The sequence below is a fragment of the Rattus norvegicus genome, chromosome 5 (genome assembly GCF_021556685.1).
Source record: "Rattus norvegicus strain SHRSP/BbbUtx chromosome 5, alternate assembly SHRSP_T2T, whole genome shotgun sequence".
NCBI classification, from domain to species: Eukaryota; Metazoa; Chordata; class Mammalia; order Rodentia; family Muridae; genus Rattus; species Rattus norvegicus.
The window spans coordinates 85789245-85850598 of record NC_141538.1 but is presented as its reverse complement, the minus strand read 5'-3'; the positions used below and the strand labels follow the sequence as shown (position 1 = coordinate 85850598).

At 37.6% G+C, this 61354-nt stretch overlaps 1 protein-coding gene across 1 annotated transcript; it reads right to left on the bottom strand.

The window, feature by feature from the left end:
* Positions 1-12563: 12563 nt before the first annotated feature.
* Positions 12564-26178, bottom strand: Tlr4 (toll-like receptor 4). The gene is given in 3 exon segments (NM_019178.2): positions 12564-15410; positions 20468-20634; positions 25852-26178. Coding segments are annotated over 3 exon segments (2508 nt in total). The 5' UTR covers positions 25942-26178; the 3' UTR covers positions 12564-13159.
* Positions 26179-61354: the final 35176 nt, after the last annotated feature.

Below are 61354 nucleotides of genomic sequence, written 5' to 3'. Positions count from 1 at the left end.
AGTAATGGGAGATGTAGATGTGAAAGAATTTTCTTCGAGACACAAAGGATTAAGCTCCAACATTTGTAGGAAAGTGGATAAAATTAGAGATAATCTAATTAATCAAAATAGCTTTTTGTTAATTTCTTTGTTATAAAAACTAATGGGACTAATTGTGGTATATTTTGCAAAACACTGTGTGAACTGACTGTGTCAATTCAGCCTTCTTATAAACAGCCCACCACTAAGCATGCCATAGTTCTTAGTAATAATTCAACTAACACATCAAGTTATTATTTATTTTTTATGTTCTACTTACAGGAGAAAATTAAAATACATTGTCATTCTGTGCCTTGTTTAACATGGTTTTCTCAAGTTCTATGGATTCCACTACATATGACAAGATTTTGTTGTTATTTATAATGGAATAGTACTCCATCGTGCTTATATGTCATGTTTTCTTTATCTATTCATCCCGTTATAGACATCTAGATGGCTCCATATTTGACTATTATGCTAGTGTCATGATAAACATGGGTATGCAGGTCTCTATGGATGCTAGCTTGGATTCTTTTAGATATATTACCAAGTAGGTTAAGATAGGTCACTGGAGTTTATGATTCTGTTTTTCAAGGAATCCCCATAACTGATTTTCTAGTAGGGAAATTAATTGACATTCTCCTCTAAAGAATTGATTTTTTTCTCTTCCTTGAACCATTTGATTGTTAGTTTTCATATAATTTTTATTTTTGTTTTACTTTTTGTTATTTTACTTTAGTTTTGTCTTTGACAATAGCTATGCTAATTTGAATGAATTACAATGTCAACCTAGTTTTATTCTCTGATGCTTACTGATATTAAACACATTTTCATCTTTTATTGGCCATCTGTGCTTATTGAAAATTTATTTAAAAAATCTTTTGCCTGTTCTTAACTGGCCGAAGTTGATTTATTATTATTACTTTTATTGACACAAATATATTATTATACTTTGACCTTTTGAAGCTTTTGAATTTAATGCTACTCTGTTTTATTATTTTAATTTTATTTCCTATGATTATAGTGTCTTATATAGGAAATCATTTCTTGGACCGAAATGTTAAAGTATTTTACTAGGTTTTATTCCAGTATTTTAATAATTTCAAATTTTATGTAGGCATGGTATTGACTGTATTCCATATGTCTTATTTCATAAAGCCACTCTATATTTTAGTAGCTTTAAATATTGCAAAGATCCTGCTGTATCCAACCAAAATTATTTCCCATTCAGCTCAGGGTCAGCAACTCCTGTGTATGTCCATATAACATTTTTCTCATTCCAAGAGATATCAAGCATCTTGTTGAAACATCAGGCTAGCTGAAGCATGATAGCCCTAACTCTTTAATCAGACATATATACGTTTCCATATTATGTTTCATTGGTTAATATTTATTGGCAAATGTATTTGGACAAATTACCTCTACCTTCTAAATCTTTATATTCTCCTGTGCCAAATGACAGCACTAAGAACAGCCACCTCTGTGGTTTGGTGAGTGAAAAAGAGACTATGTATAAAATACCTAATACTGTGCTTGGAACGGTAACTGCTCATAGATTGGGTCATTCAGAATCAATTGACTTAATCAGTTTTGTTATTCCTTCTGCTGTTTAATGTTTCGAGAAGAAACTCCTATTTTGGAAAGAATAAAGAGTGTATGTTCTGACATAGCTTACTAGTTAGTGATCATCATAAATACTGACCTTTAACAACACTTGAATGACATAAAACAGATGACATAGTAGAATCATCTTTCTGGTGATGCAGTCTTTTATATACATGTCTTCCATTTCTTCTCTTCATATTATTGTTATAGGCCATTGTGGTCTTGATTCCATTTCTCTGCTGCTATTATCAACATTATTACTGCCCCAGTGTGTCCCTTACCCTCAGTCAGCATCATGGCATAGGAAAAACACGTCTGACGTAGAGCCAGACCATGTTTATCACTGTCCTCATGACCCGAGAAAGAACAAAGAGCTAGCTGAGAGAAACCAGAGAAGTTAGCTCAAGTTTGTTTGGTCAGTGTACCTGTTGCCAGAAGTCACTTGGTTTTCTACAAAGTTTACATTATCTCCCCAGACCAACTCATATCTCCCTGGTGCATGGGATAATCATTTTATCTCTCTTTATCTTTTTGCATCAGAAATACCACTTCAAAAAAGAAAACAAACAAAAAAATAGTCTGTTTGTTGGCATGATTGCAGATGATTTCTAAGTGCTATGTTCTGTTTAAAAGCACTGTTGACTCTAGGAATGCAGAACTGTCATGTGTATCTTTGAATTTCAGGGACAAAAATAGGGGAAGGAGATATTGTACCACTGCTTTACACAACTGCCAGTAACTTCCCAGGCAATTATACTCTCTAGAACAGTGACTCTCTAGCTCTGATGTTGTAACAGGCTAGAATGTTTGCCTATTTCTGGTAAGGGTGGAGTTACTCAATTCCCAGGAAGTCTTTATAACGGAACAAATAATTCATATTACTTCAAGTCTGATTTAGAATTTCATAGCCAGTTTGTATGAACATCAATGTAAGAACTCATTCTTCCTCAATCTTAGGTCCCCAAAAAGTGAACTTAGTGCAGGATCTATTTTATTCATGCTATATTTTCCATATTTCATAAAATTAGGACATCAAAAATATTAGTGTTTGTAAATGAGTATTTACTCCTTCTGTCATGTGTTTTAGTAAATATTCAATTTGTTGTCCTCGACTGATGAAGTAGCAAATAAGACAGGGTAGTGATAAATGATTGTCAGAGTCACATGATGTCTAACAAGTATTGGCAGCTACTCAACTACTTATACTGTACTCTCTAATATCAGTGTGTTATGAACATATTTCAGCTGGCTTTACCTCAGATTTATTCTTTTTATGCATGCCAGTCTTTAGGTTAAGGATTCTTTTTCTTATTCTGTCTGTCATGGTCTGTCTGCAAGGTCATTATTATAGTATTTTCAGCTATAACATAATATCCTCTATACTCTTTATTACTTCCCCCTGTAACCTTCATGTTTGCATAATGCATATGTGCACTATTCTCTCTCTCTCTCTGTCTCTCTCTGTCTCTCTCTGTCTCTCTGTCTCTCTCTCTGTCTCTCTCTGTCTCTCTGTCTCTCTGTCTCTCTCTGTCTCTCTCTGTCTCTCTCTCTGTCTCTCTCTCTCTCTCTCTCTCTCCCTCCCTCCCTCCCTCTTTCTGTGCATGTGAAAATAACCTAATACCTAAACTTTATAAAACTTTGGGAGCCTAACTTTGACATTTCTCTCTGCCTCACCATACATGTTGTATTGTGATAGCAGCAAAGCATCTTCTCTACAAATATTAGAAGGCACAGAAAGTAAAGAAAACTCCCTAGGAGGAAAAAAACTTCCTAGAAGGAAAAAGAACTTTATATCTGTCTGTAAATTTCTCTGCTGACAAAACTGAAAGGTATCTATTGACTTTAGTTGAAGGAGAGGAGAGATAGCACTTAGTGTTAGACATGAAATCAACACAGACCTACTTGATTCCTAGAGCCGAAATTATTCTTTCCAACATAGTGAGATAAAATTCATATTAATTTTTCCATGCGAAAAAAAAAGGTTACTAGAGTTAACAAACAGAAAGAGAAGGAAAAGTGCAAAGAAAGAACAAACACTAACAAATCAGGAAGTTGGAATTCTCACGCTTTGTGGGTAAGGGTAATAGGAGAAATAGAATTTAGAGAGACAGAGAAAATGAAAAAGAAGCAAGCTAGTGCCCAAAAAGCTTAAAGTATGTCCCACACATGGCACACAAATGTCTGACAATCAGAATTCAATCCCTGGTACCTATGTTGTGGCAGGAGAAATGCAACTCCGAGAAATATCCTCTGATTGCACCAAGTGGGCTGTGAACTGCACATGCATGTATGTGTGCACATGTGCATCTACACACTATTGAAATGTAAGCAGCACAAGAAAATATAAACAATAGAAAGGTGGTAGTGGGTATGTGACCAAAGAATATAACTAAACTTGAGGTTATTGGACAAGGGTGCTGGTGCCAGAGCTGAGAGATTGGGATAAACAGGAATACAGATCTTGTGAAGAGGAAAACTGACTGAGGATATGTGCCACAGCTCAGAAAAGGACATGTACATTTTCCATAGCTTGGGCAATCAGACGACATTTTAAAAAAATAAAGTAGGAAGAAAGAGCGAACAGAGCCCTCTGCTATCACTAATCTCCAATGGTGAAATTTATGCAGAGTTTACTCTGGGCTGACAAGAATTCACAGATGGTAAGAGGCACAAGGGGTCGGATGGTGCTCCACAGCTAGCAATGTAGAAGCCTATGATATATCACTTTAAATGTCAACTGTGGGAAACAAGGATAATTGCAAGCATTAGTCTAAGACGTGCTTGGATTTAGGCAAACCGTATTTCTCTCTTGAAGATTATTCAAAGTGGCCGACTATAAAAAAAACTGTTAAACTCTAAGATAATCTTAGAAAATGGTGCTGATGATTAATTTACAAGCTTCTTAATGCATATGCATTGTAGAAGGTGTTCTCTGGATTATACAATTTGGCAAAGGAAGTCCATATCATTTATGGTATTTCAATTGCACTCTGTTGAATTTTCTTGAATCTGCAGTGTTACTTGACTCTCAAAGCTGTCATATATATGGCTGTATAAATGTTCTTACATTGTAGACAATGAATCTGAACATGTGGTGAAGAGATCCAGGAACTGGCCTTTGTATTATGTTATCACTGGTTGCAGCCATTAACCAGACAACAGCTTTGCTTCCTGTTTCCATAGGACTTTGTCTACCCTTCAACTGATCTTAGCTAAATCCTATTCAGAAACTAAGGAAAGAGTAAATATTATGAATGCTTGAGTGCTTACTAACCGATGAAAGACTATTCTAGTCCTTGTGTACCGTCATGAGGTTCTAAATGTCAGAACCAGAGTCCAGGATAGCAAAAGAGTTTCATAGCAAAGTTACTGTTCTAATTACAGAAGAGTATTGTGAAGACAGACATTGACTTCATATCTGAAATTTTACGGATGTGGAGACTGTCTTGCAGAGGTGAGCATGCAAGAAGGAAAACCCGAACTTCAGTCCATCATCTGACAGGAAATTGCTTCCTTCCCTTTGGGAATTTCACTAGTCATACCTTCTTCAATTTTTTTCATTAATTTATTTATTTGTTGAATTTATACCCTGATTTCAGCACCCGTCCTTCCAGTGCCTCCTCATACAGTCCCTTTCCCATGCCCCTCCCTTTCTTCTCTGAGAACTGGAAGGCTCCCTCTCCTGCATATCACCTGACCCAGGCACTTTGAGTCACTGAGGACTAGTTTCATCCTCTGGAACTGAGACCAGACAAAGCAGTTTAGTTAGGGGAACAGGATCCACAGGCAGGCAACAGATTCAGAGACAGTCCCTGCTGCAATTGTTGGGGATGCCCCACATGAAGTATAAGCTGTATATGCGCAACATATGCGCAGGGTCCAAGGTCCTGTTCATGTTCACTCTTTGTGGTTCAGACTCAAGGGATGAGTCTCAAGTTGGGACAGTCATTGTTTGACCGTTCCCTCAATCTCGGCTTCATTTCTTTCCCTGTACTTTTTGAAGATAGGAAAAATTTGGGGTCAAAAGTTTTGTGAGTGGGTTGGTGTCCTTATCCCTCCATCAAGGGGGCCCTACTTGGCTAAAGGAGCTGGCCATTTCAGGTTCCATACTCCCCCCACTCCCCACTGCTAGGAACTCTTAGATGAAGCTAAAATACTCCCACTGACTCCTGAGAGCATCGCCCATGCCAGGTATCTGGCACATTATAGAGAGGCACACCCCTGCCCCCAGTGCTAATATCCATTCCTAGCCCTTTCTCTGGTTTCTTTCTACATCTGCATCTCTCGGGTAATTTTTTCAGGGGGGGGGCGTCTCTAATAAACTCATATTCGAAACACACATTATTTTTATAGAGGTCATTGTTTACAAGTCATAAATCATGATAAGTAGAAAAAACAAGTAAATTAACCTTAATAAAATACACTCTTATTTGCTAGCAAACCATGTCCTACAAAATAGTGGTCCTAACTTTCTGTGCAATTCTGGGGGTTTGATTCTTAAGCTAAGAGGGAGTCTTCTGGTGGCTAATCTGCACCGTGAACTGCACAATCAGACAGACTTTAATCCAGTGAATGGCAGAAAGTAGGCTCCCTACACTTAGCAGTCCTGGCTCTCAGGCCACAGCCCATGCTGCAGGAGATGAGGAAGAGTAAGGACTCAGCAGGACCCTGCAGTGAGCTGAGCACAGCATTAAGCAGAGATTCATCCCCACAGTTCATTTCAAAAGTGCTTTTTGCAAGTAGTAAGTTTCTCCAGCATGTGTTTCCCACTGGGGAGCCATAGAGTCTTCCAGAAGATTCAGGGTTGCTAGTTTAAAGGTCAAAATGACTGAATTTAAGCTATTAGTGCGCACTGCCTTGCCTCCCTTCAACGGCAATGAAAAGAGATTCCTGGGAAGACTGACAATTATGTGGTAACTCCGGACAGGAAAGCCTGGTGCTTTACAGAGAAAGCCATGTGTTGCAGCTTTGTATGTCGGTGACAAGTGAATATTCAGCTTGCAAATGGGAGTAAGTTAGACTTGTTATGTTTGGGGTTGATAAACCAATGAATTAAAGCTGTTAACAGAGGCCTCAGAGAGTTCAGGACAGACCATGATGTTATTCTGATATAAACCTATGCTGTATCTCAACTACCAAAAGGAATGAAGAAGGCAACATATAATGTAGAAACAAGGAGAAATAAATGACTGTCAGATTATAAATTCTAGGTGGATGTAGGAAGATTAAATCAAACTGGAAAGATTCTTCCTCGTGAGTCTGATCAGATAGGATTGAGAAGAGTCAACTATAGAGTGTAAAAGAATAAATGTATCAGATAAGCCAGACACCTCATTTTTCTAAAAAAAAAAATGTTCCATTCTGTTGACCTTGCTTTGGTTCTCAGCAGTAAATCTCAAGGACAGAACACATGGCCATATTAAACCTTATGTGCTGCTTCCTATTAAGATAGTCATTCCCAGATCTGTTTATACTTAAAATTACATATAGAATATTTTAATAATACAGACAACTAAACTAATTCTCAAACAAAATTTCTAGAGAGATAATAAAATCAGAAACATACATAATTACATAGCACCAAAAGCAGGAAGTGGTTCTTCAGCCTGGTAAACTTTGTCATCTTGTCCTATTTCTATTTTTATGACTTCCCTTGCAAGACTTGCTTTAAACTTTATGATGTCCTTGGTGAAAGTAAAACACAAATACAGGTGGGAGACAGTGTTATGATGGGTTATGTTAAGAGAGACCCATACATACAAAATTACACCGCACACCTTTTTCTGCCTTCAAGGTCTGAGAACATCGAAGCCATTCCCAACCTTCAAAGAAGGACTTTGGTTTTCCTCCCAAGAAAGGAGGTCAAGATAGCCTCTCTAACATTGAATTCTTCACTTATTTCCAGATAGAGCTCCTTATAAAAATCCCTTGAACAGAAAACCTATTCCTTACGGAGGACCAGAGATGACCTTGATGAAAGGCTATATCCTATAGACTAAGTTAATTCCCTGCCTGGGGAAAACCTGAAGATGTATTTCCATCTTCTTTCTGGGCCCAGGAAGGTAGATAAACAGGATTTGGATAGAGTCTTTCATGGTTTTCTTTGGTCAGTCATATCTTGTTTGTTGTAGGTGACACGAAATTGTTCATGTAAGACAAGAACTCAAATTGGCAAGCAACTGGCTTTGATTTAATTACACGGTGTGATAGTTTCTTAGGAGCAAACAACACGATCCTTTCTCCTAAACACAGGTTTAATTTTCAACAAAACACTTCTCACATAAATACCATGTTGTTTCGAAACCCTTATTGTCATTCCCAGAATTGCTTGCAGCCTTTCAGAAACACATTATTTTATAATTATAATCAACACTATTAGAACAGGACAATTTGTGCCAAAAAGCACATTTACACTCAGACTCGGCACTTAGCACTGTCACAGGAGGGACCATCTTCATTTCCATAGAAATCAAGGAAAGTCACATGCAATGCTTTTGAAATCTTCAATTTCTAGATACTAAGGGAGTTGCTGACCTTGTCCACAGGATTATTCTGTTAGTGAGAAAATCACATCACCACCACCATCCCCTCCCAGCCCCCAGCAAAAATGCCCAGACACTGCAGCTATTGTGTGGTAAAAACTTAGCAGCCCTGGATATCAGGCTAACATGAATTCCACCCCTCAAATTAGAGAATTTGCTCCTTCCTCTCAGATTCACTGAATGGGAAATTACAATGTTGCTAAGAGCTCCATCAGAAGGCACCTTTTGTAATTAAATTAAAAGTCTCAGATACATATCAAATATTTGGCAGATAGAATTTATTACAATGTTTACTAATACACTATAAGCTATGGGATGCAGCACAAGTTGTCTTGTCTATTCTGTCTGGGCAACCATTTCTGCATTTTGACCAAATAAATTCTATCAAGATGCTATTGCCCATTTTATGTGCTAGAGCCTGAAACTCTAAGCACTTCAGGGACGTTGTACATAAAAGAACTGGAATTGTATCTCAGTTTCTACCCTAAAGGACATGCCCAGGGCACTAGGTTTCCACTTCATTAAAAATAAACAATTTTTGTATTTTGTTCATTATAAATTATGGAAACAGAAGCATTTGACTCCGTGTCTTTCAGAGCACTGACCTTGTCTGTTTTTCTATTCTTTCTCAGAGATGACTCACTGACTGAGACCAAATGCATAGATCTCCTGCTTTATGAGGTATCCGGGATCCTGGTCCACTAAATGAACTTCATGTCAGGCTTGTGATCTCTCTCATCACATGCCCCTTTTATAAGGTAAATTAAGACCTGTGCTGAATCTCCCCAGAAAGATTTCTTTTGTCTTCATTATAGCCTAAACATGTAGTGTTGAATGACTCTCAAGGCCTAGGCAAGCAAACTGAAATTGGTATGTAGACCTCTTCTAAATTACCATGCGAAGATATAATGCATAACTCAAACCTAGATCAACTCTTTGCCTGTAAGTCAAAGATGACACTTTAACACATCTTTCAAAATTTCGCAACCTCCTTCTTTAGCAAGAAGTAGAGTAGTTGACGATGGGAATAGATAAGACAAACTCACCAATTTCTTAATTTTTGGTGCATCTGCGAAAATAGATGCATGAAGTATGAGTAGTAAGTTGAAATGCTTTGGTTCCTTTAATTTGACAAAGCTAAAAAAAAGGCACAATGGTTATCATTAGGAAATTCCACTAAAAGGGCATACACTTCTGATTTAGACAGTCCAACTTAAATTCAATATCAAGGTACACTGAAAAAGTCAGTGTTGTTAGATGTTATCAGCTTAAGGATTTCAATGAGTTAGTTTCTAGTGAGAAGTGTCGGCCATTTAATGAAGGTTTGAAAGAATGCCCAATTAAAAGCCCTATGACTGAAGATATCCCCAAGTGAAGAATGTTGGAAAATTGCTGTAAAGACAGAAACAGCTGGTCCTATTAGCCTCCTTTTTTTTTTCATGGGTGAATTAGCATAAGTGAAAACCTCCTAGAAAGGAGTTTATTTCATCAGAAAAGAGAGCTGAAGTGTGGAGACTTAGGCCATAGTTACCAGAAGAAATTGTTAACTCTGAAAACTGTCTTCATAGTACATAGGCCCTCTGTCAGCTCCTCAAAGTTCTGGCTTTAAATTGTCATAATAGAAAACAAGAAGTAAATAAAGACCAGTGTTATTCAAATCTTGATATAAAGCAAAAAAAATAGAGAAACTATTTGATATAGTAAACTGGATTTTTAATTTTTCTATTTAATCCCTGTGTACTTTGGATGTGTTAAGAAAAGTCTTGAAGTCTTTATTTTCTCATGTGATTTTGTGAATGTTCATCAAATTGGTATAGCATGTGGAATTTAATCAGATATCATACATAAATGAGCTGAATAGGATTTTAAAGTATCTACTACAGAAGCTATTGTGAGAACACCCCCCCACACACATAGACATACACACCTTCCACAAAATTTAAGTATACACGGTGTCAAGAAACCAAGTGAAGAAGGAATTTAAAATATCCATGAAATTGACAGACAGGGAATATCATACCCATGAAAACTAAGTTGACAGCTAAGATCCATAGGTAGAACTTTACATTCTTAACTGGGAAGTATCAAGGAAAACAGCACACCAAGAAAACATGCATTAATGATCACCTGTTCTTCACATAAACAGGCATTGTCTGTCAGGCATGATGCTCAACAACAGGGAAGCAAAAGTGTTAGTTAAGATACGGCCCTCAGCTTCCCAACTGTCTCCTCAAGTGCCTCGGAACATATATGAGAACTGTCTCAAATCCATCCATGAGGTTCCAGTGATTTCTAGTGATTTCTCAAAAGGCTGTAGACTCAAAGAGGAAGCTAAGGCAACACCTATGAATTGAACTTAAGTCAAAAAGAAACTATCTATTTTGGTCATAGGGACTGCCATTGTCCTACAGACTGGAAAAACAAGTGTCACCAAAAACATTGTTATTGAGAAGGCTCCTTAGTGCTTCTCCTTGACTACTCATAAGAAAGACAAGAGGGAGACTCATCCACAGCGCCACACTTTTAAGTTTACATTTATTAGTTTGTAATGCCCTAAAAATAAATATAAGATTTCATTTTATTTTTAAGGTGTCTAACTCTCAGATAGATGAAGCCCAGGACACACACCTGATATGATCTGAAATGAGTTTAGGAATTCCCCAATAGTCACACTATCCAAAATTCCAGAAGGTCTCTGGAATTAATCCTGGAATACAGAGTTAAAACTTTTCATTTCTTTCTCTCATTTTTTTCTTCTGTCTATATTTCTTTCTTTTGATCAATCTCATTGTTCCTATATATTTTGTTGAAAAAAATATATAAAAGCTCCCCCAGCCTTTATGGAAAGAGTTGCTATAAATAAACCACTCTGTGCATAATGCATGCATGCATATGTATTTGCTTAATGATTCATGGTTCAAGTTGAAAAACCCTGACTGGCACTAACCACATAGAGAACTGTGGCACTTTCACTTCATGTTTTGCTAGCTTGAAGCATGAAGCAATGGGCTAGAGTGCACAGGAGTTTCTCTGAGAGGGAAGGGGCCCAGGCTGTCACCTTGCCTCTGTGTGCTGTTTGGCTGACTGACAAGACATTTACTACATTAGAAGAAGCTTGGGTTTTATATCAGAAAAATGGGGAAATTCTTGAGCTGCTATCTCACTTGACTAACAAGAGACAAATAATTAGGTGGCCATGTTCCAAGTTGAATGGACTACAATTTGAGGCAACCTAATTAGTATTAATAACTACATTCTCTTTCAAGCAGATTGTTTAAAATAGTTGTAAAGAATACATCCTAGGCCGGGCTTTTTTGTCTTCCTCTTCTATTGTTCTGCATATTATTTCTCTCCATCTTTGCTCATGCCATCAAAAGTTCCTGAAATGTCAGTTCCTTCTAAGCCTGGCATATTTTACTTACAATAAAAGAACTCCACCTTAATCCATCTGGTCACAAATAGCAAGTTTTCTTTCCTTTTCAAAGTCAAATCTCATTCCACTGCAAGTATATAACACATGATCTCTATGCATTAACCTGCCAGTGGAGATTGGGGTTGTTTCCATAATTTGAACATTGTGAATATGGTCATAATGGATTAGGAAATCCAATTTATTTATTTGTTGGTTTGTTTGGAAATTTACATTTTTTAATCTTATAATAGTTCTAGTTTGGTTTCTTTTATCAAAAAACCTCCATACTTTTCTGAATTGGCTCAACTACTTAATGCCCCATCAACAATATAGAACTACTCTGTGCTCCTTAACCTTAACACACATACAGGTACTCACAAGCACACACACACTCACACACACACACACACACACACACACACACACACACGCATGCACACACACACTGTGTATATGCAATATATATATATATAGTGTTCATGATGACTGGAATAAGGGAAAAGCAGAAATGTGTACTCCCAACACTCCTCCATCTCACAAAGCATGTCTGACAATGGAAATGAGAAAGGAAAAGAATGTCAGGCCTCCTTGCCTCCCAGAAAGGAGGTATAAGTCCGTCAGACAGTATCCTTGCTGAGAAGGAACCTCAATGTCAGCCTATCTAGTCTCACTATCTAGTTGTGTGAGCTTCTATGGCTCTGGAATAATCAAGAATAAATGACCAAGTTATGATTTCTGTTCCTGCACTCCCCTGCACTTTTCTTTTCTGATTAAAAATATTTCTATCAAGCAAATTATTTTTAACACTGATTCTGTGACATCCATAACTTAGTAGGTAATAACTTAAGACTGACACCCAGTGACAAAATGACAGTATATTTTATACACTTTCTGAAAAATTGTACTTAATGTGGGCATTCCTAGCATACCTATGACAATCTTATTTATGATATGAGTTTATAGTCAAGGCAAGGAAAAATAACTGATTTTAAAAAATAAAAGTACACTAAAATTTTTTATTTTATAAATATAGCATTCTAAGGATTGACCAGGATATCTTTGAGCATGTATCAGTCATATTTCTTGTAGAACTAGATTTAAAAAAAGAAACTGACAGAAAATGGAAGAAGAAATTTGAATGAGGGTCTCTCAAAAAGAGTCAGTGCCATTTAAATTATATTCAATAGAAAAAGGGAAAGGAAGGAAACATTCACTTCAGTTTAAATGATCAAAACTCTTCTAAGGTAACTGCAGCACACTACATGTTGTGCTTATATTCAAAGATCCAGAGAAGAATGATGTTCCTTTCTGTTCTCACTGGGCCTTAGCCTCCTCTCCTTAGGTTTTATAAGAGTAAACTTTGCTGATTATGATTCTTTGCCTGAGTTGCTTAATTCATACACCTGATACACATGGAAAGTATGGGGTTTCATCACATTGCTACTTCCTTGTGCCCTGTGAGGTCGTTGAGGTTAGAAGCCTCGTGCTCCCTGGACTCCCTGTCCACAGCAGAAACCCAGATGAACTGTAGCATTCGGAAATTGTAAACATAATGGGTTTTAGGCGCAGAGTTTTGTACTCCTCAGGTCAAAGTTGTTGCTTCTTGTTCTTCCTCTGATGTTTCATCTGGATTCAAGGCTTTTCCATCCAACAGGGCTTTTTTGAGTCTTCTCCAGAAGATGTGCCTCCCCAGAGCATTGTCCTCCCACTCGAGGTAGGTGTTTCTGCTAAGAAGGCGATACAATTCGACCTGCTGCCTCAGCAAGGACTTCTCCACTTTCTCAAGGACAATGAAGATGATGCCAGAGCGGCTACTCAGAAACTGCCATGTCTGAGCAATCTCATATTCAAAGATACACCAACGGCTCTGGATAAAGTGTCTAGACACCACCACAATAACTTTCCGGCTCTTGTGGAAGCCTTCCTGGATGATGTTGGCAGCAATGGCTACACCAGGAATAAAGTCCCTGTAATGAAGGCAAAGCTGAAAGCGGGGCACTCCTTCTTCTAAATTCTTTACCAGCTCGTTTCTCACCCAGTCCTCATTCTGGCTCGAGTAGATCACAAATGCATCATAGATGCTTTCTCCTCTGCTGTACTTTTTACAGCCAGCAATAAGTATCAGGTGAAAATAGAAGTGGTATATCAGAAATGCTACAGTGGCTACCACAAGCACACTGACCACCGATACACTGATGATAGTCTTGTATATATAACAGGTGGAATTCGTAAAATCCAACACCAGGGAGGCCTTCATGTCTATAGGTGATGCACATTTCATTTGTTCAACATTCACCAAGAACATTTTCTGGTCCTTGACCCACTGCAAGAAATTCTGATATTCACATATACAAGCAACAGAATTATTAGTCAGATTGAAGACGGCTAGACTCTTTGGAAAATGTTGCAGTATTCCTTTGGATGTCTCTATGCGATTGAAACTGCAATCAAGAGTCCTGAGGGAGTACAGCTGTTTATAATGGGATGGATCCAGAAACAGTAGGTTGTTGTGACTCATGTTTAATAACTGGAGTCTGTAGAGTGTGTCAAATACCCCCCTAGATATCTGTTCCAGTTGGCATTTAGAAAGATCCAGGAATGTTAAGTTTGTTGTGTTTGTAAAGACATTTGAAAGGGTGTTGTCTTTGAAAGAATTGCCAGCCATTTTTAAAGTGTTGAGACTGATCAAGCCAAGAAATATGCCATCAAAGTCAATTTTGGTATTAGTGTAAGAGATGTCAAGGTAAAGAAGTTTTTCAAGAGATAAGAACACTGAGAATTCTGTGACCTTTTTTAAAGTGGAGTGCTGAAAGTCCAGGTATTCCAGCTCTTCTAGACCCATGAAGTTGGCACTCATCAGGATGACACCATTGAAGCTGAGGTCTAAGTACTTCAGGTTGTTTGTTCCAAAATCAGAATAAGAACAGCAACCTCTAAAGCTCATGGCATTTCTACTAAGATCTAGATATCTGAGACTTGGCAGAGCCAACTGACCAAAGCTGATATCCTCTCTGTTGGTAGTTAAAGTCCAACTTTTAAGAAAAGGTAGACTCAGCTTTGGAAAAGGCTTAAGATGACATCTAATGATTGATAAGGATTGCCATTTGAAATGTCTAGGAACATCTGCTATGTGTTTTATATGTACACCTGTGAAAGACATTGCAGAAATATTTGCCAAGCAATTGAGATTATAAATATCATCTGAAAAATGATTTATATATGTTAACCTGAACTCATCAATGCTCACATTGCATAGTCCTTCCATGACAGAACGGTCAAAACTTTCCAGATTCCTTTCATTTTTAAATTCTCCCAAGATCAACCGATGGACATGTAAACCAGTCATGTTTTGAAGGCACATTTTCAGTACATTTGAGCTATTAAAATTACTTCTTAGAGTCAATTCATGGAGCCTAATTCCCTGAAAGGCTTGGGCTTGAATGGAGTCAATTGGGTTTAAAGACAGGTCTAAAGAGAGATTGACTTGGGGATTTTCACGTAGAAACTGTAAGTCTTTGACAGAAATAGTTTGAATATAGTTATAAGAAAGATCCACATGTTCTAGGTTTGTCAGATTAGAAAAATATTCAGGTAACTTAAAGGAATGTATAAGATTATGAGCCACATTTAGTTTCTTTAAGGATATAAGCTGTCCAATATGGAAACCCTCTAGAGAGGTCATTTTTGTCTCCACAGCCACCAGATTCTCTAAATTTGTTAGTCCAGAAAAACTTCCTGGGGAAAAACTCTTGATAGGGTTTCCTGTCAGTACCAAGGTTGAGAGCTGGTTTAAGCCATGCCATGCCTTGTCTTCAATTGTCTCAATTTCACACCTAAGGAGAAGAAGAGATACCAATTATGCACTTTTGCCTAAAGACTTTCTGAGAATGTAACTGTCCCTGCCACTCCATGATACAAAAATATGATATACCATGTTATTGTGAAAAGAAAAACTATACATAGCAAAGCAGATGACAATGGTGTGAGCAGGAAAGGAACTCTGTAGATTTGTCATTTTCACACTTGCTGCAGTGATGATAAACTAACATATCATGTAGGGCAGCAAATCCATCAGAAGAAAATCAATTTAAGATCAATAACTGGGGCACATAAAGACTGTTGAATAGGATATGGAGTAGCCTTAGATTAACTTAGGCATTTCTTTCCGCACATAGATATAATTTTACACCTAATGGGCATAGGCAATATGGGTGATCATTGTCAGTTAGTCATGATGACTGGTGAAAGTCAATATTAAATGCATAAATAATGACACATAGGTGCCAAGTGTCAAGAATCACATTGTTTACAAAATTCAACTCGTATATGATGACTAGGTATATTAAACCTGTCATTATCACAGGTAAATGTTAATAATTGGTGACATGAGTAGGTTTTACGGAAGAAGAAGAAAATGGGCTATGAACGTTCACATCAAAAGAATTAACCCTCTCTCAGGAGATGAAAGCCGACAATGCTGAGAATAAGTAAGTGGGAATTTCAATGATAAATATGAGTGAATGTGAAGAATAGATGAAGTCAACAACAGATCCAGAAGCTGGAGTAGAAAGCGAGTGTGCCCCGTGGAGGAGCCACCACACAGTCTCTGTGGCTGCAGGGCAACAAGACACTGCAAACAGCTAATAAAAATGGTGTAGCAAGACTGGGTTGCAAATAAAGTAGAGACTCATAAGCTCAATAAAGTCTTCTAAATTTCATCCCAAGATAGATGTAAGCTGTACTATACAAAACACTCAGAGACAAGCTGGCAACAGAACTCATAGGCAGCCAACAGTGATGCATTATAGACCGCATCACACATGCATGCCAGATACATTTAGCAAAGGAGTCATTTTCAAATCTAAACCAATTACCTTCCCTCACTTTTCCTATTCTCTCTGGAATATTCATAGGAAATAAAATAGTTTTGGTTTGTGATTTAGCTATTTATTAGTAATTTGACAAAAGGTATGGATATGTTAAAAAGACAATTTCAAGAGAGAGACATGCAGCTATGCTTACTCTCTTCCTGCATGATTTGAGAACTCATTATTTTCTGTGAATTTTTGTCATTCCAATTCTAAATGAGGCAAAGATGTTTGCCCGGAAACCGGGAAAGGGAATAACACTCGAAATGTAAATAAGAAATACTCAAGTTAATAAAAAAAAATCTCTAAAGTTATAAAGGCCAAACACATTTTATTACATAAAACTATTAGTAAATTATAAAAAAAATATGATGAATAAATCTAAAAATATTTGAAAGGTCTTAAGATAAATGAGAAAGTGAAATAATCAAACTGGAAAGAAAGACTGAGATAGACAAACATCACAGAAAGGAAACTGATAAATACTTCCTAAGATACAGAAATTCGATTTTTCATCAGCAAAAATGTTTCAAAAATGTACTATTAAGATGTAAGCATGAAATAGCCACACCACATGGAAAAATTTTATACAAACTTTAAAAAGAATATTTTTATACTTAAAAAAATTTTTGATTGTTTCTCAAGTTCCCACTTTCGGTTATCATTTTATTGCTCATAATCATATATATATATTTACATTTAATATATGTAAATACATGTATATGTAATACATGTAAATGTCATATATATATACAAATAAGGGCAAAAGGGATATATCTCTGTTTCTATCTGATAATATTGATCTCATAACTTTAGAGAAATAGAGTGAAAAAACTCTAAGCTTAGAAGCAGGAGATGTAAGCTTGACTCTAGTCTAGTTAAGTAAGCAATTTTGCCATAGATTAGTCACTCAGATCCTTCAAAATCCAGATTTCTTTTTTTTGTTTGTTTGTTCTTTGCTTTGTTTGCTTGTTTGTTTGTTTTCAGATTTTTATTGGGTATTTTTATTTAAATTTCAAATGTTATTCCCTTTACCAGTTTTCTGTCCATAAGCCCCCAATCCCATCTCACTCCCCCTTCTATAAGGGTGTTTCCCCTCCCCAATCACCCCACCTTCCCACCTCCCCACCCTGATATTCCCTTACACTGAAAACCTAGTTTTCTTAGCCACAAGAAGTATGTATGTTTCTAGAAAGAAATGATGACTAGCTGATCTAGAGCAAATTATTCTTAGGAGCCCTGTCTAGTTTCTACACATTAATCTTCCTGTGGAAAGGCACAGGAGTGCCTTGTTGCCTTGTCTTCTCTACTGTAATGCAAAATATCCTGCCAGCTAAGGGAAGAGGAACTTGCATTTTTCCTGAGGACACATTCAAAGCCTTTAAGGAATGCTCTTACATTACATTGTAGAACAATGCTCAATTATACAGGATGAAAAGTTATATCATCTTTATTAAAAAGAGATTATTTTGTTTATTTTTTTACCTGCCTGCCTATCTCAGTCCCCTTAAAATCTCACCGGGATAATTCAAATGTACAATTTAATAAAGTGATTATGATAGCATGTTTTTAAACTCACAAAACTCACTAAATAATTTTAATAATCTTTCAGTTAGTAACTTTTCACCATGGAGTATAATTTTCTTTTAATAGGAGGGAAGACTGAGACAAAGGAAAAATAATATGTAACAGATCACACAGTTGTAAACGTTGGGGAAAGCATGGGCTCCATTGTGCTTCTCCCAACAGAGCTGTTGCCCTCTATATTTGGAATGTGCTATCTATCATCCCTCAAAGAATATAAGACGTTTTCTAGTTTACTAACTTTTAACAGTAATGTCTGCTCTGCAGAAGACTTTTAATACCATTCTCTTTATCTTTGTCAAGAGATTTTAGAAAAAAATATTTGAAAATTTTCTGTAGTTTTATGAACATGGCAGAAAAGAGGCTCATTATCTACTTCAACATTTAAGGATGCCCCTAATTATTACAACCCACGGGTGTAAAGCTGAAGCAGAGCTCGAAGCTTTTCTCCCTGCTGGGTAGCTTTCAGCAGAAAGGTGCAGTGATTTTGGAAAATCATTTCTGGTGTCTTCTAGGCATGACCCCTATGAACTATAATATGAACCTGCCAGGAGTGTCCAATGACGAAATGCTGGCATAACTATTCTAGAGATGACAAACCTTTTTTGGATTAGATTTTTGTCCCATCCTACAGAAGGCTATCCAAAGCTAATATTGTTACCCTGGTCAAAAAAAGTGGATTAGAAACGTCTATAAGCCTAATATGTGGGGTGTAGAGAGGACAGTGATTATTGTGTTTTAGTAAAATTAGCATGGCACCATACTACTGTCTAAATAATTACACTTATACCTATTAACAAAAGTCACTTCCCTTTAGAGTAAAGAGTAGTGAATGTGGATATTCTTAGATCTGCAAGACACTAGAAGCAAAAGATAGTTCTGTGGTCACCACTGAAATGAACATTTGTAACATTCCCTCAAAGGGTCAAGGAATATTGAGGAAGAGTGATCTGACAGAAATGTAAGAGTCAAGGGACAGGGAGAGGAGGTGCTATATATGGGGCATGACACAGTTTTTGCAAACCATAGCAGCTGTGTTTCTCTGCATTGTACTTGGCAACAGAAATCTACTGATCCTGGAGAGGACCATGGGATCATTTTCTCCCTGCTGAAATTTAGATTCTTAGGGAGAGACTGTCATTGTTCTTAGTTGTTTATCAAATAGTTAAGCTCACTAGTCTCCAAAATGTAGTACTAAACCTATGGTCATACAGAGAACCTGGTTAAAATCAGTGGGTCAAGCAATAAACATGATATGAATATAGGGTGGAGATATTTTGGAAGAAGTTAGGGCTAACAGGGATAAGAGGGAACTCAGTGTGTGTGTGAAGGTAAGAGTAGCAGAATGCATTAGATAGATGTATGAAATTGTCAAAGAGCAAATTTAACCAATAAAAAAGATTGAGCTTCCCACATGACATATTGGTTAACAGTTTCTATATCCCCACAAATGGCATGCTGCCCTGAATCAGAAAGGGAATTTTCTGTTGCTGTTGGTTGTCTACTCCAGTGAGACTTTATTGAAGAAAACTAATTTTTCCTCCACAGATTGGTACCAATTGTAGATAACTTCCTGGTTACAGATGGAAACCATATTTGCTTTTCTTCCCCACACTTGAACCAGTGCAGGCCCTGAGCATGCTGCCAGTCTCTGTGAATATGTGCATCAGTCCTGTTGTGTCTGGGGGACACTGCTTATTGGAGTCATCTGAGCCCTGAGGGGAAGGCTTGATAAAAATATACTCTTTAAGACTGGGTACTATAGCAACTATTTCTTGCCCACAGTAGATGTATTGCTTGGATATTGGCATCTTTTTCTGAAGGTATTGCTTTTCTTATTCTCTACCCTCTTTTCTATTTTAAATATTTCAGGTATCTTGCAAACCTACTCACATACCAAAATCTTTTCTGATCCTCTCACACACATAAAAAAAAAACAGCTCTTCTTCTAAAGGACAAATTGTGTTGCCCATATTTTCCCATATTTTATTACTTACTTTTGTTGTAAACTACAGTATTAGTTTGGTTAACATTCGTTTGATTTGTGCTATGTGTCCATTAACCAGGACATGACTTTAACTTATTAAAGAAGATTTTTATCCTGCTTAATAATTAGGAGTATGGGTTTTGTATCTATAAATTTTTGTTCTGTAGCTTAGATGTATAACATATAATATGTGATCCATAAATACCTAATGAAATAGTTTAAAATAATATAGAAGTTAGAACTGCCCTTTGATATTCTTATTTAGCTGCCTACCAAACAGAAACCAGGTAAATAAAAGTAACTGTCCCAAGGATTTACAGCAAGGACTAAGTCTACTGAATAGATGAGTAAAGGAAATTTACTTAGAAACATCTAGGTCTTCTGAGCCAAAAATGCAGTGATATAGAAATAACTACTTCACAGTCTGCAGCAAATAAAACTCATTCATTACCTGGATAAATCCAGCCACTGAAGTTGTGAGAAATTGGAGAAGCTATATCTTCTTAAGATCTTCAGGGGGTTGAAGCTCAGATCTAGGTTCTTGGTTGAATAAGGGATGTCATGAGGGATTTTGCTGAGATTCTGATCCATGCATTGGTAGGTAATATTAGGAAGTACCTGTAAAAATCACACAAAATGTTATTCTTTTCGACTGTATGTGTTCCCACTCCTCTCCAAAGATGAATAATGAGATGGTAAAACTCCCATATACATGCTAATCAATATACCATCCACCTATCCATCCATTCTTCGTGATTTATTTTGTTTTTAAACAAGCTTTCAGATAGCCCAGTCTTCTTTTAAATTAGCTATACAGTCAAAGATAACATTGAACTTCCTATCTAATTGCCTCTACCACACAAGCACTGGCATTTCTGGGATATGGCCTCATATCCATCCTTCTCCATTCATTTACCTACCTCTTCATGTTTATAAAACATCTTATTCTACATATCAGGAAGAAAAAATGTTCCTTGCATTCTCAACGTGTTAACATTCTGCTCCAACAAAATTATAATTAAATGAAGAACAGTGAAATCAGGTGTTAAATGACCGTCAAGTCTGAAAACCTTGGTTTTATCACATGTGTTCTGTGTCACTTGGTACAAAGTACATCTTTTATATTATTGTTCTTTGAAATTATAATTATATCATTTCCCCTTTCCTTTTCCTCTCTTCAAGTTCTTATTCCCTTTTCTTTGCTCTTTTTCAAATCCATGGTATCTTTTTTTCATTAATGTATATGTTTATGTGTAAGTGTATGTGTGTTTGTGTGTGTGTGTATATATATATATATATATATATATGCCTGTATTATGTAAGTACTACCTGGTCGGCTTGCGTAATATTACTCATATATATGTTTTCAGCAATGACTGGTTGGTATTTAGTAACCAACTGCTGGACTCTTCTCTGGGGAAGATGATTTCTCCCACTCTATAAACAAAGATCATTACAGAAATCACAGCCAATGAAAATTCAGGAATCTGGAGCCAAGTACATGTACAACACAACTCCCATATCTACAGATCAGGGATCATTGCAGCAGAAGAAGCTGAAAGAATATGAGGGTCAAAAGGTCAGGAACTTTACTGTGATACTGTGTTTCCTAATGTCAAAAGCTACACCCACAAAGTCTTACTAACATGACTGCCTAACTTGAGTTGAAAAAAGACAACAACTATACATGCTACCATGGACAGAGTCCATGACCCTATCTATACAGGAGTCCTTAACCCTATATAAAGAACTAAGGAATACTGAGTGTGGGACAAAGCTTTGTTTGTTTGTGTGATGGTTAGTTTTTTTTTTTATAATATTTTCTATGAACCTCACTAGTTTTATGTAAAATACATGTAGGTTTGTACAGAGTTTTATGTAAAATTATTGCCATTCTAACTAATTATCTTCATTATATATAGCCACATGGAGAATACTAATAAAAATGTACAGACATGTCCTAGCTACTGACCTATTTTTGACAATTGCTTTTGGTTCTTAGGCTCATTGACTTTCCCAGTTTGGTACTGGGATCAGAGGCAGTCTTTGAGTGCATGGATTCCAGTGGTGGAAAATAGTACTCAAGGTCGAGTGTGTTCTCTATCAGAGTCTCCGCCTATATTTATCTGTTTTCTCACATTCATTGTGAATTCTATGCAATGCATTCCATGTGATGTCATAACTATATGATTTCATCCAGCAAATGCTTTGTTTAACCCAGTGAGTTTTGTTTTCTTTTATTTAAAAGCAATGGAATTCTCAAAGGGCTAAATGAGATCAGAGCTTATCTCAAAGCTTGCATTAATTAAAGTGATAAATATTAATGTTAATTAACATTGGCTACTATTGACTTTTTGCTACATATTAGCATTTACTTACATCTTATGTATTTTATACTAATCTTCAAAAAATCCTTTAAAAACGAAGAAAATAAAAAGATGGGGTAATACACATACAGTCAAAGAATTTGTATATATTCAGGATCCTTCGTACATGTCTACTTAAATTGTATTTGTACTGGCTGGTTTTGTGGGTCAACTTGACACAAGTTGGAGTTACAACAGTCAAAGGAGCCTCCCTTGAGGAAATGCCTTCATGGGATCCAGCTCTAAGGCATTTTCTCAACTAGTGATCAAGGTGATCAAGAAAAAAGGACCTAGAGCATTGTGGGTAGTACCATTCCTGTGCTGGTAGTCCTGGGTTTTCTAAGAGAGCAAGCAGAACAAGCCAGGGGAAACAAGGCAGTAAGTAATATCACTCCCTAGCCTCTGCATCAGCTCCTGCTTCCTAACCTGCCAGAGTTCCTGTCCTGAGTTCCTTGGGTGATTAACATCAATGTGGAAGTGTAAGCTGAACAAACTCTTTCCTCCCCAGCTTGCTTCTTGGTCATGATGTTTGTGCAGGAATAGAAACCCTAAGATAGTACTCATCATAGGATCCTTGAAGACAATGAATCTAATAGAGTAAGTCACCAGTCAGAAACTCTTCTCTTACCTTCTTTTATTCCCTTCACAGGTTTTGATGACCAGGCAAATCTATAGTCTATACAATATTTTCCAAATGCCTTTCATTTGATGAAATGAACCATGAGCTTTGATGCTCTGATGATTTTTGTTTGCTATTTTGTTTTCGAGGCTCAGAAAGGGGGATAGTGACCTCTCTGTGCTCAGTAGACATTTTTTGATGAATGAATGATAAATATTGTCTAATTGATGGGACAGAGGACTGCTTAAGCCAAATAGTATGTCTTGTTCTGCTAAAGCTGAAAAGCTAGACACAGATTCTAGATTCAGATTGGGAAAGATGAGCAAGGAACTGTGTGGAAAAGGAAAAAATATGTATGTCATAAGGAGAAAAGATTATAAGCAAATAATGAGTGGGAACAAATGCAGATAAACTAGCTAACAGGCATGGAAGGAGAGCCTTACAGCTTGGAGAAACTATAGGCACAACATGCGGTCATCAAATGTTGTTCAGAAGTCATTCTTTCATTGGTTTCCTACATACAATACATACAACCAAAGACTATTATGATCTAGGCCAGTGGTTCTCAATCTGTGGTCTGTGACCTATTTGCAACCCATTTCAGGGTCAAACAGCCCTTTTATAGGAGTTGCACATCACATAGCTTATATGGGATAGTTAGTTCAAAACAGTAATAAAATTATAGTTATAAAGTAACAACAAAAATAAGTTTATAGTTGGGGGTCACCACAACCAGAGGAACTGTATTAAGGGTCTCAGCATTAAGAAGGTTGAGAACCATTGAGAGGCACTGTTGGCACGCTGATAAAGCAAGCAGTAATCCTACCTTCTTGTGACTTCTACACAAAAGAAAGGATAAATGGAGTAAAAATAAAGACAAAATGCAAAATGATATGATCAATAAAAGAGCATATTGAGAGGCTAAAGGGAAAATATACATGAGGCAATCAAGAAAAATCACCCCGAGGACACATTTACACAGAGATCTACTTTAAATAAAAAAAATAAATCCTGAAATCAAAGCCCCACATTACAGTATTGTAGCTATAAGCTACACACAGCAGCTATGAAACAACATGCATAGGATAAATAAAAATGTACAGCAAACCAAAAATATTGCTAAATGTCTAATACCCTATATTAAAAATTAAACATAAAATAATTGCTTAATTATATTTGATTACATAAAAAATTCACTGAAACTGATTTCATCCATTTATTTTTAATTTTTCAATTTGACCATAGGTAAATATTAAAATATATCTGGGGATTCCATAATTTTAGCATATGACAGCCGTGATCTAGGTGAGGAATAGGTGGGTAGAGTAAGCAGTCCTGTGGGATGAAGCAATTATAGTTCTTAAGAGTTATTATAAGGATATAAAGGAGTAATTTGTTAAATCTAAATCATCTGGACCAATAACAACACACAAAAAAGTAAGTGTGTTTATAGAAAGGGCTATAAATTAGGAAACCAGTCAGTGCTCACCCCTGAAGACATGACAAGGGGAATTAAGACAAGGCCAAGAGCACTGAGACCTGGCCTACGGAAGGACCAGGCAAGCTTTGAGAGTTGATACCAGTGACACCAAGTCAGAGATATATTATCTCAGTGTGACAGTGATTGTAAATGCTATCTCTATCATTGTACCTGAGGAATCAGAAAGCAAGACACTGGGATTGTAACTTCTTTAAGTTAATAATATTTTTTTCCCATGTGAACACCGTGTGTCTTAACTCAGTGTACCTGTTCTGAACTGCTGAGTTTACCTCACCCTGAATTCCTTCCTTGTTTGCTCAGTACTACTGTGAGCATCTAACATAAATGAAAAGGCTGTGAAGGAGGAAAACAGGAATGAGTCATGGGTCACATTACTCATTCCTCAGTATTCCACCAAAAGGGGAGTGATTGCCTTAGCTTTTGTTTTTTGTTTTTTTTTTTTTTTTTTTTTTTTTTTTGGTTCTTTTTTTCGGAACTGGGGACCGAACCCAGGGCCTTGTGCTTCCTAGGTAAGCGCTCTACCACTGAGCTAAATCCCCAGCCCCCTTAGCTTTTGTTTTACATGTCTCTGTCTCCATCCGTCCCTCCTTCCCATTTCTTTATCATCTAGAATAAGTTGCAGAATACTGAAAGCCCAGTTAAAAAATCTCTTTGGTTTTTTGTTTTGTTTTTTTTTAATAGAGATTCTTTCATTTAAGAAAATCGTTACATTTATTCATTTGCGTGTATGCTCATGCATACACACACCTGCCAAGGCAGTCACCTGCAACTCAGAGGAGGAGACTCTCTGCCTCCACCTCGTGGGGCTTGAAGGTTGAAGTCGGACTATCAACAGGCTTACCTGCTGAGCCACATCCCTCAAAGATGCTTCTTAAGCATCAGCTACCTTCGCCTGATTTGGAAAGGGAAGGAATGACTACCAAAAGCTGAGTGTTCAGAACTCCCACAGAAAGCACTGATATTAACAGGCTTCCTTCGTATTTCTAGTGATCACGGTCATTCTTTCATCCTGTGAATACTGGCCTCAGAGACGTTCAGTAACTTCTTTGAGGTCTCTCAGACAGGTCACAGAACAACGACTTTAAACTAGTTTTACTAATTTCAAGTCTCTAAATCATGACTCAGACGCCGTACAGGGAACAAGACACCACTGACTGCCTGATCCTGCCCGGTGTTAACACTGAGTCTTTTTGTTGCCACAGCTTCTCAAGTTTGTTTTTGTTAGTTTAACTCCTTCGTGCAAAATAAACTAATCGGAACACATGCAGAAAGCCCTGAGCTGAGGACAGTTTGAGAAATAAGGGAGGCTAACCGGAAAGGGAACAATCTTCTGCGATCCAGACACATACCTCTATGCAGGGATTCAAGCTTCCTGGTCTCAGGCAGGAAAGGAACAATGCCATGATCAGAGTCCCAGCCAGATGCAAGAGAGGCATCATCCTGGCATTTTCTGCAACCAGCGGAGGCCGTGAGAAAGCATGACGAACTGTAAATGGTGGCAGGGCAGAGTCCCTGGGGCCCCTGCCCCTTCTCTCCCAGCGGTTGCCCCTCTGTAAATATTGTATTCAAAGGTATACTGGCTAGAGAGCAAGAGGAAGTGAGAGTGCCAACCTTAGCATTCTCACTTTTGGTTTTGTTCTAGAATTAATAAGCCCATCTCAGGAGGGAAGTTAGAAGACCGAAGAGTAAAACAGGAAGGAGAAAGCGTTTGCTGACCAGCTTCTGGAGGAACAGCAAGAGGAAGCTGGCTTTCATCCCAGGAAGTCATCTGACCTCTGGGCTTGGTTCAGGCGGGGAACTGGCTTGGAGCAACATCCTCATTCCTTCTTTGTTTTCGTCAGAGGATGCTTACTGCTCCACCTAGACTTCCAAGTCTTCCAGAGCACAGTACGAGAGACTGGATGTTTCAGACTAGAGGGACATATTTTCTCACAATACTGAAGATTAAAACCCAGGATAAAGATGTCAGTTGTTGTGTTTGTGTCCTGAACTTTTCTTTTACCTATGTGTGTACATGTTTGTTCATGGGGCAATAGACCTCTCTCTCCTCTCTCTCTCTCTCTCTCTCTCTCTCTCTCTCTCTCTCTCTCTCTCTCTCTCTCTCTCTCTCAATCTGTGTGTGTGTGTGTGTGTGTGTGTGTGTGTGTGTGTGTGTGTGTGTGTGTGTGAAAGTCAGAGCTCACAACTGGGTGCCATCCGCAGTTTTCAGTTCACAATCTTCTTTTATTATTATTAATTACTACTTATAGAATGTTTATTATGAAAAGAAGAGCATTCTCAAGAATAGGAGTCACTTGATGAGCTGTGGGAAATACTCAAAAAGCTCCACCAAAGTTTTGGAGCCAGGCTCTCTAACTAAACTTGCTACTCATTCATTGGCTAGACTGACTGGTCAGTGAAGTTTTCAAATCTCCCACCTGTACTGCCTCTTCCCAGAGCTGGGGTAATAGGTATCAGCATACAGGTTTTTGTTGGTGGTGGGTTTGTTTGTTTGTTTTTGTTATTTAGTTACTTATTTATTCAAGTATTTTTCTGTTTTTTATTGGATTTTTTTATTTACATTTCAAGTGTTATTTCCTTTCCTTGTTTCCCATCCATAAGCCCCCTCCCCTTCTTTTATAAGTGTGTTCCCTCTCCCCAACAAGTCCTCCTTCCCATCTCCCCAACCTGACATTCCCCTACACTGGAGGTTCCAACCTTGGCAGGACCAATGACTTCTCCTCCCATTCGTGCCGAACATCCTCTGCTACATATGCAACTGGAGACATGGGTCTGTCCATATGTAGCCATCAGGTAGTGGTTTAGTTCCTGGGAGCTCTGGCTCGTTGGTATGGTTGTTTTTATGGGGTTGCAAGACCCTTCAGCTCTTCAATCCTTTTTCAAATTCCTCCAACAGGGACTCCCTTCCAGTTCAATGGTTTGCTGCTAGCATTCGCCTCTGTATTTGTCACACCATGGCTCAGCCTCTCAGGAAACAGTTATTTTCAATCTCTGGTCACCATGTACTTCTTGGCTTCATCCATATTGTCTAGTTTTGGTGGCTGTATATATATGCTGTACACCCAGGTGGGGCAGGCTCTGGTTGGCCATTCCTTCAATCTCTGTTCCTAACTTTGTCTCCATATCCCCTCCTATGAATATTTTTGTTCCTGCTTTTAAGAAAGACTGAAGAATCCAAACTTTGTTCGACCTTCTTCTTGAGCTTCATGTGGTCCATGGATTGTATCTTGGATAATTGGAGCTTTTGGGCTAATATCCACTTATCAGTGAGTATGTGTTTTTTGGTGATTGGATTACCTCACTCAGGATGATATTTTCTAGTTCCATCCATTTGCCTATAAATTTCATGAAGTCATTGTTTTTGATTGCTGAGTAGTATTCCATTGTGTAAATGTACCACATTTTATGTATCCATTCCTCTGTTGAAGGACATCTGGGTTGTTTCCAGCTTCTGGCTATTATAAATAAGGTATGAACATAGTGGTGTATGTGTCTTTGTTGTATGTTGGAGCATCATTTAGGTATATGCTCAGGAGAGGTATAGCTGGGTCCTCAGGTAATGCAATGTTCAATTTTCTGAGGAACTTCCAGACTGATTTCCAGAGTGGTTGAACCAGTTTGCAATCGCATCAACAATGGAGGAGTGTTCCTCTTTCTCCACAACCTCATCAGCAACTGTTGTCACCTGAGTTTTTTATCTTAGCCATTCTAATTGCTGTGAGGTACAATCTCAGACTTGTTTTGATTTGCACTTCCCTGATGACTAAGGATGTTGAACATTTCTTTAGGTGCTTCCCAGCCATTCAATATTTCTCAGCTGAGAATTTTTTGTTTAGCTCTGTACCCCATTTTTAATAGGGTTATTTGGCTCTCTGGGGTCTCACTTCTTGAATTCTTTGTATATTTTGGATATTAGCCCTCTATCAGATGTAGGATTGGTAAAGATCTTTTCCCAATCTGTTAGTTGTTGTTTTGTTCTTATGACAGTGTCCTTTGCCTTTCAGAAGCGTTGCAGTTTTATGAGGTCCCATTTTTCAATTCATGATCTTAGAATATAAACCATTAGCATTTTGTTCAGAAATTTTTCCCAGTGCCCATGTGTTCGAGTCTCTTCCTCACTTTTTTTCCTATTAGTTTGGTTTTATGTGGATATTTATTTACTTTTTTAATGAGGGTACTGAGAATCTGCAGGTCTTCAATCTTGGGAAGCATTTTATCAGTTGTGATATCTCCCCAGCTCCTGACCTCGTTTTATAAATAATAGGTTATATTGTGTTAAGACAGACCCATATGACATTTTATTTTAATTTTTTATTTTTTATTGGTTATTTTATTTTAATTATCTCATTAAATTCAAGTCATAGAATCAGGTACTGATAGATGAATTTTCAAGTTGCAGTCACAGAGCCAGGCAGAGTCTATGAGTTTTGGAGAGCAGTACATAATTCTATATGTGACACTGGTGATAAAGAAATGGTGAAGGGATTCAGAAGTTGCTGACGTCAAGTTCAGGTCAGATGACTAATGTTCAAATGATTTCACTTCCAGAGCCTTATTTTTCTGCCCTATAAATCTGAAAACATTTTTACCCTCTTCCCCTTTTTTTACATATTTACATCATTTGACATATCCAAATACTAATATTTAGAATACTTATTCTTAGAAAGCTATGTGATGCCTCCTGGATCACCTGTGGACTCTTCACGGGTGGAAACTTCTCAGGGAAGCTTCTGATAAGAAGTCCAAAACTTCAGAAGAACTGACCTACAGTAAGAATCTTCCATTGCCAAGTTCCCCTTTTCATCATATAACACCCAACCACCCTGCAAAATAATGTACAGTCTCTACTCACACAAAGAGACTGTGTTCTTTCACTGTTACGATTCAAAGATCAATCAGCTTCTGAAAGAAAGAAAAGGATATATGACAGCAGTCAAGTGACACAAGTCACCAATTCTCCATTTGCTACCATGACAATGAAGGTGTAGAGTTGGGGAGATAGTCATTATTTAAAATCCATGGCTGTTCTTCTGAAGGATAGGAGTTTGCCTCCTGGCATCCATGTGGTGTTGTACAACCATCTGTAACACCAGTTCCAGGGAATTTCTGTCCTCTAATCCATGTGGACACTGCATATAAAATGCATACAAATATGTAGGTAGACATTCATACACATATGAAAATGAATAAATCTGTAAATAAATAGAAGATAATTACATTTTTCTTGTGTGATTGAATTAAATTAACCATAGTCTAGATTCTCATTATATCCCATAAAAGATAACTGGCAGTGATCAAAAATGGGGATAATATAAGGATAATTATACTTCCTCAAAGATTTGTTGTAAAGCTTTTAGAACCATGTCTGGGGAAAAGAAAATTCATATGTTTCTGATTAATATAAGTAGGATAAACATCATTGGACCAGGTAACACCCCCAAGGTATTTCAAAAGCACCTCCAATGTGGTTTAGTTACAACTAAACTGCAAAAGACTAAAGGACCATGAGTCAGATGTGAATCCCTTCAGCTATTCCTTTCCAGAGGCTCTGTGGAGCTTCTTTGCCAACAGTCTACCTACAAGTTTAGTAAGAGATCCTGTTCCAAGAAAACAAAGTACGAAGTCCTATTAAGACACCAGAGTCCTCCTATTCTCCACAGGCAGATACACAAATCTAAGTTCACACATGGAAATATGACACCCACAATCAATCAATTTAAAGGACAAAATTGAAGTCTAGCTTTATAAAGTGAATCCCTTCCTTTCCTATTAATCCTACTACATGTTTAGAAATTGTGTCAAATGGTAGAAACTTCAAATATAAAATAATTCTAAAATGAAATTTCTCTTTTACCCATAATTGACTATGTCCCTTGGCCTTGAAAAGAGTGAAACATTGTAAAACAGTCTTAAAGAATCTAGACTCTCATCTTACGAAGTCTTAACTTTGCTAGTGCCCCTTATCCTCCATTCAATGTCTGTAACACATAAAAAGTAGAATGTCTTAGATGCAATAGTAATAGTGCTTGGACCTCCAGCCTTCCCTAACACGCTGTACACACAAATACTTCAAGTAAGAAGGACACAATAGTTTGGTGTGATAAATAAGGACAGATTACTGATAAGTGTATCCACTTCTAGGATGCACATGCCTTTTTTTGCTACCATTGGAAAGGTAGCCCTTTTAAGCTCGGTGCTTAAAAGGAAACCCAGGAGAAAGAATCAAATAATCCCTTTTAGATTATGCCTCATGAGGCATTAATTTTGTATATATCTTCGTTGAGAGCTTTCCTAACTGTGGTAGGAATATTTAGGAGAGTGCTTTGTGTGGTATTTCTTTCTTATGAAAACCTGATGATAATAATACACTAGCACATTCTGACCTTTAACCAGGATATTACAGTTCTGCTAGCCTCTTCTAGAAGACATACCAGGTGTAAAGTAAAAGAGAGAAACCATAAGCAGTCAAGTTTTATTTGTTTAGCCTCAATAAGCACACAAATGTGGTTTTTCACTGAGTAATATATTGATGCGTAGCTACCTTCTCAAAGTCAATATTTATGCTAAAATGGAAAGTGGACAGAATAGGAAGCCATTTAGTTTTCTGCATCATTATTGTGCAGCAGATTCAACAGAAGACCTACAATCACTTAGTCAAAGGAACAATCGCTTCTCAGCCAGAGACAAGTGAGCATCTGGCAAACTTGGCAGATACTGAATATTTAGTAAAAAGTAAAGTACAACACACATGGCCAGTATTAAATTAATGTAATTTCTATGACAATATGACCCATAAACATAACACAGGCCATATTTTTGGATCGTGAAATGGTCAGTGAGATTATTAATGGGTGCAAATAGATTAAGAACAATTCATGATCAGAGTCTTTTTATTTAATTGTGCTGCTACATTTGATACACAGCCTTAGTGTTTTTACAAGATCTGAAAGGATTCATACTTTAGGTTTACTCTGTCACCACTGATGTGCATCACCTCTCTCTCTCATTCTGTGACCAGAATCTGTCCTAAGATTTTATCAGTTATAAATGATATTTCCTTACCTTTTTACCTCCAGTCTCACTTTGAACACATGCGCGCATACACATGCTCACAGATCGTTCACACACACACACACACACACACACACACACACACACAGAGAGAGAGAGAGAGAGAGAGAGAGAGAGAGAGAGAGAGAGAGAGAGAGAGAGAGAAAGAGAAAGAGGGAGAGGGAGAGAAATTGCCATAAAATGAACCACTGCACAAAGCCAATGGTGTACTATATATGAGTAACATAAAATTTATTTTCATCAGTAAAATGTGTATTATACAATCTTACAGCCTGTAGTTGCCCATTTCATGGTGATTAAAAGACTGTGAGAATAAGTAATAACAATATAGTCTGGTACAGAATGTTTCCCTGAGCTTGGCATATATTAGAGCTTTAACTGATTCTTTCCAACTATCTAACATTTTTGAGTTTCACTTTCCATTTACTAACATCTATCAGTTCACAGTGGGCTTTCTGACTGATGATGCATTGCAGTTATAATTGAGAGGGGTTTTAGTTTTTTCTTTGTAATAAATAAAACTATTTCTAACAATCAGTAGTACACTATATTCAATGGAGAGTTCTTTGTCTATAGAGAAAAAGAAGATTTTAAATAAGTGAAAACACAGGGTAATAGGGAGAAAAGCTTTGTTTCCTCGTGACCACGGCCATAAGCTCATCTCCTTCCTTACTTTGCCTATAGTATTGTGAGCATAGAGAATAGAAAAAGGGAAAAACAAACTCTGAAGTAGACGATTAAGACCACATCGCTATGGCAGTGGGAAACCTGAATCCCTGGGGTGAATGAAGAAAGTTAATGCCATTCAAAGTGCTGTTCTTAGTTCTATGTATTTTGTTGGACTGTGTGGGAATCGTTTCCTGATACATATTTCAGTCTCCTGAAGAAAGCAGAAGCCTCAGTGTTTCTCCCACCATTTAGAAGCTTGATATTCTCTTTTGTTCTTAGACTCTCATTTCCAATCCCCTATCAATCAATATGCTGTGATTCAATATTTTTATGGTATAAAATTCCCTACATTAAGAATTTCAATTTACTAACACTCTCCAACTTCTCCAGTTAGGCATCATCAAGTTCACCTTAATCTCTACAAAACAAATATTTGTCATTCCATAGGAAATCTGTTTTCCTAGAACATGGCCACTAGGCTTTCAGATCCTCCGTGACAACAGTTGAATCTGCTCTACCTCTGCCTACTCCATGCCCATCAATCAGAGTGTTTAATACCTTGCAGGAATTCAGTATCAATGTTTATGGTAAAAGCTTTAAAAAACAATGGTAGTTGGTATATGTCTCATACTAAGACCAATATAAGTAAGTGCAGGTTGTGTCTCCTACATTTTTAGTTCCAGCCCCTGTGTTCAGTTGTGTCTACCAAGCATAAGTGCTCAATACACTTTGAATTAAATAAAGGGCATATTCTTTACAATTTTTTTTGCCATGACAATGATCAGTATGTTTCTCTGTTTTTTACAATTTTGTATGAGCAAGAAATATTAAAAAAAATCTACACATCCCCTTTTTTTTTTTTATTAACTTGAGTATTTCTTATATACATTTCAAGTGTTATTCCCTTTCCCGGTTTCCGGGCAAACATCCCCCTCCCCCCTCCCCTTCATTATGGGTGTTCCCCTCCCAACCCTCCCCCCATTGCCGCCCTCCCCCCATAGTCTAGTTCACTGCGGGTTCAGTCTTAGCAGGACCCAGGGCTTCCCCTTCCACTGGTGCTCTTACTAGGATATTCATTGCTACCTATGGGGTCAGAGTCCAGGGTCAGTCCATGTATGGTATTTAGGTAGTGGCTTAGTCCCTGGAAGCTCTGGTTGCTTGACATTGTTGTACTTTTGGGGTCTCGAGCCCCTTCAAGCTCTTCCAGTTCTTTCTCTGATTCCTTCAACGGGGGACCTATTCTCAGTTCAGTGGTTTGCTGCTGGCATTCGCCTCTGTATTTGCTGTATTCTGGCTGTGTCTCTCAGGAGCGATCTACATCCGGATCCTGTTGGTCTGCACTTCTTTGCTTCATCCATCTTGTCTAATTGGGTGGCTGTATATGTATGGGCCACATGTGGGGCAGGCTCCGAATGGGTGTTCCTTCAGTCTCTGTTTTAATCTTTGCCTCTCCCTTCCCTGCCAAGGGTATTCTTTTTCCTCATTTAAAGAAGGAGTGAAGCATTCACATTTTGATCATCCGTCTTGAGTTTCGTTTGTTCAAAGGATCTAGGGTAATTCAAGCATTTGGGCTAAAAGCCACTTATCAATGAGTGCATACCATGTATGTCTTTCTGTGATTGGGTTAGCTCACTCAGGATGATATTTTCCAGTTCCAACCATTTGCCTATGAATTTCATAAACTCGTTGTTTTTGATAGCTGAGTAATATTCCATTGTGTAGATGTACCACATTTTCTGTATCCATTCCTCTGTTGAAGGGCATCTGGGTTCTTTCCAGTTTCTGGCTATTATAAATAAGGCTGCGATGAACATAGTGGAGCACGTGTCTCTTTTATATGTTGAGGCATCTTTTGGGTATATGCCCAAGAGAGGGATAGCTGGAACCTCGGGCAGTTCAATGTCCAATTTTCTGAGGAACCTCCAGACTGATTTCCAGAACGGTTTTACCAGTCTGCAATCCCACCAACAATGGAGGAGTGTTCCTCTTTCTCCACATCCTCGCCAGCATCTGCTGTCACCTGAGTTTTTGATCTTAGCCATTCTCACTGGTGTGAGGTGAAATCTCAGGGTTGTTTTGATTTGCATTTCCCTTATGACTAAAGATGTTGAACATTTCTTTAGGTGTTTCTCAGCCATTTGGCATTCCTCAGCTGTGAATTCTTTGTTTAGCTCTGAACCCCATTTTTTAATAGGATTATTAGTTTCCCTGCGGTCTAACTTCTTGAGTTCTTTGTATATTTTGGATATAAGACCTCTATCTGTTGTAGGATTGGTAAAGATCTTTTCCCAATCTGTTGGTTGCCGTTTTGTCCTAAGCACCGTGTCCTTTGCCTTACAGAAGCTTTGCAGTTTTATGAGATCCCATTTGTCGATTCTTGATCTTAGAGCATAAGCCATTGGTGTTTTGTTCAGGAAATTTTTTCCAGTGCCCATGTGTTCCAGATGCTTCCCTAGTTTTTCTTCTATTAGTTTGAGTGTGTCTGGTTTGATGTGGAGGTCCTTGATCCACTTGGACTTAAGCTTTGTACAGGGTGATAAGGATGGATCGATCTGCATTCTTCTACATGTTGCCCTCCAGTTGAACCAGCATCATTTGCTGAAAATGCTATCTTTTTTCCATTGGATGGTTTTGGCTCCTTTGTCAAAAATCAAGTGACCATAGGTGTGTGGGTTCATTTCTGGGTCTTCAATTCTATTCCATTGGTCTATCTGTCTGTCTCTGTACCAATACCATGCAGTTTTTATCACTATTGCTCTGTAATACTGCTTGAGTTCAGGGATAGTGATTCCCCCTGAAGTCATCTTATTGTTGAGGATAGCTTTAGCTATCCTGGGTTTTTTGTTATTCCAGATGAATTTGCAAATTGTTCTGTCTAACTCTTTGAAGAATTGGATTGGTATTTTGATGGGGATTGCATTGAATCTGTAGATTGCTTTTGGTAAAATGGCCATTTTTACTATATTACTCCTGCCAATCCATGAGCATGGGAGATCTTTCCATCTTCTGAGGTCTTCTTCAATTTCTTTCCTCAGTGTCTTGAAGTTCTTATTGTACAGATCTTTTACTTGCTTGGTTAAAGTCACACCGAGGTACTTTATATTACTTGGGTCTATTATGAAGGGTGTTGTTTCCCTAATTTCTTTCTCGGCTTGTTTCTCTTTTGTGTAGAGGAAGGCAACTGATTTATTTGAGTTAATTTTATACCCAGCCACTTTGCTGAAGTTGTTTATCAGCTTTAGTAGTTCTCTGGTGGAACTTTTGGGATCACTTAAATATACTATCATGTCATCTGCAAATAGTGATATTTTGACTTCTTCTTTTCCGATCTGTATCCCCTTGATCTCTTTTTGTTGTCTGATTGCTCTGGCTAGAACTTCAAGAACTATATTGAATAAGTAGGGAGAGAGTGGGCAGCCTTGTCTAGTCCCTGATATTAGTGGGATTGCTTCAAGTTTCTCTCCATTTAGTTTAATGTTAGCAACTGGTTTGCTGTATATGGCTTTTACTATGTTTAGGTATGGGCCTTGAATTCCTATTCTTTCCAGGACTTTTATCATGAAGGGGTGTTGAATTTTGTCAAATGCTTTCTCAGCATCTAATGAAATGATCATGTGGTTCTGTTCTTTCAGTTTGTTTATATAATGGATCACGTTGATGGTTTTCCGTATATTAAACCATCCCTGCATGCCTGGGATGAAGACTACTTGATCATGGTGGATGATTGTTTTGATGTGCTCTTGGATTCGGTTTGCCAGAATTTTATTGAGTATTTTTGCGTCGATATTCATAAGGGAAATTGGTCTGAAGTTCTCTTTCTTTGTTGTGTCTTTGTGTGGTTTAGGTATAAGAGTAATTGTGGCTTCGTAGAAGGAATTCGGTAGGGCTCCATCTGTTTCAATTTTGTGGAGTAGTTTGGATAATATTGGTATGAGGTCTTCTATGAAGGTTTGATAGAATTCTGCACTAAACCCGTCTGGACCTGGGCTCTTTTTGGTTGGGAGACCTTTAATGACTGCTTCTATTTCCTTAGGAGTTATGGGGTTGTTTAACTGGTTTATCTGTTCCTGATTTAACTTCGATACCTGTTATCTGTCTAGGAAATTGTCCATTTCCTGAAGATTTTCAAATTTTGTTGAATATAGGTTTTTATAGTAAGATCTGATGATTTTTTGAATTTCCTCTGAATCTGTAGTTATGTCTCCCTTTTCATTTCTGATTTTGTTAATTTGGACGCACTCTCTGTGTCCTCTCGTTAGTCTGGCTAAGGGTTTATCTATCTTGTTGATTTTCTCAAAGAACCAACTTTTGGTTCTGTTGATTCTTTCTATGGTCCTTTTTGTTTCTACTTGGTTGATTTCAGCTCTGAGTTTGATTATTTCCTGCCTTCTACTCCTCCTGGGTGTATTTGCTTCTTTTTGTTCTAGAGCTTTTAGGTGTGCTGTCAAGCTGCTGACATATGCTCTTTCCTGTTTCTTTCTGCAGGCACTCAGCGCTATGAGTTTTCCTCTTAGCACAGCTTTCATTGTGTCCCATAAGTTTGAGTATGTTGTATCTTCATTTTCATTAAATTCTAAAAAGTTTTTAATTTCTTTCTTTATTTCTTCCTTGACCAGGTTATCATTGAGTAGAGCATTGTTCAATTTCCACGAATATGTGGGCATTCTTCCCTTATTGTTATTGAAGACCAGTTTTAGGCCGTGGTGGTCCGATAGCACGCATGGGATTATTTCTATCTTTCTGTACCTGTTGAGGCCCGTTTTTTGACCAATTATATGGTCAATTTTGGAGAAAGTACCATGAGGAGCTGAGAAGAAGGTATATCCTTTTGCTTTAGGATAGAATGTTCTATAAATATCCGTTAAGTCCATTTGGCTCATGACTTCTCTTAGTCTGTCGACATCTCTGTTTAATTTCTGTTTCCATGATCTGTCCATTGATGAGAGTGGGGTGTTGAAATCTCCCACTATTATTGTGTGAGGTGCAATGTGTGTTTTGAGCTTTAGTAAGGTTTCTTTTACGTATGTAGGTGCCCTTGTATTTGGGGCATAGATATTTAGGATTGAGAGTTCATCTTGGTGGATTTTTCCTTTGATGAATATGAAGTGTCCTTCCTTATCTTTTTTGATGACTTTTAGTTGGAAATTGATTTTATTTGGTATTAGACTGGCTACTCCAGCTTGCTTCTTCTGACCATTTGCTTGGAAAGTTGTTTTCCAGCCTTTCACTCTGAGGTAGTGTCTGTCTTTGTCTCTGAGGTGTGTTTCCTGTAGGCAGCAGAATGCAGGGTCCTCGTTGCGTATCCAGTTTGTTAATCTATGTCTTTTTATTGGGGAGTTGAGGCCATTGATATTGAGAGATATTAAGGAATAGTGATTATTGCTTCCCGTAATATTCATATTTGGATGTGAGGTTAGGTTTGTGTGCTTTCATTCTCTTTGTTTTGTTGCCAAGAAGATTAGTTTCTTGCTTCTTCTAGGGTATAGCTTGCCTCCTTATGTTGGGCTTTACCATTTATTATCCTTTTTAGTGCTGGATTTGTAGAAAGATATTGTGTAAATTTGGTTTTGTCATGGAATATCTTGGTTTCTCCATTAATGTTAATTGAGAGTTTTGCTGGATACAGTAACCTGGGCTGGCATTTGTGTTCTCTTAGGGTCTGTATGACATCAGTCCAGGATCTTCTGGCCTTTATAGTTTCTGGCGAGAAGTCTGGTGTGATTCTGATAGGTCTCCCTTTATATGTTACTTGACCTTTTTCCCTTACTGCTTTTAATATTCTTTCTTTATTTTGTGCATTTGGTGTTTTGACAATTATGTGACGGGAGGTGTTTCTTTTCTGGTCCAATCTATTTGGAGTTCTGTAGGCTTCTTGTATGTCTATGGGTATCTCTTTTTTTAGGTTAGGGAAGTTTTCTTCTATGATTTTGTTGAAGATATTTACTGGTCCTTTGAGCTGGGAGTCTTCACTCTCTTCTATATCTATTATCCTTAGGTTTGATCTTCTCATTGAGTCCTGGATTTCCTGTATGTTTTGGACCAGTAGCTTTTTCCGCTTTACATTATCTTTGACAGTTGAGTCAATGATTTCTATGGAATCTTCTGCTCCTGAGATTCTCTCTTCCATCTCTTGTATTCTGTTGGTGAAGCTTGTATCTACAGCTCCTTGTCTCTTCTTTTGGTTTTCTATATCCAGGGTTGTTTCCATGTGTTCTTTCTTGATTGCTTCTATTTCCATTTTTAATTCCTTCAACTGTTTGATTGTGTTTTCCTGGAATCCTTTCAGGGATTTTTGTGTCTCCTCTCTATGGGCTTCTACATGTTTATTTATGTTTTCCTGGAATTCTTTCAGGGATTTTTGCGAATCTTTCAGGCATTTTTGCGATTCCTCCCTGTAGACTTCTACTTGTTCTCTAAGGGAGTTCTTCACGTCTTTCTTGAAGTCCTCCAGCATCATGATCAAAAATGATTTTGAAACTAGATCTTGCTTTTCTGGTGTGTTTGGATATTCCATGTTTGTTTTGATGGGAGAATTGGGCTCCGATGGTGCCATGTAGTCTTGGTTTCTGTTGCTTGGGTTCCTGTGCTTGCCTCTCGCCATCAGATTATCTCTAGTGTTACTTTGTTCTGCTATTTCTGACAGTGGCTAGACTGTCCTATAAGCCTGTGTGTCAGGAGTGCTGTAGACCTGTTTTCCTCTCTTTCAGTCAGTTATGGGGACAGAGTGTTCTGCTTTCCGGCGTGTAGTTTTTCCTCTCTACAGGTCTTCAGCTGTTCCTGTGGGCCTGTGTCTTGAGTTCACCAGGCAGCTTTCTTGCAGCAGAAAATTTGGTCTTACCTGTGGTCCCGAGGCTCAAGTTCGCTCGTGGGGTGCGGCTCACGGGCTCTCTGCAGCGGCAGCAACCAGGAAGACTTGTGCTGCCGTTTCTGGGAGCTTCAGTGCACCAGGGTTCCAGATGGTCTTTGGCTTTTTCCTCTGGCGTCGGAGATGTGTGTGCAGAGAGCAGTCTCTTCTGGTTTCCCAGGCTTGTCTGCCTCTCTGAAGGTTCAGCTCTCCCTCCCACGGGATTTGGGTGCAGAGAACTGTTTATCCGGTCTGTTTCCTTCAGGTTCTGGTGGTGTCTCAGGCACGTGTCCTGCTGCTCCTGGGCCCTCCCCCACGGGAGCCCAGAGGCCTTATACAGTTTCCTCTTGGGCCAGGGATGTGGGCAGGGGTGAGCAGTGTTTGTGGTCTCTTCTGCTCTGCAGCCTCAGGAGTGCCCACCTGACCAGGCGGTTGGGTCTCTCTCTCACAGGGTCTGGGGGCAGAGTGCTGCTGCAGGCCGGGATCCGCGGGTGTGGGACTTCCGGTAAACACAGAACGTGTCAGGTTTTAGAGGAATTCTGCTTCCCTGTGTCCCAAGCTCACCAGGCAGCTTTCTTGCAGCAGAAAAGTTGGTCTTACCTGTGGTCCCGTGGCTCAAGTTCGCTCGTGGGGTGCTGCCCACGGGCTCTCTGCAGCGGCAGCAACCAGGATGCCACATCCTCTTTTTAAGAAGGTGACTAAGGACAAATACTTAGAAATAGTCTCCGATGCAACAGTGGTCTAGACTTGGAAATCACACTATTACACATCATTGTGAATAGCACCCAACCAGGTAATTCACGATATTATGACATACACTTTGCAAGAAAATTGGTAACAGCATTAGTAGATTGTTTTATTTATCAAATTCTGCTTAATATAATTGATAAGTGTGTTTTCCCACCTTACACACTGGAAGAATTTACAAGTGAAAAGACTGGAAAAATGATGTACATATATTCAAATTTCAGAAACATACACTGGTAAGTGTCTAATAAAGCTATAATGCTAAGTTCAAAAGACATAGCCACGAGAAAATAAAAATAATACTCATTTGTGCTCAGTCAATGGAATATTCTCACTTTTTCTATTCACCCCACCTCTGGATACTTTGGGGCTCTGAAACTAGGACATGCCACCATTGGCCTAGCTGCTCCAGAGTCTCTCCCCTCCCCTCAGACAATTGTCACAAACCCTTCATTCTGCTGCTGCCCCAGCCCAGCTGGAGAGCACCTGCTAGAGGACTGACCACTTCAAAATCTCTATGGTGGTGTTTCCATCGTCCCTAAATTCTTCACCTTTGAATGTGCTGACGGAGTTTGAAATTAGACTCAGAGCCATATGGCAAAGCCGAGGGGCGGCATATGGCCACGGATTGCTCAGTGCTGATCTACAGCATCTTTAAGTTCACCTTCCATCACTCTCTGCACGGGCGGCAGTGGTACTTTGGAATTCTGCACACTAGACCATTCCTTTCTTCATGTGGAAATAAGAGACTCATATGTAGCATTGAGGGCAAACTTGCCTTCATTTTTGAGCAATGAGAGGATGTGGAGGGAGAGAAATAGCTATACTATTTCTTTGTGATCAATGGGAAGCTGACTGCTTGAGATTAATTAAAGTATGATTTTTTTTTCCCACTAAAAACATGACTTTGGTCAATCTAAGAAGACTTTATCTACATATTTAGGGGATAGTCATGAAACTTCTGCTGACACAAATCTATTCTGTAAAAACCTAGAGCATATTTATTATATAGAGTAATGCAAAGGGATGACAAGTAGAGAGATGAGAACAGGGTTTTGGTTCAAAGACAGTGCTATATTGTATAATAGCAAACTGAACTACTTAAAGATTAGGCTGTACAAAGTAAAATCATCATGAAATCAAATATTAATAATCAAAGAGAAAAATATGTGTACATGAGAACACATTCCAAGAAGCATCTCTGAAAAATCACTCATTATCAACATCAGCAAACCAAAGTGTAATGTTACAGTTATGTTAAAATTATGAAAGTGATGGAACAGTTGGTAGTTGGTTGAACATGTTCTAACATTAGTCTCTTAGTAAGTCAAGTATCAGAAAATGTTCTTTGGTCCAAGGCTGTGGATCTCAAGCTGAGGTAATAAATGTTGTACTTCACTCTGACAGGCATCCCTTACTACCTCAGTGGATCTGCACAGTTCTACTCTCAGTTCATTTTAGTTTGTCTGTTTCAACTGTTTCAACAATTAGCTACATTACCAAATAAAATATGAGTGATTGAGCTGTCAGTAATATGGAAGTCTAGAAAAGAGTTTCTAACGCATTATTAAAGAAAAAGTATATACTCAATCCTTGGCAACAAAAACCCAAAATTTAGACTGATCAGGTAGATAGAAGGAAGGAAGCAATTGAGAAATGCTGACATCCTTTCCTTTCTCAGTAGACAAGTAGTTCATAACCTAGAAGTTAGATTTAGGAATGGGCAGAAACCTATGCTCTTAATCTTTCCTATTCAGTGTTTCAGTATGTCTCACAAATCTGGGAGAACTAGGTGACCACATCTTGCTTTAAGTGCTATCAACACTCACTATTCTTACAGAATATAAGTGGATTTTCTTAAATATATTTTCATCATTAGCTGTTTGCCCTCTGGGCTGTCTAGAGAATATAAATATCTATTTGTGGATCTAAAATAATATTCATTATTTTCTTTGAGAAACTTATCTGTGGATCATCAAACATTGCCATAGCAAAAGTTGAACTCAGATAAAAATAATTTTTACCAGTAGGTTAATATCTCAAATTATGAAACTAGTGTTCATAATATAGTAAATATGAAGACAAGGTAAAGAGAGTACTATTAAATACTCACACATGTACATATATGCATATATTGAGTGAAAGATTGAGAGACATAGAGGTATATAAATGGAGAAGAACATTTGAGCACAAAGTTAGAAAACAACAAGAAAAAAAACCATAGGCAATAAATTCCAAAATAACCAATAACTCAAGTTGGGTCAAAAAGAACTTGAACGTGAAATATTGACTTTTTCATGGTGGTCCTTCATCAAACAGTCACTTCCTATTTGACATAATTTAACTGGTTCTTTGTTCTTATGCAGTGCATTCAAAAGTTGGTATTAAGAATTAGAGAGAGATAAATACAGACAGACAGACAGTCAGATATAGACAGACAGATAATTAATTTTCCCTTTCTCTCCTTGAAGGATTATCTCAAACGAAGTCTTCTGTGATAGTCATATACACTTAAAAAGACTTGTCTCAGTTTTTAGTCTCTCTCTTTTTCATTTCCCCTAATAATTTCCAATGTCTTTTTAGTGAGACGATCATTAATTTATTCCATGCAGGCGTTCTTGGCTTTCTGTTCCTTAATTTTAGTTGAAATCCTAGTAGGCCAGTCAAGGCGCTACTCTTCTCTTTCTCATAATAAAGTGACAATCCATAGTCCGAATAAGCACATAGAAATTTGAATATGTTCTTCCTAAGAGGACTACTGTCCCACTATTTTATGCATACTCTCATTTTTCATAGGAATGAGTGCTATTGAATGAATCCTACAAAAATGAGATCAACAAACTCGAAGAACAATGAGATAATTAAACTTGGAAAAGAAAGGAGTGAGAACCAGAAAGCTAAAATCTAGTTTCTTGACTTCTGTGGACCTCAAGCATAATACCAATATTTCTACTTTAATTATTTCACCTGCAATCTAATGGTATAACTCGGATTGCAGAGAGTTGGCCTGCACTCCTGATTTTTATTCTGAATGCTGCAAAAAGCAGGTACGGTGGCGAACATTGCAATCCCAGTATTCAGAAAGTGTAGGTAATAAGATCAGAAGTTCAAGGCCATTGTCAGATACTTAAGACCCAAAAGCCCATCATTAAAAAAATCATCTGTAAAGAAATACTCAAAGTGTCTAGCATGCTAAGCAAGGAATGTAGTGATAAATGTAAAGTCACAAATTCCCAGAAATTTTACATTTAAGAACAAAACCATTTTAATTAAATACAAAATGCCGCAGAAAGAGAAAATGACTGCTTCTGTAAAGTGACACAGACCAATTCAGCTTCCAAAAAGAAAGTAACTTTTTGCTTAAATTATACTATCTACTTGAACAAATAGCCCATTACCTAGAAATGTTTATTTTTAACAAGTAGATAATGCTGGACATAACATCTCAGCCCAAAAATTCTTTGACTCCAGAGTGTTAAGCCTAGATAATTAAATTAGCTTCACCTCAAGATGCTGCTGCTCCACAGGTCCATGGGAAAGGCTTGTATAAATCTGTAAGAGAACATAGCATCTTAATTAAATGCACAATGTAGGACAAAAGGACAAAACACTAAAAAGGTAGACTGAATAATTTTAGGAAAGAGGTAACTCAATTGCTTGCTAGAACAAAACAAAATTTTCATTTAAGAAAGGGTTCTCAGAAGCCATGAGCTCAAAATGCAAACATACAAAATTACAATAACAAATGATTCAACAATGAAAACCATCCAATTTTTACACAGGTACATTGAAAATTCAATATCTAATTATACAATGTAAATATTGGACCCTTTGGACTTTGCCTAGATTACAGAATGCATAGCTCCTGATTTTATCACGAAGTATCTCTAAATTAGGTCAGACTTGAAACAATTTGCCAGAAGCCATCTTTGCCAAATGCCAATAATATACATGAATCCATTAATATCCTGAAGAGAAGATACCTTTTAGGAATGGATGAGGAATATACATTCATTACATCTAAAACTTGACCTTCTGAAAAAAATTAATCTAGAATTTTTCATCATTTGTTTTTCCTTGTTTAGAAGTAAGAATATATTTCTAAAGATAAGGACAAGGAGGAATAAGACAAAAAGGAGGAGGAGGAGAAGGAGGAGGAGGAGGGGGAGGAGGAGGCAGCAATGACTAAATACACTTGAGATGATGTTTTCCTCCCTATCTCGTTAAGACAGATTATTTAATTCTGGAGAAATACTTTTTGTCAAATGTAGAAGTAAATCTTATGGTGAGGTCTATAAAATTCATATGAAAAATTTTATTCCACTTGAAAAATATAGAAAAGTGTGGAAGAATGGCAGAGCAGAAATGCCAAATTACCCTGCAAATAAATTTTATAAATAGGAACAATTTTTTCATTTTTTCTGTATTATTTGCCAATGAAATTAACTTAGACTAATGACATATATTCAGTGATCAGAGTAGAATAACAAGTATTTTCTTTACCAGTTTGTCCAGAACACAATATACAAATTAGGCTAGGGGCTAACACATAGGAAGTTTGATAGATATGTAAAATATTATCATTTTCATGTTATGATTTTTTCCCTTCAAGTTATAGATGAATGTACTGTAAATGTAACTTTGATTTTCTGGATAGAAACCATTGCTGGATCTAGGTAGAGCAAATAATGGTGTTGACTGATAACTGACATTATATGAATTTCCCTACTGGCCATTGATTGGCATTTCTTATGTTGAATGCTTTACTAGTTATTGGTATCTAGAAGATATCAAAGACATTAGAAGAAAGAAACTAACCCTATTGTCAAGAGTCTTGAATAGGTCCCTGTCTCATTTGTAATACCAACTCCTCATAGTCCTCCTAATCATATTATTTATCAGCATCACATAAAGCAAGTTATGTGTTCATTTTGCAATTGGTAGTTGATAGCCAGGTATGCCCCGCCCCACAGTTGCCTTGCTACAGGCAGCTGTGCATGACTATAAAGGGGGCTGCTTGCCCCCTCCTCTCCCTCTTACTCCTCTCTTGCTCCTCCTCTTGTCCTCTTTGTTCCTGTCCCTTCTCTACCTATCCTCCCCCTCTTCCCCTTCTCCTTTCCTCTCTTCTTCTACTCTTCTTCTCTAATAAAACCTCTCCACATGGAACAATGTTGGTTTGGTGTGCTTTGCCCGGGTGCAAGCTGAGATTTAAACCCCAACAGATTGAGTTCTCTGCTTCCCTCTTGGCAGGAAGTACCAGAACTTGCTGAGTCTTTTAAGTCGCCTGTATTTGGATTAATTCTCTTTTTAAAGTTTTATTCATTTTCATCTCCTTACCAAATTAAATAGCTAAAACATACATGATATTGTCAATATTTCTTGTGGTAGTTTAAAAATGCTTGCCCAGAGAGTGGTGCTATTAGGTGTGGCCTTATTGGAGGAAGTGAGTTCTTTGGGATCATTCAAGTTGCTTGAAAGCCAGTCTTCTCATTGACTATGGAAAAAGATGTAGAACTCTCAGCTACTTTTCCAGCTCCATGTCTACCTGCACTTTGCCATGCTTCCTGTTATGACAATAATGGACTGAACCTTTGAAACTATACAGTAGCACCAATTAAATATTTGCCTTTATGAGAGTTGCCTTGGTTATAGCGTCTCTTTCCAGCAACGGAAACCCTAAGACACTCCTCTTGTCCAAATATCATTTTACAATTGAGAAAGTGCTTTCAGATTTATGGGCCCAAAGGAATAAATACTCAGTATTCTCAACTGTGATGTGAAAATTAAATATCTGCTCCACTGTAAAAATTACTTTAGAGACAAGTTCCCTGTCTGTTCTTGTCCTACTGGTTTATTTGTTAAATTAACTAACATCCTCCTCCCTAGATAAATACATGGAGGAACAATAAAATGAAACACAAGAAAGGAATTCAGACATTAAAAATAAAAGAAAGAAATAAAAATTGTGCCCAGTAACAATTCAGAGCTTTATTGTTAGCTCAAAAGTAAGGCAGGTAGCACAATGCATGCTCCAATTGAGCAGTCCCAAGTGGAGTCCTGGACCTTTGTGTTGCATTTGACAGTGAGTTGAATGGATTGAGCAGTTAATAGCTCCTCACTGAATCTACATAAAACTGTTTTTCACAGAAATTTGAGAGGCACCCATCAACTAAAGATCCAGTGTAAATGAATTTCAAAATGTTGACATTGTGATACAGACTAAAAGTAAATTAATTAAAGTTAATAACATGAGTCCTTGGAAAGACCAATTTTATTACATGTAGTTCTTGATGTATTTTGTAACCTCCGTAGTAGAAATAGAGTCTTCTATCCTTACTAAAAAACCACTCAACTGAAGTGGTTTGCAATCCCATAGGAAGAACAACAATAACAACCAACCAGATCCCCAGAGTTCTGAGGGACCGTACCACTATCCAGAAAGTACACATTGAGGGATCCATGGCTCCAGCCACATATGTAGTAGAGGATGGCATTGCCTGGCATCAATAGGAGGAGAAGCCTTGGTCCTGTGAAGGCTTGTTTCCCCAGTGTAGGAGGATGTCAGGATGTTGAGGTGAGAATGGGTGGGTGGGAGGAGGAGGATCCTCATAGAAGCAGGGAGAGGAGGAATGGGAGGGGGGAACCAGGAAAGGGGATAACATTTGAAATGTGAATACTTAAATATCCAATTAAAAAACCACTCAAAACACATTTCTGAGGAAATGGATGAAATGTAGTCTTTGATCTAAGTTTATTCATAGAACAACTTGATTTAGCCTAAGGTTGACAAATTATATCTTAGTTTGATGAATACTACATTTAGGTACCTGTACAAAAGAAATTTTTAAATCTTCCAATTATCCTGGACTCTGTATCAATTCTATTTCCTCTTTGCCTCCATATTCCTATAATTCATTTCTATAACATCTATTATTGTACAATAGTATTGAACCACTTTTACTTAAATTTTCACATTTCATATTTGTAATTTTACCTTTCCATTTAACTAAACCATTGTCCTTGCTCAAATTAAACTCTCTCGTATTATTCCTTATACTGTGGCAGTACTAACAGTTGTCATTTCACAGAAGAGGTAGGAGATCAACTAAGAGAGTACACATGGAAACTTGCTTAGAATTGTTTATTACATGTAACTCTAATGCATAGTTATTATATCTCAAAATAAAATATAATGTCTTTAATCAATCATACCATGTCTTCTCTCTCTCTCTCTCTCTCTCTCTCTCTCTCTCTCTCTCTCTCTCTCTCTCTTTCAAGTACAAAACTGAAATGCCATTGTATATATGGCAATGTTAATACAAAGCATGCACTCAACATATCAACACTGACCAGATGGATACATTAGTTCTGACAAGCATCTGGCACATCTTAGAGGTATGCTAGATGCTAGGTGTTTTTATGCATTCATTACTAAAATATCTGCTGTCTTTGTGAAGGACATTGAGAACCTGTTGTCTCAAGACACTTAGTAAGATGCCAATAAGGAGTGTTGATAAAGGGGTACACACATATTTTCTCCATCGGTGGTGATTGAAAAAAAAGAGCTTTACATTTGCTGGCACAAATATATTAATCTATATATTGTTCACATCCAAAACATCCATCGTTCTAAGTAACTCAACTAGAAGTATCTGAAGCATTCTTAGTTCTAGAACACTGTCATTTAAGTCCTATCTTTCATTTCTTACATGCATACATTAAGTGGTATTGCTTACATGCTTGCTTTAACTTGACCCAGTAGAGTGCACAGGCTTTGATGTCACACAAATTTAGACTAGCTCTGTGAATCATCTGTAGAATCCTCAGTGAAGCTTCCTGAATTAATGGAATCCGCATATAAGCTACAGTGAAGGAAAATGGATTCAAGGGTATGTAATATTAGAAAAATAACTTTTTTTCCTTTTGAGAATATTGGTTTTGTCAAAATGATGTCTGAAAGTTTGATGGCGGGCATGTATACTGTAGTAAAATATCTTCAAAGGAGACTGGACATTTATTTCATTTTCTAGTTTGTACTAGATTTACAGTGCCTGTCATTTGCAGATAAAAGAACATTAATGAAGAAGCATTTTCTTTGTGCTTAAATTTGTCTCAAACTGAGATTATCAAGGCCTCTGCTATGTGGTGACACATAAGAAAAAAGCATGCATCACGCTGATTCTGAATCTTAGTCTCATTTGTTCCTGATTTCCCCAAGTATCTACTGAATTTAAATAAAAGAAAACAAAACAATATAAAGTCCTGAAGGAATCAAATGTACTTATTCCTGAAGAAATTAAATCAACTAGTTTATAAAAACCCTTCAAAGAATTATTGAAGAAGACATAACAGTAAATTAAGGAAGGGTCACAGATTACACGTGACTTTAAGTCTTCAAATGAAAAAAGTTTCAAGCTTTGAGAAGTGACAGTGCATTGGTATTTTTTACCTTAAATAATTTTACTATGTGTATTGATAATCAGATTCTAAGATAAAAATCCTAAAAATTGTCCCAGACAACAATCTCTCTCTCTCTCTCTCTCTCTCTCTCTCTCTCTCTCTCTCTCTCTCTCTCCTCTCTCTCTCTCTCTCTCTCTCTCCCTCTTTCCCTCTCTCCCTCTCCCCTCCCTACCCCCCCCTCTCTCTCTCACACACACACACACACACACAGACACACACTCACTCACTCACTCCTCAGAGTCAGGGGCCTAAAATAGTCTGATTCCCAGAGGAAAACAAGTAATTAAACCAAGAGGTAACGAACATTCAGAGATAATTACTGGTAATATACAAGCTCACGACTTATGATTAATAGCAATAGATTCTGTGGAGGTGATTAATAAAGAGGCAGCCACTATAGAGATAATGCACAGATGATTAATAATGAAATTCTCCTTGGGCCTTGAAGGAAGGAGGAGGACTAAGGAGTTTGCCTTTCCCTATAGCTGTTACTAGGAGGTCTGTTTGGCATCTAGAAAACAGAGAGATGTTAAAAATAATAACATGCAAAATAGGGAGCTGGGGAGATAGCTCAGTGTTAGAAGCACTCATTTCATTGTTTGGTGATTTAGTCCCTGGGAGCTCTGGTGGGGTTTGGTTGGTTGATATTGTTGTTCTTCCATTGTCCAGCATCAATGGGAGGAAAAGCCCTTCATCCTATGAAGGCTTGTTTCCCCAGTATAGGGTAATGACAAGGCATTGAGGTTGGAATGGGTGGGTTGGAAAGGGAGCATCCTCATAGAAGCAAGGAGGCGGGGGAGGGAGGTTGGGAGAGTATGGAAAAGGAATAACATTTGAAATGTAAATACATAAAATACATAAAATAATTTTTAAAAAAGAAGCACTCTTCACTGGAAGAGGATCCAGGTTCCATTCCCAGAGCTCACATGAATGCTCACAACTATCCATAACATAACTCCAGTTCCAGCAGCCTTGATATCCTCTCTGGTTTCCTCAGCCAACCATTCACAGACATAAAAAGCAAGAATAATAAATATAAAAATCCTAGCACACTTGTAGGAAGTGTGAAGGCAGGTAGAAGATAGAACAAGGTCTGTCATTAGATGAGAAGGGAGGATGGGTGGGAGAAAGGTTTTAGAGAGAAGACAAGACTGGAGCGAGGCAGGAGAAGCAGCAGGGAGAATTTGGAGGCTGATGATAAGATTCCTCTTTGCACATTTACAGGTTCTTATAAATATTCTTAAGGGATGGATGTGGAAAGGTTTTTTATGTTTAGGTGGGCAGTTATATCTTATCAATTGGATCAGAGGTTATTGTGTTGTGTGTTCTTTCATGTGGAGATTTAAATCAAAGAGAGTTATGTGGCAGCTGGAGACCCTAAGCCGCCACGGACTTGGGATGTATATTTCTGGCCTGGTTCAACCTGCCTTGGGAACTGGATGGGTAGAGAGATTGTTGCCAGGCTCAGAGAGTAGTCATAGGCAGTGTGGTATGGGATGGAGCAGAGCAGGTGAGAAGCTTTGCTGACTGAGATGAAGATATCTACCACATGTCTTGGGGCACTATGGTGCTGGATCTGATGCGGGATAAAAGAACGCCTTTTTATAATTTTGCAGCAACACACACTGACATATTTATTTCAAGTGCTCAGTACAATATTTGAGGACCTTTTCAAAGTTTCAGCAGAAATCTAACAATATGAAACTTTACATCTTTCCTAACTGTATAAAAGTTCATTATCAGAAACAGATAAAGGTATTGTTAGACAATAAAATCAGTGGCTGACAGACAGAAAAAAGATTTTCCAAGACATGATAATGCTAATAAGTTGGAAAACAAAACATTGAATATCTGCCAATAATTGTTATTACAATTCTCTGTAATTCAAACTCAAAATCAAGGTCATGGTTCCAAGATTCTGTTGAAAGACTGTGTAGAAATGGTAATCATCTAAACTCAACATATTAAATGAAGCTCTGTGTTCATGAATGGATGCTTCTAAAGCTCACTTTACTGAAAGTTTTGAGTGGGATAAATTGCTTCTTCCATGAAAGTAATTATTCTTAAATACAATAGACTGTAGGCAATCTCACTGTTATTAAATATGCATGTACATAGTGTTAATATAGAGGCAAATGCCAGCAGCAAACCACTGAACTGAGAACGGGACCCCCGTTGGAGGCATTAGAGAAAGGTCTGAAGGAGCTGAAGGTGCTTGCGACCCCATAAGAGCAACAATAACAACCAACCAGAGCTTCTAGGGACTAAACCACTACCCAAAGACTATACATGGACGGACGCTGGGCTCCAACTGCATATGCAGCAGAGAATAGCCTTGTTGGGGCACCAGTGGAAGGGGAAGCCCTTGGTCCTGCCAAGGTTGGACCCCAGTGTAGGAGATTGTTGGGGGGCAGTAATGAGGGGTGGATGAGAAGGGGAATGCCTATATAGAATGGGAGGGAGAGGGGTTAGAGGGCTGATGGAAGGAAACCTGGAAATGGAATAACATTTGAAATGTAAACAAGAAATACCCTATTTAATAAAAATGGAAGAAAATAGTTGTGCACCTAATATTTTCCTTTGATATCTCTGTTAAAAAATTTGATATTGATACAAGTAAATGAGATAAAAACAACAAATTATGAGAATATAAGCTTCTTTTTCATGAAGAATGTTTCACACAAGTAGCACAAACATTAAATTTTGCTGGTGAGGAAAATAACATTGCAAAAACAAGAATTCAGGGTGTGGGTCAGGGAACTTTATAAGATGCTCTAAACTGGGCCCTGGATTACAGCAGAAGGATCATGGCCATTTCACCTGCCTGGGAGTGTCAGATCACATGACCACTGCTGTCTCACTTTTTCTTCTTTTTTATGTCTCTGGTTACTCGTGCTCAACACAATGAATGAGTTTCATCAATTATAATTAAATGTAAGAAAACAAAGTCCAAATGTACACATCATGTTTATTCCTAAACAAATCAAATCAGCTTGTTTAGAGATGTCTTTAAGACCCTGAATCTGGAGCTTGCCACACAGAAATTCTAGGATTTTGGTATTCTTTTCTAGCTTGACATGTTATTGAAGAGCAGATGGGGGGTCATATGATTCTAAGCTTAAGTCTAAAACTTAGGATGCTAGGAAGTTAGAAGAATTTCTATCTTCCTAAATTGTTTATTACTGATTGATTTAATTCTGTTTCTACTTTCGCAATTATTTTATTTTATTAATTGACATATAGAATCTCCATATAATTATAGCATACTAAGTGGTATTTCAAACAATGTATTTGTCTTTTATCTAGTGTTCACATCAAGATATTCATAGATAACTTTTTAATGGGAAGCATTCAATATTCGTTCTTTTTGCATTTTAAATGGTGTTTGTGTGTGTGTGTGTGTGTGTGTGTGTGTGTGTGTGTGTGTGTGTGTGTGTGTGTATGTGACAGTTTTCATATGGAAATGACAAGACAATCTGTGGGATTCAATTTGTCCTTCTATCTTGTGGGTTTCATTGGTCAAAATTCAGTTTGTGGTACTTGGCTTACAAGGGCCTTCACTTTCTGAGCCATCTTATTTGCCTCTTCTAGCTTTCATTTTATTTTCTATTTTTGAAGTCATGGTTATCTATGGTGACTGTACTAAACAATGCAATTCTAATACTGTACTGTCCCAGGGTCTCCTCACTGATGTTTGAAGACACTGACATAATTTTGAGGCTCATAATAATTCTGTTTTCCTTTTATGTGGGGACCTCTGTTATGGGAAGAAATAGTTTGCTTAATACTCTGGGACACCGAACGATTAATTTGACTGTTGGTAAGATTATTGTAGATTCTTCAGACAGTTCTCTACTTGACCAAATGAAGGACAAGATTAACCTACAATGTAGTTGCTCTCACAGAGTCTTCCCAGCCTTCATCATTCTTAGTCATATCTTTGGTGGACACTCTAAAAATAAACTTTACTTCTAAGCTCTGCCCTTTTAGTTAGCAAGACATTCTTATCCAAAGTATATCTTGGCAGTTCAAATTGGCCGTATGGTAGAAAAACAAGCATTTATTGCACCTTTATCACTAAATCGGTTAAGCCTGTTTGTAACTTAGTTTTAATCCATTAGAAAATTCTACATTGCAAAAAATTCCCAGCACAATAAGAAGTGATAATTTTATTTTTATTTCTTGGTTATAACACCTTAATCCTACACATACTCTTGAGTAGTCAAGAAGATATAAGGTTTTTTGAGACTTTTGAAAGACCTGTTACATGTTACATCGAAAGAAATAAAAAATAAAATGTATGAGACTGACAGATGGAGATAAAACTAGGATTGATGAGATTAGGGATCTCTGAGAAGAACTACAAACCTAGGAAGAGGGAAACTCCAAAGAACAAATAAGGGTGACCATAACTAAGATTCCTAGCAATAGGAGACATGAAACCTGAAATATCCATCTCTTATAACCAGGCAAGACTTCCAGTTGAATGATAAGGGACAACAGCCTACCTGAAAAAACTTCGACCCACAAATTATCCTGCCTACAAGAAGGACAGGGTAAAAATGGAGCAGAAATTAAGGGAGTGGCTTACAAATGAATAGGCCAACAATTTGAGACTCAGGTCATGTGGGAGACCCAATCCCTGACACCAATAAAGATATTCTCCAGTGTATGCAGGCAGGAACCTAGAATAACATCCTCTGAGAGGCTTTACCCAGAAGTCAATGAAAATATATGGAGAGACCCATAGCCAAACATCAGACTCGGGAAATCTTGAAGAGATTGGGAGGAAGGAGCCAGGGAAATCAAGGACACCACAAGAAAACCTACAATGTCAAATAACCTAGGCACAATGGAGCTCACAGGGACTGAACTGCCAACCAGAGAGTATGCATGGGATGGATCAAGGCCCTCTGCACATATGTAATAGATGTACAGCTTGGCCTTCATGTGGGTCTCCTGCTATAATTGAAGCTCTGGCTATCTCTGACTCTGTTACCTGTCTTTGGACCTCTCTCCCCTGATTGTGATGTTTTGTCTAGGCTCAATAGGAGATGTACCTAGTCCTCCTCCAACTTGATATGCCAAGTTCATGTCCATGAGAGGCCTCCATATCTCTGAGGAAAAAGTAAGGGGGAATGTGGAGAAAGGAGGTAAGGGAGAGGGCCTTGGAGGAGAGTGAGAGAAGTTGTGATTGGGATGGAAAGTAACAAGTTAATTTTAAAAATAAAAGTAATTACTAAAAAGTCACTAAAAACAATACAAAATAAAGTATGCCCCATAACTTTTACATCCACAATTTCAGTTAATATTAATAGAATGAACTAGTTTTAGCCACTGATTTATAGCTTTTCATGTATTTACATAATACAATAAACATAGAAAATTATGCAGAGAAAATTATGAAACTCTACTCTAAATATCCTCTGGGCAATATCTTCAATTGATGGTTCTAGTCCAGATTTACCCTTCACAGAAATTTCTTAGTAAACAGGTACCAAATAGTTGTGATATGTGTACCTATTAACTTGTCTTTGTTTCTTTGTTTCTTGCTTGCTTTCTTGCTTGCTTATTTGCTTTGTTGTTTCTTCCTTTCTTTCTTTCTTTCTTTCTTTCTTTCTTTCTTGGTTGCATGCTTTTTTATTTTTTATTAGATATGTTTCTTTACTTATATTTCAAATGTTATTCCCTTTCCCGGTTTCCTGTCCATAAGCCCCCATCCCCTCCCCCCTCCCCCAAATGGGTATCCCCTCCATACATCCAGGTTACTGCCCCTCCCCATATTCCCTTGCCCTGGGGATCCAACCTTGGCAGGATCAAGGGCTTCCCCTTCCACTGGTGCCCCAATAAGTCTATTCTCTGCTACATATGCATGTGGAGCTCTGGGTCAGTCCATGTATAGTCTTTCGGTAGTGGTTTAGTCCCTGGGAGCTCTGGTTGTTTGGCATTGTTGTTCATATGGGGTTGCAAGCCCCTTCAACTGTTTCAATACTTCCTCTAATTTCCCCAAAGGGGGTCCTGTTCTCAGTTCAGTGGTTTGTTGCAAGCATTGACCTCTGTATTAGAAATGATCTGGATGTGTCTCTCTGGAGAGATCTATATCTGGTCCCTTTCAGCATGCATTTTTTGCTTCATCAATCTTATCTAGTTATATATATGGGCCAGATGTGGGGCTGCAGATGTTGCTGCTCTAAACTTTGCTTCCATATCCCCTCCTATGGATAATTTTTCCCCTTTTAAGAAGGAGTGGTAGCATCTGCATTTTGGTCATCCGTCTTCTTGAGACTTCTGTGGTCTATGGATTGCATCTTGGGTAGTTCCAGCTTTTGGGCTAATAATCACTTATCAATGAGTGCATACCAAGTGTGCTTTTCTGTGATTGGGTTACCTCACTCAGGATGATATTTTCTAGTTCATTCCAGATATATTTATTATATATACATCTATTTGCATATGCCTGTATGTCAGAAGAGGGCTCCAAGATCACATCACAGATGGTCGTGAGCCACCATATGGTTGCTGGAAATTGAACTCAGGACCCCTGAAAGAGCAGTCAGTGCTCTTAACCACTGAACCATCTCTCTGGCCCATATTTCTTTTTCTTTCTTCCTTCCTTCATCCCTCCCTCCCTCCCTCCCTCCCTCCCTCCCTCCCTCCCTCCCTCCCTCCTCTTTCTTTCTTTCTTTCTTTCTTTCTTTCTTTCTTTCTTTCTTTCTTTCTTTCTTTCTTTTTTCTTTCTAATGACGGACTTCACTTATTCTATCCTAGCCTCTAATTCATTCTGAATGTGTTCTGGAATTTCCAATCCTTTTAACACCTTTACTATACTTAAAGTGTGCACTATTTTACCTTGGTTTCATGAACTCTTGGGATTCCAAAGACCGAAATTCATATATGCTAGACTAGCACTCAATGAACTTAATCCTAACCATCCACTATACCACCGATGCTTGCTCCTTAAATATGGTTCAAATGCAATCCCGTACAGTACACCATATGGTATTTCACTAAATAGGAATTAATACTTCAATGTCAGTGGATCTCCTTGATAGTGTAATTGATTCCTGATTTTTTTCCTTCCTGTCAAAATTTGTCAACTAAAGTCCAGTTAAACTTACCTACTTCGATAATTTAGGGTTTTACCTCATCATTCACTTAGCCAGTGAAACAAATGTGAGTATAATCAGACATAGAAACTAGAAGTTTCACACTGGTGTTCATTATTGAGCATTGGATCTTACAATCATTACTCTGTAACATAAGCTACTTATCATATAAAGTGAGCTTATGAATTGAAATGATTAGAATGGTTTAAAAACCTAGCTACCAAAGTAATCAATACTGTCATTAATCACTGTCACATTTCAATGTCAGTTGATAGAGATTGGCCTGGATTATGCTTTAGTTAGCAGCTTTCATGAAGGAAGTGTACCAATGAGAAGAGAAAGTTACTGCTTTTATTTCTAGATATAAAAAAAAAAATGGTACTTACATTTGCTCTAATAGTCACCACATAACAACGTCTTTAGAAAACTCTCTATGACAGAGGAAAAGGCCAAGAATAATATTCAAACTTTAACCATCAATAACAACAAAAATAAAACCTTTATGGCTAGACAAGATTAAAAGATTTACCGTATAATATCATGTATAATGTCCTAAACTATTTTGTCAAAGACACGGTTGAAAGAAAAGGCTTATCAATATATTGACCATTGGGACAACTTACTAGTGAGCTGATCTAAACAATTTACGTATATCTTTGAAATAAACAGAAAACTGATTGATTTAAAAAAAAGAAATAAAATCTGATTAGGTTGTAGTCTCTATGAGCTTCTGGAAACACTAGATCATTTTCTTTTTCCTATACAAATGCCTGACCACTACTTCATCTTAATATATCTACCTGACTTTGAACAACCCTAAAATTATTTCTATCTCTTCATCTGTTGTTTTATGATGAGGACCCTCTCCAGATCTACTTTTAGCTGGGTGAGGTGTCTTTAGCCCTCTGGTTGAGTAGCAGTGATATGAAAAATTCTCTGTAATTTATCTTCACATGAGCTGACCTACTCTTTCTATTTGTGAGCGACACAGTAAATTCTAAAAAGGAGGCCTTGGAAAGTAGTAATTATAATCAAGAACATTTTTTTTCAGATGTATACATATGGCCATATGTGTGATTATAAATTTTGCAAAGAATTATAGCATTAAGCTCTTTGAATAAACTTAATCTTTGACAGGCCTTGGTGTATTTCAATATTTTTATGGCAAATTCTGACTGAGAAGAAGAAAGTAAAACTTAACAGCAACTTAGTTTTATAGACCATTCACTGTTGCTTTATTTTGTGTTTATTGGCTTAAAAATTGCAGTCTCCATTACGCACTTTCAAATATAATTTGTTGTTGCTGAGCCTTTTCTCTGAATCTCATCCCACCCCATGCCTTGGCTGGACTCTTTCCCTACCAGTAATACCCACCCTTTCTACTTTCAAGTCACACATATTCTTATACTTTTTCCTCCATCTTTAAAACTTTTTCTTCTCTTATGTACCCTTTTCAAGTTCCATAATCTTCAACTACTTTCTGAACCAACATTGAACACATATATAAAACCGTCATCTGTACATGAGGTAGATTATGTAATATTGTTCTTCTGACTATGGATTATTTGTCCAGTATTTGTAAATGGGTATAATTTTTAGATCCACCCCCATTTCTAAAATTTTTATCATTTCACTTTCCAACTGCATAAAATCTCATGGCACATGCATAACATACTTTTATTATCCATTTATCTTTGTTGGATAGTCTACTGACATTTTAAGAAAAACATGGTAATTTTACAAATAATTAAAAAGATTTCACCTTTTCTTAAGTATTTTCAATAGTAAATCTGTTGTTATTTTCCCAAATGCTTCACCTCTGGTCATTAGGTTTTCTGTTGGTTTGTTTTGGTGTTTTTTTTTTGTTTTGTTTTGTTTTTTTGTTCTGTTTTGATTTTATTTATTATATTTTATATTATATTATATTTTATTTATTTATATTTCAAGTATTATACCCTTTCCCAGTTTCCCTTCTGCAAACCCTCAATCTCATCCCCTCTCCCCCTGCCTTTATAAGAGGGGTCCCCCATTCACCCACTCCAACCATTTTAAGAATACCCTTTCTCCTTAAGGTCAAAACAATTCTAAATGAAAATGTGGAGAGAAGAAAGAAGTAGGTCTTAGCTAAAGAATGGGATGCATCTGCACTCGAGCTTAATGGTTTTAATCAATATATTTGACCAGCTTTTGGTCAATACCTTAACCTGAAAACCACAATTGGAAAATTAGGTAAAGGAAGTTTTTGTTGTTTTTTATTGTTTGTTTGGGTTTTCTGTTTCTTTGTTTTGTTTTGGGTTTGGACGAGGTATAAAGGAATTCTGTGTATTTCAAAACTAGACAAGGATACAACTCAACAATCTGGATGACATGAATTTAAGACCCTGTTGTCAGCACTTTATCAGATCATCCTGTGTAAACAAGGCATCTCTTTCCCAGTTATGAGTAATACTTGCTATATTGCTTTGAAAAATGAAACAAGTTAAGATCTCCCAAATTTTGCACTTATTCTAAGAAAAATCCAAGAAACCAACTTTAGAAAAATGTAAAGCTAGCTTATATTATTTTTACTTGATAGCACTATAAATAATTTGATAATTATCTTATAAAAGAAAGTAAACATCAATTTTAATTCCAGAAAGTCCTCTATTAACAGCTGAATATGTCTAAATTAAATCCAGCTATATGCTAATTTGGGGAACAGAGGGTGAAAGACGAGTTTGGTTTGAGATGTGGGGGTTAAATCACATTAAAGAGAGAGTCCTGTCTGGAAACCATTGTTTAGCAGCAGTCACCCCAAGACCATGGCTCTTAAAAAATTTTACCGACTCTCCTGTAATTATCCCTGAGCCTTGTAAGGAAATGGTGTTATAGATATTCCATGCAAAGCTGAGCTTTCAGGACATGACAGGTATGATGTCCACATAAATTTACAGAAGCTGTGTGTCTTAGTTAGGGTTTTATTGCTGTGAAGAGACACCATGACCAAGGCAACTTTTATAATGACAAACATTTAATTGTGGCTGGCTCACAGATTTGGAGGTACAATCCATTATCATAATGCCAAGAAGCATAGCAGCATCCAGACAGACTTGGGACTGCAGAAGGACCCCAGAGTTCTGCATCTTGATCTTAGCCAGTAAGGCAGAAAGAGGCTCTCTGCTGCACTCGGTAGAGCTTGAACACTAAGAAACCTCAAAACCCCCTAACACAGTAACATTCATCCTCCAACAAAGCCACACCTATTCTAACAATGTTATACCTCCTAATAGTGTGACTTCCCATGGGCTAAACATATTCAAGCCACCACATTCACACAGATCATCTGCACAGAATCAATATAGCCACAATCCCAGCATGAATGGCTTAGAGACCCATGGAGTCCAATCCCTAACTGAAGACCCATTGGCAATTGATGCCTGACCAGTACAGGTGCGGATGCTTACAGCCAACCATCTGACTGAGCATGGAGATCCTAATGGAGGAGTTAGGGGAACCCCATGGGAAGAACAACAATATCAACCAACCAGACTCCCCAGAGCTCCCATGGACAAAACCACGAACCAAATGGTACACATCGAGGGACCCATGGCTCCAGCTGCATACGTAGATGTTGATGAGGACTGTCTTATGTGGCATGACTGGGAGGGGAGGTCCTTGGTCCAGTTAAAGCTTAATGCCCCAGCAAAGGGGATTGCAAAGGTAGTAAGGGAGTGGGAGGGTGGATGGGGAGCACCTTCATAGAAGCAGGGGGGAGGGGAATGGGATAGGGGATTTGTGGTGAGGAAACCAGGGAGGGGAATAACATTTACATGTAATTAAATAAAATAATCAATAAAAAAGAATCAGTTTTTGCTAGAGGTAAGGGGCCTGCTGGCTTAGGGGAACACACTAAGGTAGGACACAGCATCACATGCAGGTCAAAAGATTGATGATCTCTGGCCTTTTAATTCTCTAACTGATCTGTGCATCATTAAACACTAAAACTTAATTCTTATTTACTTTATAAACAGAATATAATTCTCTGGCAATTAACATATGCTGTATTGCAGGGAGCAATTCAGTAGAGGATTTATTGCTAGTGCTCCTTTTTCTGGCCAGCAGGCCAGGAGGCCTTCCCAGGCCTGGCTAGTTAACTCCTTGTAAACCAGAGAAAGAAAGAGTCACACAAACATACATACGAGGTGAAGCAGAAAATGACTACATCACTACATTTGTATGCATGCATGCATGTATGTATGTATGTACGCATGGATATATGGATATATGGTTATATCTATGGGTGGGTGGGTGGTGCAGAGTCCCCTAAGCGAAATCTTCACACCTTTATTTCTTTCTCTGGCATTTTTATACATGAAAGCTTTTAGAAAATTGCATTATAATTAAAATGTTAGACAAAATGGGAGTTATAAGAGGAGGTTGACATTAACTTCAAAGCAGTCTTTCATTCTATTTGCTTATAACTTCAAAGCAACAATTTTTACATGGCCTTGTCTTACCATAGTGCCTCACTATGGCTTTATCCTTGGACCAGAATGCTTTTCCTTGAAAAACAAATTTGACCCAAGCCTATATTAATGTAATTGTGAAAGCTCATTGTATTCCTTGTTATGCAGCTTTTACTCACTTTGAGGAGGAATCATCATATTCTATTCTTGAATCTGACTTTACTGCATCTTCATAGTAAAGCAAGAAAAATCATTCTCTTAAATCATTCTTCTAAATTATCATTGAGTAGAGAGTTGTTGAATTCCCATGTGTATGTGGGTTTTCTGTTGGTTTTCCTGTTATTGAAGATCAGCCTAAGTCCATGGTGGTCTGATAGAGTGCATGGGATTATTTCAATCTTCTTGTAGCAGTTGATGGTTGTTTCATTGACCAATTATATGCTTGATTACAGAGAAGGTACCATGAGGTACTGAGAAGAAGGTGTAGTCTTTTGTTTTAGGGTGAAATGTTCTGTAGAAATCTGTTAAATCCATTTGGTTCATAACCTCTATTCATTTCATTGTGTCTCTGTTCAGTTTTTGTTTCAATGACCTACCCATTGGTGAGAGTGGGGTATTGAAGTCTCCCACTATTATTGCATGGGGTTCATTGTGTGTTTTGAGCTTTAGTAAAGTTTCTTTTATGCATATGGATGCCCTTGCATTTGGGGCACAGATGTTCAGATTTGAGGCTTTCTCTTGGAGGATATTCCCTTTGATGAAAAATGAAGTATCCTTCCTAATCATGTTTGTTAATTTTTCACTGAAAGTCTATTTTATTGGACATTAGGATTGCAACTCCAGCTTGTTTCTTGGGACCATTCTTTTTTCCATCCTTTTACTCTGAGATAGTGTTTGTCTTTGTTATTGAGGAACGTTTCTTGTCTGCAACAAAATGCTGGATCTTGTTTGCTTATCTAGTCTGTTAGCTTATGTTCCTTTATATGTGAGTTGAGTCCATTAATATTGAGAGATATTAAAGACAGTGGACTGTTGGTTCCTGTTATATTTAGTTTTGTAGGTAGCTTTATGTGCTTATGGTCTCCCCTTTTGGTTTTGTTGTGAGATGCTTAACATCTTGTCTTTTCTTTGGTGTAGGTGACTTCCTTGTATTGGAGTTTTCCTTCTAGGATCCTCTGTAGGGCTGAATTGGTAGATATTGTTTAAATTTGGTTTTGTCCTACAATATTCTGGTTTCTCCATCTATGTTGATTGAGAGTTTTACTGCGTATAGTAGCCTGAGCTGGCATTTGTGTGCTCTTAGAGTCTGCATGACCTCTGACCAGGTTCTTCTCATTTTCATAATCTCTGTTAAGAAGTCAGATGTAATTCTGACAGGTCCACATTTATATGTTACTTGGCCATTTTCCCTTGCAACTTTTAATATTCTTTTTTGTTCTCTGTGTTTAGTGTTCTGATTATTATGTGACAAGAGGATTTTCTTTTCTGGTCCCTTTTGTTTGATGTTCTA